General features: G+C 40.4%; 2 protein-coding genes across 4 annotated transcripts; one reads left to right on the forward strand and one right to left on the reverse strand.

Moving 5' to 3' along the window:
- Positions 1 to 18,648: 18,648 nt before the first annotated feature.
- kcnk2b (potassium channel, subfamily K, member 2b) lies at positions 18,649 to 43,399 on the forward strand (the record flags this gene model as incomplete). 3 transcript variants are annotated; one of them, XM_080490828.1, is made up of 6 exons in its annotated part: positions 18,649 to 18,957; positions 26,067 to 26,184; positions 32,609 to 32,769; positions 35,132 to 35,351; positions 36,994 to 37,148; positions 43,043 to 43,399. In XM_080490828.1, the coding sequence occupies exons 1-6, from the start codon at positions 18,769 to 18,771 to the stop codon at positions 43,397 to 43,399; spliced, it is 1,200 nt and encodes a 399-aa protein (XP_080346954.1). In that variant the 5' UTR covers positions 18,649 to 18,768. The 3 variants fall into 3 exon arrangements, with proteins under 3 accessions (XP_080346954.1, XP_080346956.1, XP_080346955.1); XM_080490830.1 differs by having other exon boundaries at positions 35,132 to 35,331; positions 37,001 to 37,148; XM_080490829.1 differs by having other exon boundaries at positions 35,132 to 35,327.
- Positions 43,400 to 60,605: 17,206 nt separating this feature from the next.
- On the reverse strand, positions 60,606 to 71,595 carry prkg3 (protein kinase cGMP-dependent 3). Its single transcript, XM_080491024.1, has 22 exons — positions 71,162 to 71,595; positions 69,420 to 69,509; positions 68,711 to 68,773; positions 68,354 to 68,480; positions 68,001 to 68,167; positions 67,011 to 67,124; positions 66,785 to 66,890; positions 66,562 to 66,625; positions 66,247 to 66,324; positions 66,027 to 66,115; positions 64,985 to 65,050; positions 64,740 to 64,787; positions 64,605 to 64,646; positions 64,411 to 64,522; positions 63,503 to 63,639; positions 63,321 to 63,410; positions 63,045 to 63,186; positions 62,759 to 62,922; positions 62,394 to 62,510; positions 62,128 to 62,190; positions 61,794 to 61,869; positions 60,606 to 61,272 (listed from the first exon to the last, which is right to left on the reverse strand). The coding sequence occupies exons 2-22, from the start codon at positions 69,505 to 69,507 to the stop codon at positions 61,186 to 61,188; spliced, it is 2,040 nt and encodes a 679-aa protein (XP_080347150.1). The 5' UTR covers positions 69,508 to 69,509; positions 71,162 to 71,595; the 3' UTR covers positions 60,606 to 61,185.
- Positions 71,596 to 72,089: the final 494 nt, after the last annotated feature.

Here is a 72,089-nt window from a genome sequence, read left to right on the forward strand (position 1 = left end):
TGTTTTGTGTGTGAGACAACACAGGGTTATACGAAGTGATGTGGAGATCAGTACTAAAATGTCAATATCTACATTATAGTCACTATTTTTCGACAAATGTGTGTTTTTCCACTTCTAATGTTATCAATATTCTAAAGGTTAATAGAGTGTCCCATTTCTTGCTGGTTGGCATTACTACGTTTTCTTCATTGTGAGAGTCGTGACATTAATACAGCCGCATAAATGCCCCAGGTGAAGTTTAGAGCTGAAACAAAGAACAGGGATATTGTTGGGGGGGGGGGGTGTTTCTTCCAACTACTTTGGTTTTCTCCCTTTGTCCAACAACATGTATTAGAGGCTTGTTCATGAAACCAGAACTAGACACAGACATGGTTCCAAATCTACGAGTCCATTTCATGACAAATGAAACTTTACAACGTGAGGAACTATGCAGGAAACACTGTGCAAACATAAAGCATTAGCACTCACATGAGGGCAGAATACAAAGTCGAACTCTAAGTTTTAAGTCTGCACATTAAACATGACAACACCAGCTTCAGTGGGCAAGAAAAAGTCTCCCAAAATATAGATCCATATCTTAATAACACTAGAAAATGATTGCAAGTTCCTATGAACAGGTTACTTGTACTAAGCGACTGCTTCAATGCAAGAGAGCATGCTTATGTAAATACAAAGTAATAGTCTAATTTACAAGAGAGGCAGACTCTGTGTCTCATTACTATTCAAACTCGCTGTTTCGGCTCCAGCTCAACAAATGCTTCTTGAGATGTCTTCAGTGTCTGAAAAAAAAAAAAGAAAAAACATCTTCATTTACTGTCCAAATCTCTGTGGAAATTGATTTCAACTGAAGGGATGGCTGCACAAACTGTTCAAAGCGTCTCACGACTTGAAAATATGTTGTCCAGCAACTCATCATGCAACACTTGAAGAAGTATCAGTAAGAACACTTTTGAAAGTGTCTGAATCCAACGGAAATAGTTTTGCCTGAGTATGATCCATACAAACAAGTTGTTTTTTTTTTAATGCATTTTGAAAAGAGTATTTTCTCGGTGCTGCCATGCCTTTAACTGATCATCATCTGAACTACACGTCTGAACACACACCGGCCTTCATCCAAAGCCACCTTTACCAAATTGCAATGTGAAAAGCTTTTGTGTCGTGACAAGTGCCCAGCAAGCTGACGAGAGGCCGTTTTTTTGTCTTTTTTTTTTTTTTCTCTTGGCCATGATGCCATGTGTCAAAGAGGGAAAATACCCGTAGAAAAGTGCATGAGTCAGTTCATCCAGAATACATTTCTATTCTTGATGTGTGTGCAAGATGGAGGCAAGGCGGGGATCTTACAGTTCAGTTGCCCAGCAACACAGGCTGCAATTACTGTGCAGTTTTTTTGTGCCGTGATGCTGGTGTGGAAAGCTTTAATGGTGTAAATGCGGGTCAGTGAGCCAAGGCTCATTTTAAATGTACTTCACAGCAGCATCACATAAAAAAAAATAAAGAAGAAAAAGAAGAGGAAATCCTTTTCTTGTTGTACATTTGTCTTTTGTTGAGAGTTATGTAACCTTTAAAAGGTAGAAATCATTCTTCAGTTTGCCATGTCAGCATCACTTTCTCTTTTTTTTTTTTTACTATATGATGCTGTTAGTGCTCACAAAAGGTTGTATACTGCACATTACTGCCAAATAGCGAGAACTCTGCCTCTTCTGCCGAATGCAGCATCACGGTGTTGCAGACTGTGATGCTGGCGAGCACTGACAGTACTGTAGGCGATGTGTGAAGAGGTGTGGAGAGACGGTCCTCTCCAAGGAAGTTCAACATCTGATGATCTGACTTTGTTCCCTGCACTTTCACAGGCTGACGTCCATTTTGACCGCAAGATGGAAAACCTGGGGGTTCCTTAAAGATTTTGGCTTCGGGAGCTGAAGTGTTCTTGTCTGTACTATTCAGTAAAGCTGTATATAATGTGAGGACCAGACACCAGTGCAATTTATGAGAGGATGGGGAAAAAAAATGGTTTTAAGCCTACTCTACAAAAACAATTCATGCAACAGCCGTATTTATATTGTTTTTGTTTTATTATAGAAGACATAACATTGGGAAATGTATATATCCATGTGATGACAGTCTAATATTTTGGTTGACTATCTCAGTAAGTCATTTTCAGTTTCACACTTTTAACTTTATTACATCTGTTGACATACGAGAATTAGACATCGGCAGCCTTCATTTTCTTTTGAGAGTGACACCATGAGGGGATAACATTGGGATTGACAATGTCACCGTGGCAACGTAAAAGAGATAATTGTTAATTAAGTGTTTCATCCAGATTGTGGCAGGTAAACAGGCGACCATGCATTACAATCTGCTTTAGCCCGTATCTGTTTCCTATGTGTCTAATTTCCACCCAGATGGCACCTGCTTTCTGGTGCAGTTGTTAAAATCAGACAAACCTGGAAACGATCTTCAAACACATCCAATTTTTCCTGGTTCTTTTCACGCGTGTGTGTGTTTGTGTGTGTGTGAATGTTGACAAGCGAAAGAGTAAACAGTATCTGTTGTGACCTACATGGCAAAGAATACAGTAATCTAACACCCACACAGTTCTTCCTGCTTGTGTGAAACAGGGAGAATGTTTGAAAAACACGTTTAAGAAGCAGACTTGAAAAATTGATCTTTGCAGGAGGGCAAGTTGGGAAATTAAAGCACTTAAGTTGTTTTCAATAGAGGCTTTGTACCGGAGAAATAAACTGTACACAGTTTTTACATACCATATGAGATAAAGAAGAGATGGTAATCATAGGTTTGTATAATCATGATGGTGCAAAGGCATTCACATGCATTATCCAACAGATAATGAGCCGTTTTGCTGCTGTGAGCTGAAAGCTCCAAAGGGAAATGTGCAGCCAATGTGAGTCAATGTGACAGGAAGAGAGGGGAGAGATTTCTGTGGGTACTTTCCTTATCAAAGACTCACACCAGATAATAATGTCTTTGGGCAAAAGCTTATTAGAAAGGTACAAAACCCCAAACATGCAAGGTTTCAGCAGAGTCTCAACACAAAGGTGTCCCAGATGCGTGAAAACACGAGTATTTCTTTAGACGCCGTTATTTTTCCCTTCAGCAATATCTATCTATCCGTCCATCCATTTATTATAGTGCTTTATCAAATTCAGGGCCGTGGGGAGCTGGAGCCAATCCCAGCTGAATACGGTCAAAGGCAAAGTACACCCTGGACAGGTCGCCAGTCCATCATAGGAGAGACACACGGAGACAGACAATCACATTTTCTTTGTGAGAAATTAGAGTTCAATTCGCTTGGTGGTTTGGTGATGTTGTCGTCGTTGTTGTTGTTTAATAGTCAAGCCTGCCGGCAAGGGCAAGGTGGTATTTAAATATGACGGCCCTATTCTTCTGTATGGTGTCCGATTGTTCAGTTGCCAGACGTATATTGATTTGGTCTGTCATCGTGCCTGACTGCTGTTTGTTGGTGGCACATTGAGAAGGAGACAAGTGTGTGTGTGTGTATGTGTGTGTGTGTAAAAGTAACCGCCAGAAATCGACTCACACACTCACATAATTTCATGAGAACATGTTTCAGGATGAGGGTAGGGTGAACGTCACCCAAGGAGTTTGTGCTACCGAGAGTATAATTAGTCCACAAGAAAACAATGTAAGTCAATGTAAAGTCCCCCAGTATTAGACGCTTCTACGATACATCTTCTTCAGCAATAAATTATTCAAAGTCATCGTTAAATCCAAGCCAATCGAAAAAATGTGAAACCTCATTAGTCCCCTGAGGGAAAAATTCTTTACTGAATGGACCCATCGGTGGGCAGCCGCACAGAGCGGCGCTTGGAGGGAGCTGGTGGGGGTTGAGGGTCTTGCTTAGGGACTTATGGTGCATCATTTTTTGGACTGTAAGAGGAAACTGAAGTACCTGCAAGAAACCCACACACACATGGGAGCACATGCAGACTCCACACAGAAAGGCCTGCGACTGGTATTTGAACTGGGACCTTCTCTCTGTGTGGTGTGGGTGCTAACCACTGCACCACTGTGAGCAGAATATGTCATTCTGTCAACTTTATATATAATATATATATATATATATATATATATATATATATATATATATATATATATATATATAGCAGCTTCTCCACACATGCAGTGCTTATTTAAAAAGCTCCCCTCATCTGTCATTCCTGACGCAGCTGTGTGTGTGTGTGTGTGTGTGTGTGTGTGTGTGTGTGTGCACATGCACATGCACGTGCACGCTCTGAAAGCCTCTCTGTCAAACAAATAACCCCAGAGGCGAAGTTCCTTATTTTCTCGGTGACAGAGCGTGGCACTGGTCTCATAATGATCTGAGGTTTTACAGAGGAAAGAAAAAGCTGAAAAGAAGTCAAGCTCTTCTAAATAGGATGAACCTGATACACTGATATCAAATGCAAATAGGGATGTTATTATCGCGAAGATTTCAGGAAGAATCTTTATCCATATATTGACATGTAACTGTTTGGCATCACCTCAGTCACAACACCTGCCACTGTTTACCGGGAACATATGCAGATTATTAGGATACCTGCCAACTGTGCCTCATTAAAGTTGGAGTCACTGTAGGGTCTTGTTCTTGTGAACTATTCCCCCGAAGAGACCAAACCCAGCATCATGTTGAACTTTGAAATATGTTTCCTGCAAACAAATATATGAACTTATAGGTTGAAGGAATTCACTTTGTTTCCCACAGTTTAATGATGAATTTAATGACGAATGAGAAGAGGACTTGTATGAATTTTAAAATTAGAAATGTGAGAAAGCAAAGCTGATTAAAAGAATTTAAAAACTACTGATTTAAAAGTCAAACCTTAAAGGTCCTATGCTATGGAAAATTCACTTTGTGATGGTTTTCTAACAGTGCTGTGTCCCCAAAGCCTGTGTATGAGGCCACAGAAGTGAAGAAAGTCTGTCATCTCCCTCCCTTGCTTGCTCCACCTTTTAGTGTGTGTGCACAGACAATTCAGAGATTTTTGACGGAGATGGAGACGGAGATTTTTGTCACAATTCATGACATCGTGTTTTTTTCCCGGACTCCGATTGGCTCGCATGGCTTCATGCTTCTCGTTACACTGCCCTCTACAGGTTTGGCATGCTCATAGTAGCTCTGCACCGAGTGTATATGCGATCTGTATAAATAAAGATTTCTTTCTAAACATAGAGAGGGAAATATCAGTTTTTGTAAAAAACCAGAGTCTGTGTAAACGTGGCCTGAGACACAGGACATGAGGGGAGATAAAGAGCATGAAAACATAAAATAGACATACAACATGGACATGGAGTAAAGGAGAGGCTTTTGCCACAAATTGAAAGAGCAATGCTTTAAAACATGAAGTGCATGGATGTATGGAATCTGCAGAAACCAAAGCACCAGCATCGCTTCATGAAACACGTACAACATGAAATAAATACACGGTTAACAAAACCACAACCGTAAACAAAATCACATCTTCAAGAACATGACAAGACCGCCCTCGACACAGAGCATTAACCACAGTGGACTTTTTAATGACTATAATAATGATTCTAAAGCGTGAAAGCAAAACATAACCCTGGAACAACAACCACAAACTATGAGGCGACAGAGGGAAGAGAAATAGGGGGAACAAAGCAAGGAGGACACACAAGGGAAACACAGATGAAATAAGACATGAAAGCCTAAAATACAAACCAACCGCCATGGCAGTAAACCCATTATCCCTACCTCCATTATCAGAAATAATATTAATTGAAAAAAAGTCCATAAGCGGAAAACAGCAGTTTTAAAATGCCCGGTGATGAAGCTGTCACAGTTGTCACAATTCCTCACAACTCAGGGTTCTAATATATTTATGACTAAAAGCTCATTTCACAGCCCTTCGAGCAAACAACAATTATCTAGAGCCACAGAACATTACATATGATATTATCAGTTTAAGCTCTTTTTTTTTATATCATTGAGTGATGCGTGTGTGTGTGCGTGCGTGCGTGCGTGTGTGCGTGCGTGCGTGCGTGCGTGTGTTTGTTCACAGATGTTTTGCCACTTTAAAATACAGTTCATGAAAATCTGAAATTCAATGCCGACTGCCGCAGCATCGATCGCGAATCTTGAAACTCTAATTATTCCCTGGAGAGAAATTGAATGTCAGCAGGATCTTCCTTCCTCCTTCCTAATTTTCCTCGCTTTACTGCTTTAACAAGCCAAGAGATTTAAAAAAAGAAAAAAGAAAAAAAGCTTGTGTTTATTCCCACTTGTGGCTTGCAGGCATGTTCTCATGGAACAAAACCATATTTACATGTTGCATCACAGTGGAGATGATCGAAACGCTACTTTACGACCTTGTTTATGACCTCTGGGTGCTTATCTCTCAATAACCGTGGATCTTGTTGAGCAGGTGAATTCAAAGTGTCTGATCAGTTACACTCGACAGGCCCCATGAGGACATTTATAGCCCGGTTCTCCCACTCTGAATTATGCTCTCGTGGATACATATCACTGCATTTGGCATGGACCAACAAGCCAGTGGTTATCTCCTCTCGCCAGGTTGCATGGTAAATGTGTGAATGAGCATGTGTGTGTATTAGCACTGTCAGCAATACCCTTGTCAGATAGTACATTTATCTTAGTCCCCCCCCCCCCCCCACTGCGGTGTTCCTGAGCATTGTGGTGTGTGTGGGTGACGAGGATATTTCAGTGGGTGATGAAGAATGCAGGGGTGATCAAACAAGCTTTTCTCTTCATCAAGCTTTGAATTGTAAAGTAACAACAAAGGAGTGGAGGGAACATCTGAGGTCACAGACCAGCGGCCTGAAACATGTTTTGGACAACAACAATCTACTGGTTTGATTTCAGAAATGTGTATACTTGTCAGTTCTTATGGGCACGTTCCAGAAAATGTGTTTCTCACTTCTTCTTTATCAATTCGAAAGTCAAAGTTCTTGCTGTATTATAAAGGTTTTATTTTCCTTAAATTCTTAAGAACCAGCTCACTGAATCACATGTCATCCTTGAGAAACACAAATCTATTAATATTCTCATTCCTGTGCAAAGAAATCCACTGGCGACCTGTCCACAGTGTACTCTTCATTTGCTGTGATCCATGGTTGCTGTCGAAGATGAACAGATTCATTAGTTCTCTCTTTCTTTTTGTCTCTTTGTGGCAATTGAAAGAATCACTGCTGAGGGAAATCTCTTTTTGCTTTCGCTGCTCATTTGAATGTAATAATGGCCTCTGGGTGTGTTGTGAAGGTGCAGCGACCGTGCAGAGGCTCGGGAGGACAAAACACACCAGCAGAAGAGAACTGCAAGGTTAAAGTCCACCTTCTTGGCAAGTAATTTGTCCACAAAAAAGAAAACAACATACCTAATGCGGAAAAAATACCTCTATTCTATTCTATTCTATTCTATTCTATTCTATTCTATTCTATTCTATTCTATTCTATTCTATTCTATTCTATTACTGTCTGCCTACATTGCATCCATTAAACCTAGAGCAGCCAATAAAGATTCCATTCTGAGGCAGCGTGGTTGAGCCCACATACTTTAAATGCAGCTGCCACTCAACCAGAATAATCACAGACAAATTTCCTTTTTTCTGGGCTTATTGGGAAAATACAGGCCAACAGCATGGTTTGTTCATCTTGGTCTTGTTCCGCGAAAGGTTTCCTCTGCTGTCTGATGAATAGTTATTGGAGATCAAATGGTAATTGTGACGGCACACCCGTTGAGTAGATTTCAGCAGCGCGACTTCATACGTGTGTGTTTGTAACAGAGGCAGAGTTTTTCTATATGTGCACATGCAAATTGCATAAGGTTCCCTCATTTTGTTGTGCATATTGATTGATTCCTTTTCCTTTTTTCTTCTTTTTTTTTTTTTTGCAAAGTTCACTGAGCACAAGATGAAAGACTCAAATCCACCGTGGAACCAAAGATTATTCTCTTTGAGCCGTGCCGCCCGTGAAGGAACCGCAAACTTCAACAATCAGACCCGACAATGTACATGCAACACAGAGAGAGCGCCAGGCCAACATCAGATTACACGAGAGCTTACCATATCGCAGACTATTCCTCATCTTCTGTCCCGTCCCTTCAGCGCATCCACAGTCTCAGGTACGAAGGAATAAAACACAGTGGAAGACCATTTCAATTAATTACATTTAAGGTTTCACCGACGCCTAAAGGTTGATAATGAACTTTTCCCTCCATGCAAAATATATCAGTTTTATACAGATTGAGGGTCTTCATGGTCACTTTTGGTAGATTTAGGCCAATCAGAGCCACAAATGATTTAGATCTTTAACTCTGCTTATATGTAAACCTACCTATAGATGAAACAACAGCAGGGAAGTAACAGATGTATATTCAGTTAAGGTCTCTACTGACGACAATTCTCAGCAGTGCAAAATCAGCAGAAAGGATTCAGGTGGATTCAGCAGGATGGAGGGCAGCGTGATAATTCAATTGTCCAGCAAAAACCTCCCTGAACGTACCCGTTGCAAGCTTGCAGAAAAGCAGTTAAACATTGCTGGAGGAAATATAAATTATATATGAAACATCAGGCAGTGACTGTAACCTGCATGTGAGCACTATTTGTGAATGAAACGATATTCAACCATCTGTTCCTGAGACACAGGAAGTATTTTGCAGTTTTCTGTATTATTACTCGCTGTGATAAGTGCAAACGTGTGCAAAACACAATAATGAGTAGAACAAAGTAAATGAGCCGCTGTAGATAAGGACATAAAACATACCAGTTTCATTGAGAAATAATCTAATCTTATGTGATGTTTATAGTAAAATATGAATCAAATATTATGCAAGAAGTCACTTCTGTAAAACATGTCAGGGGTGAAGTCAAAATTGACTTACAGCACTATTATCATTTTTGCTGCGCCACCAGGAGAAATTACTATGGTCATACGATGCGGTAACGTAACAATGTCACCCATAATATGATTACTGCTGTGATCACTGTCATGGTACAGAAGCCATGTGTTGAGGACAAGGTATGCTGAAGCACGGGGTTATGCTAAAGGAGGAGACTGTTAATGAGATTTAAAAGACAGTTGAACAGATCTTCAGAGATTAATCCTACGCATTGGCAGAGTTCTTTCGACAAGAATCGCATTTATTCACACTTTTATGTGTTAAAAGTAGGACTGAAAATGTTGCTCAATGGAGAAACTCCACAACACGTTGACAATGGCTGGCTCCATTATTACAACAGATGGTAGTTCAACAACAATATTCAGACTGAGAAGCAGGGAAGACAAATCTACTATCGCAGAACTGAACACCATGTGCAGAGACGAGAGTTGTCGGCTTCAAAGTGGAAGTCAAATGTCTGGCACTAACAATTCTCTTCGATGGCGGTGAAAGCTGGGCACACTGCGCTGAGTGGGGACGCTTCTGGAAGCAATTATTTTATAGCTATAGCTATAAAGATGGAGCAATGGGCAGACAACATGAGAGACTGAACCTACAAGCCTTGTTTTCTCAGTTTTCTCAAGCTACTACAGATGGAACTTGATGCCCCAACGATTACACTTGCTTAATCTACCCAAACTCAAAGTCACTTTGATATTTTTCTTATAGACCAAAATTAATCAGAAAAGCACAAAGAAAATTAGGAATTGACAATTACTCTTACGGCGAAAGAAGATGGGGAAGCATCTATAATTGATGTGAATGTTTCAGCAGCTTTGCACAGAAGACAGCGGTGAGATGATCAAAATGACGTGACGCTTCTCGAGTGACAAAAACAAGACAAATGCAGTTCCCTTAAGTAGATCACAGCTGACGCTGGAACTGCCCTGGAGCAAAGTCAGAAAGACTCAAAGACCATCCAGGGTCCCGCTGCACCAACGTTACCGTCATGCAGTACAGCTGTGGGGAGAAAACCTGGCGTCATTAAACAGGGTTGCGCCGCCTGTCCCTTGGATGAAAGTGGGATTTCTACATTAAACCAATCGAAGATCGTCACAATCAACAACCTGATGAAGGAGTGAGCTTCCTTCTGGAGGATGCGGGGGTCAGACCTTCTAAAATCAGCGGCCAAACTGCCGAGTGTTTTGCGGGCAGATCAAAAGTCAAGTCAGAAAGATGAATAGATGGGCTTTGAACGAGAAGGGGGAAAAGTTCAAAATGAACACAAGAACAAATGGTTCTTGATGCTGGCAGGTACTGGTGGAAAAACAGGTTACTGAATCCTGGAAACAGTTCAATGATGTTTTGTTTTTTTGCTTCTTTCTCCTGCCAAGGCTTTTTCTCCTTCAACAACCACAAGAGCAGAATTTTCACGGAGAGTCGGACTCATCGTTCTCCTTCTGCTGCTTCAGTAGCACATTGCGTATGTGTGCGTACTCAGTCACAAACAATCAGACTGACGGAGACCAAGATAAATAAAAACCAAACAAGTAAGAAAGTCATTGAGTTTAGGCTCTGAAAACTTTTCATTTAATCTAATACCAGCAGGGAAGTTCAGTAGGTTACCAGCACCAAAGAAAGATACCACAGTTGCACAATTCTCTCAATTTAATTAGCGCCATTGAACGATGTGTAAATACAATCAATATTGTGGACACGTGAACTCACAGAGCCTCTTCTTCTCCGTCGCAAAGACATGAGGACACACTGACCAACAAATTACTGAAAATCCATGTCGGCCTTGGTTTTTTTTTTGCTTTTACATAGAGGTCACTGATGCATGGCAGTGAACGATGAGGGACATGAACATAATCATCCATCCTTGGTGTAAAACTACTTTGTTTGAGTTAGAGCTCTGGTGGCTGGAGCCTATTTTAGCTGACATTGGAAGAAAAGTTCACACTTTGACAGGTCATCTGTCCAACCACAGGTCTTACACTGCAAAAAAACAAAACAAAGAACAATCATGTGGTCATAAGTTAACAACTAGGGCCAATTTAGAATCTCAAAGTGTGGGTGAAACCCCCCAGGGGATGTCAGGGACGTTTAGAGGAGAGCAGCAGCAGGACGACTCTATCAGTCATGCCTTTCTCAGATTGTTTTTTTTTTCCCCACAAGCTCATTTCTGTTAGGAAATTTTGGGATGAAAATAATTAATTGGACGGTAAAACTTTCCATCTGTCTTCTCTACGGCTCCATCCAGTTCAGGGTTGTGAACTAAGGCCAAAGCCAGGGTGGGTGAAACCATGAATAATTCATTTAAAGCAGTAACACTTATTGGATTGTAATGGAGATAGATTCCAAGCATAAACTGTGTAACAATAGGGAAGGACTACAGATATATAGAATTACCAAGTACTTCAAGCACAACTCCCTAACCCGAAGAGTCAAGATCTTTCACTTATGAATTTAAACTACCATGAACAGTTACAGCATATCTTATAATGCAACAAAAATAAAGTGATTTGACTTCCAACTCCCGCACTGATGATGGGAGGATCGCAATTTCATCTGTGCTGCATGGCAACATGCAGCATATATGACAAATAAAAAACTTTGACTTTGACTTTTGAACTGTCACTTGGCCTGGTGGTGTGAAATATAGTTTGAGTTCTGTGAGGGGATTTCATCCTCACACACTTTGAGAACAACTGAATTAAACCTGAAATTTACATTTTGGGTTTGTGGGAGAAAAATCTCACAAACTCCACACAGGCACAGCAATAGGATGTAAACTCCACACAGAAAAACATGGGGGCCAATAGTTATACTATGTCCTCTGCAGTCTGAAACCTCAACTATCTGAACAGAGGCATCTGGAGCTGGAGCTCCTCTCTGCTGACATTGAGCAAAAGGCAGGGAACTGATCCATACCAGGACAAACACTCATCCATAGACATCCATCCCCTGGCCGAGTATGTGTTTACACATTCTGTTGTTTTTAAATCATGCTGTATTCTTTAAGTTGTACATTTAAATCCTTCAAATCGGTCATTCGGCTATCGAATAACAATCATTTGTTTGAGGCCTACAAATCCCATCAAGGCCTGACGTCTAACTGCTAAAGCTGACCTGTGATGAACTGGAGGTCGTCTCCATGACAACACACACACACACACACACACACACACACACACACACACACACACACACACACACACACACACACACACACACACACACACACACACACACACTATTACTGGTACTTTATTGATACTTTTTCACTATTGTTATTATTACACACACATATATATATCATCTCTCTGTCAGAAACACTCATACAAAGAATTAAAGAGATATCGTTATTTTATCTGACTTAGTAGCGTCGGTATGGAGGGGATACCAGTCAGCACCGAGCAGCAGCCACACTCAAAATTAATTCAGAAATGTTCAAATTATGTTTAATCTTTTTTTATCTATGTTTGAACACTCAGCTTCATCTGTCTATAAAAGGTGGAGTACAAATTCAGCGTTTTTCGAAGGTTTTGTGCTGCTGTCTGCCAGAGTGTGACCACTTTTACAAAAATTGAGATAAGAAGTGATCAGGGTGGGAGCTGTTGACATGTTTTTGGGCCTTTGAGCAGGTTAAACTAAATATATGATTGGAAGTGAAAACAGAAAGTGGAGCCGTCACTGATCAGAGGAAGTTTATTCACAAGGAGCTTTACACAGTTTTGTTTGACTTATCTGATCAACTCTTTTCAGTTTATCTTAATGTGGCTCCATGTTTTCACAAGGTTCTGTTTTTAAATTGCGCTGTATGCTGTAAATTTCACTCACAGATTATTGAGTCCAGTTTATATTTGTGTTTTGATGGTTTAACACGGGAACAATACTGCTCCAAATACTCCAAATACAATCTAGTTTTAACTAGCAGAGTGGGAAAAGTGACATTTCACTCAGAAGCTTTAGACAAAGTAAAATTTTTTGCATTTCAGTATATTTTAAACATTTATTTACATTGAATAATCCTGCAGCATTAGTTGTTGCTACAGCTATTGAATTGTGGTTTATGTTCTCTAGAAGTATTTTCAGTTATGTTTATATATACTGCTGTGAAATAAATCATAAATTCAATCTTTTCTGATGTTAAGAACTGTTAGTTCCAGTGTTTGCATAATTTTTCTTGAAACAGTTTTTACTTTAAGGCGACTGTGAACCTCCTCCTAATGTTCAATGCTCTTTCTGTCTCTGGAACGGACATTGACGAAAAACTGAGAGGTTTTCTGAACGAATGCTTCTCACCAGAACTGGTCCAGTCAGTCCTGAATGAAGGAGGTGATCCGGCAGACGTGTCCTTCCACCCTCCTGAGGAGAAGCCTGGACCCCCTGCAGCAGTCGCCCTCCCTCAGCCGGACCATGGTCCAACTGGAGGAATCCATCGGGCTCATCCCTCCATCGGGACGGGGCCTCAGAGCCAGGGACGGGTGAGACGTTCAGGGACCGTTCAGTGACAGGAACTTAGAGCTGTGATTTCAGTTGTTAAGAAGTTAAAGATGTAGAGGAATGTAGGACTCTTCAGGTGATGAAATATAAATTAAATGCCCACAACTGACGGTTGAGACGGTTGATCATTGAGTTTTAAATGTAGTAAACACAGAAAATAGTTTGGCTGGTTGTTGTGATTGATAAATTACATCTCTTTTAATTGCACAACAGAATATGCTTTTAAAAAAAGACACATTTGATCCAAATTACATTGAATTGAAGACAAAGGATTATTCAACCCTTTAATCAGTCCACAAAAACTAACCTTTCCTCCTGCAATTAGCCTTTAAATACCACCTCACTACGCGTGTGTTGCCTCATAATCAAAGTGATCTGGTCTCTTCTGGTGTTGATCTTAACAGTCTCTCAACTTGTGGAACTTGTGCATTTAACACTTTTATTTTGTCTACAGGGTGTTGTGGGAATCTCCCAGAACCTGTGTCCCGTCCACCTTGCTGCTCCTCCTGTCACCTGCAGTCCACTTCTGACTCTAAATACGCTTCTGGCTGTTTGTACCTACATGAACATCATTACATACACCTTGTTTACCAGAGCTTCACTTCAAGCTCTGAGTCTCAGTCAGGCCTGAGTGTGTATCACATGTTTGGGTGTAACACCATACATCCTATCACATATCAATTTATGTTTGAAATCTTCCCGAATGCTTGCTCTTTACATTTGTTTTTGGTGCCTGCAGAAAAAGGAAGCGTGCCAACCAGCCCAATGACGACCGGCCCTACGTAAAGAAACCACCTAATGCCTTCATGCTGTTCCTGAAGAAGCAGAGGCCCATTGTAGCGGCGGAGCTCGGTGTAAAAAAAGTGCTGCTATGAATGCGGAGGTGGGAAAGAGGGTAAGTTGTCCGCTCCTACATGTTGGAAATACAAATTCATTACTCATGTTTAGAAGCTGGCTTGTCTTTGTGTGTCTGTGTGTGCTGACAATGTGTTGTCATCTCCCCACAGTGGAAGTCATTAACAAAACAGAACCAGCAGACGTATTTTGATCAGGCGAGAGCAGAGGCACGGCTCCACGGGGAGAAACATCCAGGCTGGTCGAGCGCCTCTAACTATGTATGAACTCTCTCCTCACCTAAAACTCAGAAATGTTCACAAGACGTCTCTAAAACTGCTGAAAAGTTGTGGTTGTTTTTTTTTTTATCGACTTAGTCATTGAAGTATTTTATGTTTTTACGGGAAAAAAAGACGATGAGTGAGAGGTCCCACCAGGACTGAGGCTCCCAACCCTCCACAGACACCAGGGCAGCCTGTTTCTTACTATTGGATTGACAACTGTGGCCAGATTCACCACTTCCAGCCACAATCCAGCGCTTCATTCAGCCCTGCAGTGACTGACCCTTTGCCCGCTACTGCCCCACAGCAGCCATCAACTTCCAAAAATAAATAAATATTCATTCTATCGTCATCTGTTTTCATTACCATACGATGAGTAGCATTATTTTATATTTTATATTCCTTGCTTTAACTTGATGATTGTTGATGCTTAGTAGCACAAATAAAACTCATCAGTCCACAACAGTGGATAAACTTTATTTTCTGGTTTTGCTTCAAGTGTATTTCCTGCTAAGAGTCGTCGCTTCAGCTTCACTGAAGATGTTTTCTCATCTTCTTTCCTATTTTAATTTGAATGCAGCATCATTTTTGCTTGGTAAACAACCTTCATAGATATGGGATAAACCTTGGGCCAGCAGGAAGTGGATTTGAATTCTTTAAATCTCAATCGGAATGGTCTAATTTGAAATTGAATCTATTGAATGGGTATCACAATAAAGTCATGTTGACCCCCTGGTATTAGTCCCAGTATACCAGCCGGCCAGCTCACCACCGGGCACATCATATTTCCAGTTAATATTTCTATCGGAGGAGATTACAGCAGGTAACGAACATAAAGCGCATTGCTGTCATAAAAGCCATTTCTTTCTATCTGTGTTTGACTAGTTTAGCCTAGCACCGGTCCCGGATGTGTTACACAAAACATTAAATAGTAAAACTGAACTTGAATGGAGAGAAGTGAATCTGAAAAGTGAAAGAATTAGGGAGCTTGTTTGTTTTAGTTTTTTTTTATTATATGAAATACAGTTTTGAGTTTATTCATGCCTTGATCTGTGTTCAAAGTGAGGATCACAAGGACTTGCTCCTGTACATGCTCCACTCAGCCTCAAAATGTACATGTATGATCACAGGCAGCGCCACCTGGGGGACATGCTTTAAATTGCTGAAAGCATGTTGCTGAAACACACACACACACACACACACACACACACACACACATATATATATATATATATATATTACGCTTATAGGAGCATAATAAAAGATGATAAAGATACTTATAAAAGACAGTTAATTGTAAATCTTCTCAGTTGAGGCTGCGCATACAGCTTTGGGGGCCCCCTGGTGGCCTGGGGGTCCGAGGCACACAGCTAGTCCACCTATAGGAAAAAATGTCCCTGTTCATAGACATCAAATAACCTAATGCATGTCTTTGGAAAATCTCAATAAACCCCAACAAAGAATCGAACTGAGGCTATTCTAGGACTTCGAGCAGGACTTCTATCCATTACACCATCATAAGTCCCACCAGACGGATTCAGACAAATTCAATTGATTCACAGTAACCACACTTCAGAACATGTGCAGCCGTAAACTGAGGTCTGCCTCCACTCACCCTGAAGATAGCTGTCCCCCCAGGGGTTAGGCCTGTGCCAAAGACTGGGACATCACCCGATTAAATCATTGGTCTGGCAAGGTCACCCGTGTCTTATTTTCTCTCTCGGACCACATCAACATGTCCTTCTGACAGACACTAAAGACAAAGCACAAAGGTCAGAGCGCTGCCATTCAGGAAAATGTCGCAGGGCTTCATTAGCAGTTCTCTACAAGGTGCCTTTGAATGAAATAAATTATGTATAAAACCTGGGCAGTAGCAGTAGCAGTTTCTCTCACATGAACAAAAACATCTATTGCTGATTGGAGCTGAGAGAAAGACCTTCAAAGGGTGTTTCAGAGGAGATTGAAGTTCAATTGTGCTGCTGGTCTTCTATAATGTATAACCAGACGTTATACAGGATGACGCTTCCTACTCGGAATTGTGCACTGAAACGAGACTGAAGCACCAGAACTAATGCTCAACCATTGTTTTGTGAAGTATTGCAGCAGCAGAGATGGTGAGCACTGAACAGCAAGCTAGCTCTCTCTCTCTCTCTCTCTCTCTCTCTCTCTCTCTCTCTCTCTCTCTCTCTCTCTCTCTCTCCGCACGCACCACCAGGCGCTCGCAATCAGTCCCACTCAGTCCGGTGCAGATGTTGGTGGGTCGCAGCGCATCCAGCGTGTCACTCTGATGAAGTGAAGCGCCTCCATCCTCCTCCCTCCATCCTCCCTCCATCCTCCTCCATCCTCCTCCATCCTTCTCCTCCTCTGGCACCGCGCAGGACGCAATGTGTCCAAGCACCTGCATGGATTTCATGGAAGCGATTTGCCCCCTTCGTTCCTTTTACGCACCGTCTTGAGGGCGCATTCCGGCTGGAACGTGATGTCCTGGGTGTATTTCCTCCGGAGGCAGTTGAAGTGAGTGAAGGGGAGTCATGTGGGGAGCGGACACGTCCCTCTGTGGGAGCACCGGAGGCGAGAGGGAACTCTTATAGGAGCTCATTGATTTGTGCTTTTCGTGGAGATATGAGGATCCTTCTGTGAGGAAACAAAGAGAGAAGAGATGGTAGAGAAGTAAGTGCGCTGAAAACAATACAGCAATGTAGCTATATGGAGAGGATTAAACTATTTGCATTACTTAGGTGCTGTGAAGTAGGAGAGAACAGGTGTCAGTGAAAACAACTAAATAAATACCCAACGATTGAGTGAATTACGTCTTTTTCTTCTTTATTTTTGTTTTTAGTTGTTGCAATAATCCGACTTTAACTAGATTTAAACGGTGTCTTTCATGATGAAAGGGAGTATTCTACACTCCAAGGAGAGTTAATTCAATACAATTTACACATAATAAGAATGAGCAAAGCGTTCCTCTCAAGAGACATAATAGCAAAGTAAACACGATTCCCAATTTTGCCTGATTATTACAGTTTACTATTGAGTGAGGGATCCTCTCCGGGCTGTTTACAGTAAAAGCTTGGCTTCTGGGGGTGATTATGTAATTACATCTACAGTGGCAAGCTGTTTTGGAAACAATTCTGTGACAGAGTGTTTCATTTTTAATGAGCTTCCATTCAGTCAGTGTGAGTATTTCTCCCCAAAACTACGATAAAATCAAAGTTGTGTTTTAGTCACAGTCCTACAAGGAAACAAAGAGATTGTCTCTGTATTGTGTGAAGATAATTGAGCTGAAGAATGTTATAACCAGTTATTAATCATTAATTATATGGACTGATTGTTTTTATTGCCGACTTTGATATTTGGATCAATTATCAGATCAAGCTCTGACATAATAAGAACTAAAATGCCCAAAAAGGAGGCAACAGAAAAGCCACAGAGGGCAGCTTGGTACATTCAGCACACGTTTATCCACACTCAGGTCTTCTTTTTTTTACAACTTTGCACAGTTTCTGCACTAATGCTTCCAAAGCACTTCACACCTCAAAGTCAGCTTCTGCACCAGAACACTGACAACATCTGTGTCCCAATGAGAACGCCTCAGTAAAGCAATGACCTATAGAACAGGTACCATATGTTTATATGACAATATTCAAAACACAATGAGCAAATGTATCGTCTACATTTCCAAACATCCATTTATTAAAAGATAAATTGCAGCAAACACTAAGCACAATCCCTTCTGGGAAAAAAAGTGCCTTAATATCAGGAACATAATGGCAGTTTGCATGGGAATGAAGATTAATATCCGCTGATATGACTGTGAAAGGTAAAGTGGTTTGCCAAACTTTCTTCAGATGGTTATCATCTCGAAACTTGTAATAATCACTCACCCAGGTAATGCAGAAACAAATAGTGCATTAATCATTTGATAACGTGACAGAGAAATAACCGGGTGTCTTTGGAGTCATAATTTAGGCAGGAATGATCAAAAAGTTCTAGATTCTCCAGATAGATAGATAGATAGATAGATAGATAGATAGATAGATAGATAGATAGATAGATATCACAGTTATGTGACAAAGCATGGCAAGAAATTGATCCACATTAATCAGTCCCCTCCTCACAGTGGCTGCACCTGACCTGCTTGACCCAAAGTCTGCTGCAAACAACTCCAAGCCTCGCCTGTCCTTCTCCACAAACACAGTGGTGCTGACCCCTCCAGAGGATGAGTGTGACACCCGGACGACTGTCATGAGGTGGAAAACTGTGTCGGCCATCTTCTTCCTGGTGGTGCTGTACCTCATCATTGGGGCAACGGTGTTCAAAGCACTGGAGCAGCCTTACGAGAGCAACCAGAAACTGGCTATTCTGACTCAGAAACTGGAATTCTTGGCCATGCATGCCTGCGTAAACTCATCTGAGCTGGAGGATCTGGTCAAGGTAAGTTCAAAGCTTCAAAGTCATATTAATAAATCAAAATACAGTGGAAAAACTGTTTCATTGTTTTCAATACATGGTATGATTTTAAAAGCCTCAGTTAAACAATAGCACTCTGAAATCAGAAAATACTTTCTTGCATCACTCTAAAAGGATACCACTGTAAATGGCATACAAGTACTTCATCTTTCTTGTACAGCTTCACAAGGCTTGTGGATTTTTGACCCACTTGTCAAAATGTTCCTTGATGGAAACAAGCTCAAAGTACTTCTGTAATGACAATAAATCAATGCGTTATTAAGCCATTCATTCATTTTTGACTGCTGAAAATGTCACCAATAATATATGCACTGTGAATATCAATACTGAGTGAGCAGTCTTCAAAAAGAGACACCCACTGAACTCACGATGCTTTTTTTTCTTTTTTTTTAATGGATTAGTTGATTTTCACACCGAACTTGTCAGGTTTGATTAAAAGCTGCTTCTCTTGGGGAATCTGGCTGGCATATTGCACTTGTGGACGATGATTACTTCTTCAATGGGAGAGAGCTGAAAGGTCTGTAAATCTCTGGGGATAAGTGATTTGTCTGACACTGCTAACGTTGGCCCACGCTGCAGTTTCCTCGAGTTGGTCACGGAGAGTGGAGACACCAATGTGACCGGGCCCATAGTTACACAGCAGTGATGTTAAAACAGAAAATACATACAGTAGGTATAGAGTATAAGCTAATTATGTGGTGTATGCGCAATGTGCGACATAACCCGTACAAAACATATCATTTGCTGTCATTTTATCTGTGCATCAGTTCATACTTTAGGACTGTATATGAGTGTGTGTGTGTGTGGGGGGGGGGGGGGTTGTGTCTACGTTTGCCCTGTTAATTGCCCTGTGATGTTCACCTGCCAAGGGGAACATATGGAACGGATCTGCGTCACTATATGCGATATGTACAGGGCAGTAAATACTGTTTTGCGTGTGTTTTTCTATATGTGCCACAAAACGCAGCTAATTGTGGATCAGCGTGCAGTTTTAACCATGTGGTCTAACAGCACAGGAGAAATAATGTTAATCCCAGCACTTAGAAATCATGAATGGATAAAATGATTATACATATAAAGAGGAAACATTCATTTCAGTCATTTGCAGAGTGCACATAAAACACCTTTCTTAAGGAGAACAGTGTTACTTTATAAGTCATTGCCAGCAATTGGATAGTATAGAATATCAATTACATTGAATTATCCCTGTATGCTATACAGGAGTCTGTGTCTGGAGAAAGAAAAATAGTATAATGAGCCTCACCAATCTAAAAGCACATATCAGGTGAACAGGGTGCAAGAAAAACCTCATTTGTATCTTGTCTGAGTGTGCACTTGAATAAGGTTGTAAAAATACAACTAATTAATTGTTAAAATCACATCTGTAAAGAAGTATTGTTTCGTGGCACAATGTGGGTTTTTTTTTCACATCAAGATCATCACGAGGGAGGATTTCTAGAAGCAGAGCCACATTTCACTATATGTCCTATGACAGAGAACAGTGACGTAAATTAAATCTCACAATAAAATATGCCTAAGAGCTTAACTTTATTGGCATAATAGCATCCAAATTACACATTTTTCCCCCACAGCTGCATCTTTTGAATCTTTCAAAACAAGTTTTTCCGGTGCAAACTATATCTTGAATATAAATATTTTACCTTCAAATTGATATATTTAACCATACATTTGTTTAATCAGTCATGACGACAGTGTGGAATCTTCCCACTGGTGAAGCTCTCTAAAGTGGGGCAAAACGTGTAAAAAGTGTAAACCAAACTGAGGAGCAATGGTTTCCTCATAAACCCATATTTTTATTAAGATTACGTCAATATACAACATATTAGATGTTGACTATCAGACATTTGTCAGTGTCATGAGAACACATCTAAACAGCTTTGATATGGCCATGTTTAATATTGTGTAGCATCCCTTAATACTATAACAGTCTGTAAACATCTGGAGAGTGAGGAGAGGATTTGCTAGAGTTTAGGGAGAGGAACATTGGCCCATTTTTTCCTGATGCAGGATTGAAGCTTACCAGTGCTCGGCCTCCTCTGGAAGAGATTGTGTGTGACGATGTTTAAAACGCTGCATGAGAAGTGTAAACGCCGTCTCACTGACGTACAAAAGGTATTACCTGGAAGTTATGGTTTCTTGATGGAGACGGAATTGTTTTATAAAATGCACTGTGGTTGCCGTTCTGACACCACAAGAGCTTTAAGTTGCTGCTGTGATTTGTAGAACGTTTACCATATTTGCTGATTTTCATTGACTTACTGGATATATGTTAGAGCGTCCATGCGATGGTTTTGGGTATAGAATTACTCCTGCTCTCTCTGCCTGAGAGCAATTGTGAGCATCCATTACAGCCTGTTATTGGATTTTCTGCAGATGTTATGGATGGTTTTGTTGTTATGCACTGTAGATGACAGGATCTTTAAAATCCTTACTCTTTACAATCTGATGAATAATTACATCTGAGCGTCCTCCCACTATTGTGAGCTTATATGAATTTATCTATTTATTTATGTGAGGTTTGTCTTGAAAAAGCTGAGCTTGTGTTTAAAACCAATGAGCATGTTTGCTGTGATTGGATTATAGATCACCTGAGACCACCAATCTCTCAAATTGACTTGTCAGAGTGAAACGTGAGATTGTGGACAAAGGGAATCAGCAGCCTCATGAATATCAACCTGTTTCCCGGTTACATAACCTTGAACGTTCCAGCACAGGTTTTCAACTGGAAGAACAAAACCTCCTTTGCTTGTAACGGTGGATTGACTCTTGAGATGAATTGTTGCTGCTTTTGCCTTTTTGCAGTGTATTGCATTTATATTGCATTTATTCTAGGACCTCATTGACGTCTTTCCTGAAGAAATGAACTATTTGCTTGGAAGTCTGAGCTTAACGGAACGGGATTGAAGCGAGGTTAAGACTATTTAAAGTGCCTAACTTCTTCTCAATGTGTCTCCATGTATTGATGGTTGTAGAGCTTCAGGAGAAAAGTATTTAGGTAAATTCCATTTCCCGGCTTTTCCTTTATTTAGTTTCTGATAAACAATCACGACACAAGGCATAGAGAAATAAGTGGTGAGTAAAACTCTTTGTTTTTTAGAAACGGACATGTTTAATTCTTTGCAGTAGTACAAATTCAAATGATGAAAGGGGCTTTACTATACTGTATAAAACACCTCACATATTACAAATTGTATTATTTGTTTTTTGCCAATAGAGCTGCTATGTGGCACAACGTCATCCAAGTAGATTTGATTTAATAAAATTTTCCAATATGTGGAAAAGCACGATTAAATCAGAGTAATCAATCAATTAAGACTGTTGTTTACTTCTATGTCGACTTGTACAATGAAGATTTTGACTCGATTCAAGTTGTAAAAACATTAATTAAATGTCTTATGTGAAAGACTTCATCGGTTTATATCGCGGTCCAGTTCTTGATACGATCTGATCCAACATGACCTGAATGACACGCGTGTTGTTTACCTTCGCCTACAACTGGTCACCTGAACTGTGTGACCCTTTTTCTATTATGCAAACCCTTTATTAGGTTTCCTCTCCCAGGAAAGCCGACAGACCTTTCCACTGACCCAAGTATTCATTACTCGAGCGTTTTACGTCTTGGTCGAAAAACATCAAAACAAATTGGGAAATTAACTAAATCGATTTCATAACCTGAGCTGAGGAAACCTTGGCTCTTTTCCTCTGGGAGACATTTAAAGGCACGAGTTTGCCTTTAAGACCATCAGGCTAATTGAGAAAAGCAGTTTCTACAGTGTTGACTAGACATAAATCTTTCTTTCTTTTTTTTTTTGTGGTTCTTACTCGACTACAGCGCAACGTCAACCGTCAGAGACGAGGTCAATGAGTTCAGCAGCGTTGCTCTCGTGATGATTTATTGATACACGGCATCAACACATGTGTCCCCCTCTCACTTTGACTTAATTATATATACAAACACACGCAGGCCCGTTTGCAGGCGCCCATTGATCAAAAGCCAGTCAGCAGAGGCTTGAAGAGAGAGATGTGCTTTCAAAGGGATCAATTAAATAAGTGAGCAACGTTAGAAAGCCCCGACGGTTCAATCTCTCCTGACCGGTTTGCTCAGCTTCAGAGACAGCCCACGTGGATTTCACATCATCCTATCTTATATTGTGTTAGCTGGCTTCTAAGTGAGTGCCACAGCGGTGAATCATTGTGCCTATTTGGACGAGATTCAAAGGATCTGACTGAGCCGAGTCCGGCTGATTGTGTGATTTCCTAAATTATGTTTTTAAGCGGCACAGTGGATGAAGGGCTTTATCTTTGAATCGACCCATTTGTTTTATTAGGGAAGTCATCAGGCACAGAGCAAATGAAAACACCGCACTGTCGATGGACTTATTAGCTGAATACTTCTTCAGCCCATGTGCTATTAAATCTGCTCTGTCTCTGCTGGTTCTCTTAAAAACAAAATAGAGTCAAGCCTTTTCCTCTGTCAGTTTAACTTACACAGTTAAATAATTCATTGTATTGTTTCCTTTATAAAAAGAAATAGTGGTATTTTTTTTTTTAATATCTGACCTCTCGAGCTCATTGACAATGTGTTTCTCCAGTTTGATGCTCAAAAAAGACAATAAACGCATAAAAGGAAACAGCAGAGGACCCAAAATATTATTGTTTCAGTCCTTGAAGCCAAAATAAAAGACGGTATAAAATGCCTCAGAGTTCTCCAACGCACAGTTTGAGTGCAAATGTTTGATTTGCCTTATCTTGTTTGACTTGAGAGCATTTCGGTGTAAGTTTTGCATCTTCATCCTGTTTTATTTGACTAAAAACACGGATTTAAGGTCAATTTGTGATTCTAAATTGTAATATAGGAATTTGTGTTTGCCCCGTGAGAGAACCGTGTGAGGTTCAAGGGTTTGACTAAAACACCGAGCGACAAAATGACTTGAATGCTTGAACTGTGACAACATTCACAATACAAACAAAAGGAGCTTTAATACAGGAATGAATGAAATTAGGTTCCCATCAGGCCACAAATCGATGCTTTGTGGCGACAACGTCAAAACACGTCTAAGATCTATGTGAGGGGTAAACAAAAGCTTTAGGGGGATTTCTCTCCAAACACATGAATGCCAGAAGGGCGAGGGCTCCGTTCATGTCTTGTAAGTTTCTGTTTCGATGGCGCACGCTTATGACATTTCATTCTTGCGCAATCGCATCAATTCTTGTACATCGTAGGCCACAAGTCAGCTTGAGTTTTCATTGTGCAATCTGCACACAGCAAACTTCATGTTGTGGCCCAAAAGCTTATTTGATTCGAGTTGTACGGTGTGGCTCGCTGTGAGCGTATGAGATTGTTGAAATCGTATTAGACACAACAGGAAATGAGAAGACCGGGATCATGAGGAACGGATCACAATGTGAACACAAACGATTAAATGTTTGAAAGTTGAAAGAAGGTTGTAACATGTTGGATATTCAAAACTTGTGTATATTTACAGCTCAAATAGATTAGAGAAGCTGTTAGACCTTTTTCTGCTAAATGTTGACAGTAAATGTCATTGTTGAGAAATATGCTGTCTCAGCATTTCAGCGAAGGTTTTATGAAACCTTCAATTTCCTCACATGGGACAAATGTCTTGACCTGCCTTTGATTCTCCGTTTATTGGCCTCTCCTGTCATGTTAACGCTTCACTCATTAACACTTCTTGACCCCTTCATTACAACTCCAGGAATCCTTCATTGCTTCTTTTACCTTTACAAATTGGACCTTTTTCTGCCTTATCACACAAATCAGAGTAGTCAGATGAGTCGTCTTTAATGTTTCTTGATGATGATGATGAACTGCAGACGACTTCTCTGTTGAAATCTCAACATCACCGTTGAGCTATGTATTACTGCTCTGTTCTTATTAAATAGCCTTACCTTCACTGTGATACGCCACACAAGAATATCTTCTGGTTCCAATGAATGAGTAGGAAAAAAAAATAATAATCCCACACACGCAGGGGGATAAAGGCTTATGTACAGTGGAGTAAAGCAATTGCCATTTTTTATAACCATCTGCTCCATAGCAGGGCCATTTGTTCCCTTGACGTTCCAAGGTTTTCTATTTCATTTGTCTCGGTAATGATGCCGTGGAGATGTTGAGACTCCACTTGGTCCTTAAAGCCTTTTTGTCTCCCTGCAGTAAATTGTAGTGTTGCACTGTATAAGCAAGGGGTCTGTTTTTATTTTTATTTTTTAAGATCCTGGGATATTCATCGTGTTCTGCCTTCAGAGGAAATTGACTTTTGTCTTCTTTATTGTTTTGTAAGCAAGTCCGTTTTCGCTCTTCGACCGCAGCATATACTGTACTATTTGCAAGTATTAAAGGGAACAACTTTGCAACTCGGCATCTGGGGATATTGATTGGTTATATATTGCCATTTTTTTGTATTCTACTCTACAGCAGTATCATGAGGTCACAGTGGAGATATGGAATGCAGAAAGCGCATTATTCTTGTAACTGTATGGGTTTTGCAATGACTAATTAAGCACGGGCTGTGGCAGGGGTGTCACACCCAAACTCACCATCTGGGCTTGTTTTCTAAAGCTTTTTAGACGGAGGCAGTCAGCAGCACAGCAATGGTGAATAGATTTGATTTTGACTGAGAATATTTTCATCCTACACATTTGATGTGACTGATCACGCATCAATTTTAAAGCAGATTGTGTTTGGTAAGTGTAATAAGTGCATTATGCTCAGCCAGCTTCATTAATGTATTAATGTCTATGGTGCACATGACCTTTGTCTGTCTATCCTCGGTTCTGAGTGGGGAAAATTTCAGCGTCATGCATTTCACTGAGATGACAGACATTCCACATTGTTGTTATAATTATTTTCTTTTTCTGCTAATTGGTTTTGGTTGGATGTGTCCATCTTTTGTCTTATTCCCCAAGAACCTTGATGCACGCCACTAGTTTTCTGCTGCTTGCCAGCTCATGTCGAGCCACACTCCCACTGAGGGATGCAGCATGATGTGCTCGTTTTTTTACGTGTTTATTTTTCTAAATTTCTCCTTCAGCAAGTGGTTTCTGCCGTTCGAGGAGGTGTGAACCCATCAGGAAATCTATCCAACCAGACCAGCCTCTGGGACCTCAGCTCCTCCTTTTTCTTTGCTGGGACTGTTATCACTACCATTGGTAAGGAGAATTCTTTTTGTTTTTTACTGGATTGTTAAAATGTTTGACAATCATTAGTGAGACATTTTGTTTGGATTTCAGATTATTCCAAATAATATTTAAGATACTAAGATTTATGAAAAAGGAAATTGGCAGTAGTAAAGACACATGTCTTCTTAGCTTCATTTAATATTTCCAAGATCCTTTTTTAAGCAAATGATTTGCTTTGAACGGCTGATACCCTGTGGCTCTTCAATATGTTTGTGTTTGTGTATATATCTTGGCAAATAGAAGACTTTGCACTGTGGGATTTCCTTCTGATAGTGAGTAATGTTGACTCAGTTTTTAATCCCTCATGTCTTGTGATACACTGAAGAGTAATACTGAGTCAATCTACCATTAGATGACTACGATTCTCCATTCACAATTTTTTTGTGCTTAATTTGTTTACAAATGTCTGTGTTTGCATTGTTATGGCGTAAGTGCTGTGAGTTGTTAATATTATAAGAGGGGTCTCAAAACTCTGATCTTGTGTGAGCAAAATTTACATAATAAAATAGCTGGAGAGCCTCTCAATTTAGTAATTCTATTCACGTTTAATTTCCATCACGAACAAGTGAATATGCTTATGTTAACAATTTGAGCATTTCAAACATTGTTAAGTGAAGAAAAGGAAAGGTGACAGCGCAGAGAAATAAAAGAGACAATTCAAAATGAAGCATGGTTTTGTTTGGTGGAGTTTTGATTCTGCTGCTGAAGCCTGTCATATCTTTTGTGCTCGCATCGTGTAAACGGCACATAATTGCCGTGTTGCCCGTTGGCAATCGATTTCTCCAGATTAGTACAAAATGTTCTGCGGCTTTGTGTTGCTACACAAACAAATCTTGTTGCGGAGAAGCTGGGCTTGTTGCTAACACCCAGCCGGAGATTGTGGCGTTGAGATGACCTGACTGTCGTGGCGATTGCGAGGGCAACCCCTGACGTGTGGCGAACGTGCATCCGGGGGAAAGATTAACATGACGTCTGCGGGAAGATAATGAGACATCAGCGCGATCCCGATCTGAGGAAGCGGTGAAGTGTTGTGAAGAGTGCTTACAAGGGAGCAGAGGTGGCCTCTTCAGAGTGGATGCTGCTTTCGCTGTCCTTGCAGTTACAGCTGTCCTCGATCGATCCGTTTAGTCAATAGATATTTCTGCATAAGACACAAAGAAGTCTCTCGGGGCTTCTTCCACTGCCTCCAGTCGTGATTCCACATTTCCTATGAGCTGTTGTGTTGCTTGGTCTCAGTGCCCAGTCTATTAAGAACACAATGAATGGTTGTGAGGGAAAACAACTCTATCAGATACAGTTCGCACCCACTGCCACCCTTGGATTTTGCATACGGTTACGCCTTTGGCTTTGTTTATATCAGCCGGAGGTGGTTGAGCATTAATTCATATCCACAGATTGATTCGTCTGCGTGGAAGTCTTTAATTGGATGTGCATTACTGAAGCAAAGCAACCATAGACCCCCCCCTGGCTTTCTTCCATAGTCTTCATCAAGGAAATGAGCTGAAGAGACTTTGTAGTGTCTGTTTTCTCTGCCGCCTCCTTCCTTCCCTCTCTCCTGGGAGTTAAAAGAAGTGCAGTAATAATTAGTGTCACGCTGTTCTCCTGCAATGTGATAGCTTTGTTGAGTCTCTGCTACTAACACACACAGGCACTTGGTAAAAAATCCCCAGAAACAGGTCACTTCACTGGTCTCTCAGAGAAAATACCATCTATTGTTCCTTCCTACAACTGTGTTTTGTTATAGGATCATTCGATTCGACGGCTCACGCGGGGAATTCTTTCGTTTTTATGCGGGAGACTAGTATTGAAATCCCAGTCGTCGCAGGCAGTGTATCTGTGAAAACTACGTGCAAGTTGCAATAATTTGCTGTGGCAACATTTGTGAAAAAGGAGCAGCTGAATAGACTACAATCCTCATTACTCACAACTACAAATAAAAAAGAATGCCGCAGTTGTAATTTAACACGTACGTGTAATACTCTCAACTCCTTTGCATTTGCATCTGGCATTAAGATAGAGTTGTTCCAAGTTATAATTATCAATAATTGAGTTTAATTCAGAAAGACAATAATTAAGTACCACGTCACATTGTGTTTGTTGTGCAGGGTCACCCAGAGGTGTTTAGAAACTAATCAGCATGCTGTTTCCCATTAAACTAATCAGGAACTCACGGTGACTCGATAGACTCTTTTCTTAAGTTCAGATGTATGCCTCGGAAGTTATTCGAAGACGCCCTGCAGCTCCTATCCTGAGACAGATGACTGCATTAATAGAGTTCATTATCCGGACGTCTCCTGAAATCTTAAACAAGGAAGCAGGTAGTGCATGTTCTTGGAGTCAGAGCTTTGTAAAGCAAACTTCACTTCACTGGAAATTTTGGGGAACAGGATGTGGACTTTTTTGACTCTTTGAAATGTGTCTGAACTTAATAAGTGGTCCAAATAATCATGTTGTTATAATGGTCAGATTGCAAAAGACTCACTTTAAAGGTATGGCATGAACCGGTGCTTTAAGTGGGCCGCTGTGCACCGGTACGCAGTACTGGCACTTTCCAATTTTACCCCCCTTTTTTTTAAAAGTATTTATGTTCTCTTCTTTGCCCCGCATATGCAATAAGCAATATAAAAAAAATATATATTTTGAAAAAAATAGCATAACATATTTTGACCGTGGCGTCAGATGCCACCAGCACTACAAGCCCCGCCTCCTCCTCGCTAAGAGCCAGGCAGCCTGCTGTGGACAAACAGGAGAGCTCAGTTCGCTTTTGTCCCCAAATTCAACGACTTTAATGTTGTTGTGGGGAGTTAAAGAGCTGCTAAATAAGTTCCTAACCAGGTAGACAGCTTTGCAAAATGATGCGCAGTGAACCGTGCATTAAGACGACAGGTACTTCATGGTGTGTTCAAACACCTCAGTTCCTTTTTTTAAAATATTCATTTGTTGAAATACATACAACATGTCAATATTGTCATGTTTTTTTACTACATATTATTGTTCTACATGCCCCCAGGTGCCTCTGTGTCAATTATCAAGTGGATTCACTGCAGCATTTATTCACAATTACACAATACATAGTGTATGTATTAGGTGGACTCAGCGGTACCTGGGGGGATGTAAAACAAGACTCTGGTGGTGTTTGCTGAAAATAATGAGATTTTTTCTTCTCTGAAATTCTTAAGCTCTGCTCGTACAGCATAATATGTATTAGGTGTGATTTAAATGTGTAATTGTGAAAAAAAATGCTAACGTGAACCTACTCGCAGAACCAGAATATGGCTCAGTTTACTGAAAACAATTAGATTTTTAAGATTTTATTTTTTTTTACAATTTAAAAAACTGCCTGGTGGCATGTAGAACAATAATATGTAGTAAACGAGCAAGACAGTAATGTGTATTTGTGTGGATTTCAACAGATGAATATAAGGACAAAAAAGGAACTGAGGTGTTCTTGAACGCACCAGGAAGCTCTGGTCAGCTTTACTGTACTAAGAGATGTAGAAGGAAATCTTGTTCAAAAGGAACCCTCCAGCATCAGATGGTGAATAGTGATAAAGATGTAGTTGGACAGGTTATTTATTCACAAGAGAATTTGCTTAACATTTCTTAATAATTGTTGTGATAATCGAACAAATAAATAACCATTGTCACACGTACATCTTTGAATTAATTTGGATTGAGAAACGTTAATTATGTTTTCGGGGAGAGATTTGGACTAACAAAATTGTGATTATCTCTGCATTAATATGAATAAGATGATGGTTTGTTTTTAGTCAGTCAGTGTCAACTTGTGTGTTTGTTCTACATGCTCAATGTTTGTATTTACAATATTTCCCTAATCCCTCCTCAGATAAGCCATGAAAGATCTCTAATCCAAAGAGCAGCTCCTAATTCCATTGTAGTAGTATATGCCCTTTTGTTTAATTGGAGCACCTGCCCCTTCAAAGGTCTCTGCACGTCCCTGCCAATCGTCCTCCTCAGAGGAAAGTCCTTCTCATCAGAATCACAATCAGCAAATACTTTATCAACATGTAGTTTTGCTGTAATCCCTCATCTCACTCTCAATCTTTCCTTTGATTTTTTGGGGTGGAATTTTTAAAAAAATCTGTTAATATTTAAATAAATATGTGTGCCTGTAATGTTTTTGTTGTTGTTGTTGTTTTTAAACTCACACAGCTATAATAAGGCAGTAGGTGGTTCCACACACTGCACAAGGTGCCCTTATTTTCCACTGAGCACCTGCCGCCCACAATGTCTGCGCACGCCACTGAATATTGAGGTTTTGTCCCATATTTGTATGACAGACTGACAGCATGTCATTAAGGGGAGTACCGGCGCTTATTTTTTTTCCACTTAAAGCACGGGCAGGAATGGTAAGTGGAGTTCACAGCGATGTCTCAAAGTGCTTCACACTGTTAGTTACACACTCTAAAGGTGTTCAACCTCCACTGGGAGCACTTTGGTATTTTGCTCAAGGACATTGCAACAGCGAGGAGATCAAACTACCAATACTGGGTGTAGAAGATTGGCATTCGCCACTCAAAATGAGACAAACAAAGTCTTTAAACAACCCATACGTATCTATTTTCTAATGTTCCTATCATGTCAGTGTCGCTGCCATATCGCCTGGTCAGTACCTGGACGGGGGACTGTGAGGGAACACCAGGAAGCCTGGGTGAACGCAGAGTGAGAGTGAGTGGTTGGTGGTGGTTGGAGGGAGCCTCACTTTCGTCAGTCTGCTCCAGGGCAGCTGTGGCTACATACGCAGCTTGCCACCATCGAGTATGGAATGAATGAATAATACAATGTAAAGCGTCTTTGAGTGTCCTGAAAAGCTCTATATGAAACCTGTGCATCATGAGGGAACTTCTGTTTGAACTCTCTCACGGCTTCACCTCAACTACAAAAGTCTGAACATGCGTGTGTAAAGTGACTTTACAAATTGTGTCTTCCTGGAGCTCATACTGAACTCAAATAGTAGAAAATGTCAGAACTGTAATTTCAAATTATGCAAAAGCAGTTTGAACTTGGTAAGATTAACAAAGTTGCCGCCTTTGAAAGTGCTTACATTCCACCCCCTCATAATGAACGTGAAGGTGCGTGTATCCTCAAACTCCTGGAGCGTATTATTAAATATCTCTTGTCTTACTTTTTCCATGATACATTGACACAACGTAGGATTCAGTCTTACTCTTTTTGAACACAATATATAAAACGAACATGAAGACAAACTGGAGTTAAAGACGCTCGTGATGCATCCTTTTTAGACACGTTTTCTTTTGCTCAAACACAAAGCTTGTTATTACCTGATCAATCGCTCAAAATGCCAAACCCAATATCTCTCCTAATGTCTCTCGCCTCGCAAACTTGATCTTTACAACAAAAGGCCATTTATCACTGCAGTGATAGTTAACTATGTGTTACTCTGTTGTCATACATTTGTTTGGAGGCCAGCCTCAAGAAAACAGCGACCGTGTGCAAAATGTGTTCACTTATATAATTGAAATATGAATTGAAAAGCATACAGCGTATCGCCGCCGGTGATGATTGGACAGCCCCAATGTTTACATTTATCAAAAAGTTTTGCAAACAAAATCTTATATTATCTAAATACAGATACTAAAAACTCGCGCAAAAAGCTGTTGTCCAGTGTCCTCATCCTATTCCTCACACGCGGCCTTCATGGCTTTGCTCCAACTCTCATCACTCTCTGCCTGATTCTCCCTCAGCAAGACATCCTGGCAGCCATCCAAAGCATTTCCGATGATGTGAATGGCTTGTTAATAGCATCGTGCAGCACCTGTAGCTGGCTTGTCCTCCCCCCAAGAAAGAGCAACAAGTTCAGTGCACACGCCTGACAGTAGACCGGCTCAGTCAGATGTCGCATCCTGCAAGTTGCTCTTGTTTCTGATGCCAGTGTGTCGTGGCGTAGAACTACATGACCCCACTGTTTCAGACGGAATACGGGCTGTTTGCATGAAAATGTGGCAGACATGAGCGTGCATGTCCTCACAGTGTTTTGCACGAATGCTCCTGTCTGTGCGACACCATTTGCAATAACACAAAGCGCTCCGTGCTGCCAGTGTGTTCTCAGCAGTAAACTCTGGCATCGCACATGGCACAGCAGTACCAAGACAGACATGGCACGGCAAGCTTCCCTCCTCTAATTTATGCATGAAAACAAAGACCATGCCTACACATTGTTCATAGTGAATCTACAAAGCAGAAACAAAAATCAAAGGTGTATCTTTTCAGGGAAAAACCGCAATGTTATATTTAATATTTGATAATATATTTATTTGAATGAAAGAAATTCACTTTACAGCTACAATAAAAATGTCAAATCTTTGAAAGTTTCAACTGGTACATTTTTCTGTGCGTGTCATCCTTCTCTCAGGGTTTGGGAACATCTCTCCTCACACAGAAGGAGGACGGATCTTCTGCATAATCTACGCTCTGCTGGGGATTCCCCTGTTTGGATTCCTGCTCGCTGGTGTCGGGGACCAACTGGGGACTATTTTCGGAAAGGGCATCGCCAAAGTAGAGAAGATGATTGTGGTGAGCGTCACTTGCTTTCATATGACAACAAGGGGATAAGATATGAATAAAGGAGGAGTGCAGCTTGTGGCGGATGCAAACAAATACACAAAACCATAAGTGACCGAGCCGAGGAGCGAAAGACGACACGGAGGTCAAACGGAGCAAAAAGGAACATCAGTCTTTAAAGTTGATAAACAGACACATTTTATGGTGGAGTCGTTCTGGCAGTGGACAGCGAGTTATATCACTGTAGCTGTAATGCTAACCACTGCACCAGAAGATTGCAGTTATAAGTAAAAGATTAGTTTTTGCCTCAGACCTCTGTGCGCGTGTGCCTGCTGTATTTCTGTTGCCATGTGAACAGACTCCAGGACTTCGATCTAAAATAGTGTCTTTCAATACTGAAGTCAAACTCAGAAAATGACAGATACTTAACAGAACTGTTACAACATTTTCACTGCTTTTTGCTCTGTAGGATTCATTTCTTTTTTTTCTCTCAAATAATTAAATAGCACACACACAGATGGGGAGCTGTAATTACGGAACGCTCATCTAACACACTGCAAGCATGGCTGCAAGTCACACATTGACTTCTCACATGTGCGAGCCGTTATACACACTCTCACAATCATGTAGGACTGGGCTGCAGGGAATAATAATAGACCATAAAGGTCAGGGTCAGTGATCAAAATCTGTATCTGTAAACACCTGCTCCATGCAGGTATGGAGGGATTGTGCAACACCAACAAACACACTTGCCGTGCCAGTCAATTGTAAATATCTGTACATTTTTAAAGAGTTAAAATAGGAAGAGGTGACTTTGTGACACTGTAACATGAATGAAACAAAAGGAGATAAATGGGATAAGATAAGCTTGAAGTATTTATAAACATTATTAATATCTCTGTGCACACAAATTAAGGCCAAAGCTTGTAGTTTGAATTCAGGGAGCTGCAATATTTTTTGCCCAGTACACCCCTCTCTTACAAAAAAGCCTCAAAAAAACATTTAACTTCAAAAGTGCAGGTAAATTATAGTATATCCCAAAAATGCAGATATGAAAAAAAAAAGGATGACAAGATGAGATGGCAAACATTGTATCTGTATTCTTAACTAAAACAGCACAGAACAAACACTTTATAGACATTTAGCTATTGTTTGCTACACATTCAACATTAATTGTATGCAATAAAAGATATGTAGCAGATGATATATAATTACGAGACCTATTTTAGTTAACAGATTATTGAAGCATTTTATTATTAGTGTGACTCCGCCGTCGCCTCCACACGAGTGTTCTGTGTGCAGATTGCGGACCGTGTTCCAGTCTGCAATGTTTTGCTTTACTGCTGCAAAGATTTGAAGCAACATGTTCATTAATAATATCATTCATTGGTCATATTATTAAACCTATCACAAATAAGAAGAGAAAGGCTCAAACTATGACAAAGGATGAACTTAAATCGCCTGAAAATGCTGAAGAACCAAATCAGCCTCGTCGTTCCCTTTAAATTTTGCAAAAAATGCTCAGTATTCCGCTTGCTTTGTTTTCAAGCGCTCACAGCAGATGTGTTCGAACTGTGTTTTACTGTACCGAACTCCTCAGCTTGGCAAAGAGCCACAAGGACGTAAGACATCACAGGCACGGCGATCTGAGGGCTTGTGTGCTCTTTATACTTCCTCTCAGAGGCACTGCGCTTTGGGCTTACATAACTGGAAAGAAAAAGGGCATGGTACACAGGGAACCAGCAGAAAGCAGACACCTCAAGTGGAAAAGGCTGAAAACAGGAGTATGTAGAATATTCTGTATCAGTGATGGACAAGAGGAACCGGAGGGCTTTATGTCTGCTTGAACGTCACATACTTACAGCCGACTGAGCTGTGAGCGTGATGAATCAATCAGGATGTCTGCTCCAATGACTGCACGGAGGATATTTGGTGAATAATCCATGTTACAGCATGTACGACTCATGGCGAGTGCCAGCTCGTCAGGGCCTGGGTGGGCGTACCATCTGACGGTGAACGTTCTGCCACATGAAGTCCGACGCTTGACATATGAGATGTTAGAAAACATTGAATGTATTCCTAGAAGAAGGTCGAAGAACGTGACTCATGAAATGAAAGCCTCTAAGGAAATAAGACAGCAGCTTCTTTTTGAGTTCATCCCTACTATAATCTCCCACCAGGGAATTAAACTGATAAATTGTAATATTGGGCACTTACAGTAAAGCTAGAAAGTAATTTTTATTAAAACAAAAGAAATGTCTGCGCTGTGTAATTCAAAAGCTTTAACAATGTTAAACATTTACCTGGTGGCTCACAGCTCGCAAACTGTAATCCCAGTCAGACGTTACCCTTTTATTTCCAATTCCTGGTGCAGAAATGGAAAGTCAGCCAGACGAAGATCCGCGTCATCTCCACGCTGATCTTCATCCTGTTCGGCTGCCTCATCTTTGTCGCCCTGCCGGTGGTCATCTTCAAGCACATCGAAGGCTGGAGCACACTGGAGTCCATCTACTTTGTCGTCATCACCCTCACCACCATCGGCTTTGGAGACTTTGTCGCTGGGGAGAAAGGCGAGTTTCATTTTTATTCCCTTTGTGTTTACTGGATGTGTATCATTCTTAAGTCCGACAACATGTCTGCAGTCAGCACTTTAATAGCTGATTGATTCTTTCTTTAACGTCCATTGGGTTTCTGTTACAGTCTGTGCTCCAATTAATGATACGACTAACGTGTCAATTTAAAATCCCTGCAGTCTGCGTCGCACCATTCAGGAACAGACACTCGTTTAATCAGCAACTCACCAGGGCCTACTAACTTTTGATTATTTAATCATAAATACATTGACACTAGTTTGCACCTCTCAGCTGATATTATTGGAAATAGATAATTATTCTCTTTCATTCTTATGTGCTGTGTAGCGCTAGAATTATTCAGAACTACTGATATTATTTATATCTATAATTTACTCCATCTGTAAAGTTTTTTAACAGGGCAGGGTTTTGGGCATAGTAAACTATTCAGATGCATTTGCGACGTCTGCCATTTATACAGGGAAATACCGGAGGGTAGCAGCTGCATCGGTAGACTGAAACTTCTTCCGAAATAATAGTTTTTCCAGTTTTGTAACTGGCCGTTGTGCTTTGAGTTTCTTGCCACGCTTATATTTTGGCCATTTCTTCATTTATTATTCACTTGCTTGAGTTGGTAGGAAGAGCTACCTGTGAGTGGGGCTCTTATTTTGATGGTTTCATCGCCACACTCGCCGTTGCCTTATTTTTTTTCCATGAACTGACTGTGTATGTATATGTGTGTGTGTGTGTGTGGCAGGTGGTATTAGCTTAATTTGACCTGCTTGGCAGACAACAAGAGAGAAGCAGATGGGACAAATCACAGACACTTAGCTGCGAGATTAAACTTCCCCGAGCAGGGCTAATGATTATAGATTGGATTACACCGCCTGTGCCAGCCTCCAATAGTTACAGTAAACTAATCAGCCTGGACTCCTGTGAGTTAAACTGACGCTGTGATGAGTTTCTATCTAACTGCGCCCAGAAGGACTGGCTGTGCTGCTGCACCCAGCAGATATTTTAGGAACTTATTGGAAGGTGGAGCGCATGACGGGAGTTAATGGGGCACTTTACACCAGGTGTTCTTTGCACGTGGACCAGAGTTATATCATTAACAGCAGGTTGAATAAATCCATACAGTTTATGTAACATCCATCACTTGAGTAACATAACATGATTTTAAAAAAAAGGCCTTTAAAATATAAATAAATATACGTGCAGTAAATTAAGCAGAAATTATAGTTGACAGACACCAGCGAGGCACAAGTGCAACCTGGCAGGGAGAACACATAATGAAATAATACGATCCATCTGCAATTGGACCATCACAACAGATAAGGCCCTGTCCAATAAAGAAGGGCTCTTATAGTTTAACAATAGTAAACAAAAGCTGGTGTCACAAGCTCAAAGATAATGAATGTATGTTAAACCATTATACATATGTAATTTCCATTTCCACCTAACACTCTCACCCTCAATGTCCATATTTACTACATTTTTCTGAAGACAGACTGAAATAGAACTTATAGGACGATATAACTGCAATAAGACCCATTCTATTTTAAGCACTCAATCTCATACAGGACTCTCACACTATTATCACTAAGAACGATAAAGTAAAAGGATATAAGCAGTCTTTTATTTATAACCAACTCACTGTGTTCTTTAGCTGGAAGCTTGGAGAACTCGGAGAATCTGGAATACCTGGACTACTACAAACCTGTGGTGTGGTTTTGGATCCTGGTGGGTCTGGCGTACTTCGCCGCAGTACTCAGCATGATCGGAGACTGGTTCCGGGTTATTTCCAAGAAGACGAAAGAGGAGGTGAGTGGGACTTTATGTTGTGGTTCGTAGAAATAACGACAGTGAGGTGTTCTCTCTCTGAAATGAAATAACAGCACAAAATAGAACGTTAGACAGACTCAAATCCTGCCTTCCTTTTACCAAACACTCACGATTACCTGCATGTGTGTCGTGTACTATATATTTTTGAAAGTTCATTGTCGATCACAGTGTTGTATTTAACACATAACGACTGAAGACTGCATTTACAGTACATGTTAGTCTTCATGAGGGTTTGTGACAATTTTTACTGCAGAGACTGAGAGACATTTCTTCAGCTGTCTCACACGCACTTCTGTTGGCTTGATTTATTCTAAAATACGTTCTGTGTTGTACGTTAACCCTTGTCTTAGAGACTGATCATTTCCTAGATTGTGTTATTTTTCTTCTTTCAAATTCACATCTATCTGCTTCGATATGTTTTGACACCTTCATCGAACATGTCCAACCACATGGCATCACTTATGCTGCATCCAATCACTCCTCTGCAAATGCAAGCAAAACACAAAAGTGATACCATTTCCAGCTTGTTCTCATGTAAACAGGTCTGAAACCCTCATTCAGATACTCCTCATTGTGTGCAATATGTGATATATGCGTGAGTTTGCCATTAAGCAGTCTTTAGGCAGGATCTGTTTTGTGTTGCCTTTAGTTCAACTTATGATTTTACCGTCTCCCACCCTGCAGACAAGATTCCATTTTATTTATCACAGGATTATGAAAGAATAGCATGATATAAAATGCATTCACAGAATTTTCAGAGCTTTGCATTTACATTATTTCAAATCTGAATGGGTTGAAGCAGCGCTGCAGGCTGTCTGGCACTTCACTCCATGAATGCTTTTAACAGACAGTACCCTGCTTAGCATGTGTGCTTTAGCTGACGGCGAACATATATGTTGTTTTTATACTGAAACAAAACCTCCCTGATACCTGCATGTATGTTTACACATGTTTACAGCTGATCCTTTACCTGCAACGTTATCCCACTGCATCAGATAAAGAAAATGTGTTTTCACACGTCTGAAGTGACGAATGTCCTTCCTGACTCTATTCTGTGACACAAAAAAACCAAAACGTTTCGTACAAGAGTAGGAATAGATATTTGGCTTGTTTGTGGAGGTGAGCATAGGCAGGCTCATTAAATTTGTTGAGCGCCACATAACAATGTACATGTGCCCGGCGGACGGTGGTGTTACAGGTTCTGTGTTGCTCCCTGCAGTGGAAATCCTTGCACGGTTATAATTAGGTGTACAGCTGTAGCTGCCGTGATCTCTGAAGAAAATCACTTTACTGAGAGAGACGGTTTGAAGCGTGAAGAGGGGGAGTGAACGAAGCAGGAAGCGAACGTCTGGGAGGAAAGCACAGAGTGTTTCTGCTCTGATGTGGACACGCATGCAGTCAAGAGTCATAAATTTCAATTCGAGTACCTTTCAAGTGCACCTCAGAGCCTAATAAATAAATTAATAAATAGTTAAAGAGACCTGGTGCGTCTCAAAGGTGCGATCAATGATCCCTTCACTTCGGTTCGCTCCCATTTTAAATACCATAAACAAGCACAGTGCTGCTCTCGGATACAGTACACAGTCTAACAAGCTTGTGGCACTGGGTCATTCACCACTGTAACACCAAAAACATCATTTCTTATTCATTGCTTGAGGCTCCTGCACTACACATTTTCAGAAAGACAATCCCAACGGGCTGCTGGGTAAGAATAAGTCAGGTTTTTTTCTATTTAAGAGAAATAGCTACTAAGATTGTGGAAATGATTAAAAATAAAGTCTCGAACTTTACTTTCATTATCATTGGAATATACACTTTTTTGGAAGGCGTTTTATCTCATCAAGAGCCACGAACCCTCTTTCATAAACACTATCCCCACATCTACATTTTTTTAGAATGATGGGCCTTTGCTGAAAATAATTGATGAATAATATGAAGTTCTTTCATGTGTGTCACTAATTAGAGAGCAGGTAAAATATGAGGAGGAAAGCTTGAGGGAAGAGCAGCTAACCAGCGAAGAGATATTAATGGACCTGGCATTTACCGTCACAAGAGTGAACTTGGTTCATTAGCCGGTAGCTGTTGATGCATAGAAGTTCAGGTGTATTAATCTGCTCTGTCTGACAGTGAACACGGTCAAAAACAAAGGTTTCTGTGGACACTTCTGAAGATATTTTGGAGTGCTTCAAGGTACTACACCATTATTTTAGATTCAAAACTGTAAATAATTAATGTCAGTGTCAGACGTGTGCAGCCATGTGTTACATTCACTCCATTACATTCACTTGAGTAAGATTTGAATAAATGGAGTAGTTTAAAACAAACATTGTTTTGGCTTTTATTTGTATAGTATAGTAAAGTATAGTATAATTCTGAATAAAAAAGGGACTTTTACCTTTGAAATAGGTACTATTTTCATAGTAATATTGAAATGTCTCATTTAGAGATTATTTAGAGATAATCACATCATAACAAAGTCACAATAAAGTCACAGGAACTCTTCGTGTTCATTATGTTGCTCACAGATTTACAATAAGCATTACAAATATACACTGAGAAAAATAAAACAGAGGTGAAGAAATCAACAATAAAAATATAGGTTAGTATCTTTACACAAATCGAACTAATATTGAATTGGAAAAAAAACATGTGTTCAAATACAAGACACGGTTTTCTTTTGTGTTAGTTTTTCGGAACATGAATATATAAAGTAATGTGAGCTAATCTGTTTAAATTCATCCACACAACAAGCTTGTTGTTATCTTTACTGTGTTTTATTCAGTATTTCAAAACCCACAAATACTACAATACCCAGAAGCCATCAGCGTTCCCAAGCACCACAGATGTATAGATCGAACATATACATTGCATCCGGAATTAATCACAGCGCTTCACTTTTAATTCATTTTTTTCCTCAAAATTCTACAAACAACACCTCATAATGACAACGTGAGAAAAGTTTTTGGAAGATTTTTGCAAATTTCTTAAAAATAAAAAAAACTTAAGAAATCACACACACATAAGCTTTCACAGCCTTTGTCATGACGCTCTAAGTTGAGCTCAGGTGCTTCCTCTTTCCACTCATCTTCCTTGAAATGTTTCCTCAGCTTAACTGGAGTCAATCAGAGGTAGATTCAGTTGATTGGACATAATTTGGAAAGGTCTCACAGTTGACAGATCGTGTCAGAGCACAAGAAATTAAAGGAATTGTCTGTAGACCACCAAGACAGGATTGTCTCCAGGCACAAATCCGGGGAAGGTTACAGAAAACATTTCTGCTGCTTTGAAGGTCCCAATGAGCTCAGTGGCCTCCATTATCTGCATGTGGAAGAAGTTCGGAACCACCAGGACTTTTTTTAGAGCTCTGGCCGGCCATCTAAATAGAGTGATCAGGGAAGAAGGGCCTTAGTCAGGGAGAATGGAAGAACTCCGATGGTCACTCTATCAGAGTTCCTCTGTGGAGAGAGGAGAACCTTCCAGAAGGACAACCATCTCTGCAGCAATCCACCAATCAGGCCTGGATGGTAGACTGGCCAGACTGAAGCCACTCCTTAGTAAAAGGCACACGGCAGCCCGCCTCGAGTTTCCTGGAGGACTCTCAGACCATGAGAAACAAAATTATCTGGTCTGTTGAGACAAAGACTGAACTCTTTGGTGTGAATGCCAGGCGTCTCACCACCAGGCCAATACCATCCCTACAGTGAAGCATGGTGGTGGTAGCATCATGCTGCGGGGATGTCGTTCAGCGGTAGGAACTGGGAGATGAGTCAGGATGAAAGGAGAAATGATTACAGCAATGCACAGAATGGTCCTGGATGAAAACCTGCTCCAGAGCACTCTGGACCTCAGACTGGAGCGACGGTTGATCTTTCAGCAGGACAATGACCATAAGATGAGATAAGATATCAAAGGAGAGGCTTCAGGACGACTCTGTGAATGTCACTGAGTGGCCCGGAGACTTGAATCCGATCTGAAGAGGTGCTGCAAAGAGGAATGGGTGAAACTGCCCAAAGATAAGCGTGCCAAGCCTGTGGGTTGCCGCCAAAGGTACATCAACAAAGTATTGAGCAGGGGCTGTAAATACTGTACTTGATATTTGTACATTTGCAAAAATCAAAAAAAAAATTTGTCACATTGTCATTATGTGGTGTTGTGTGTCGAGTTTTGAGTGAAAAAAAAAGTATTTAATCTATTTTGGAATCGGGCTGTAACGTAACAAAATGTGAAGAAACTGAAACGCTGTGAATACTTTCCAGATACACTGTACAAAGGGGTGGGGGATATTGCTCTATTACCAGAAGATATTCCAACAATCTGTCAAACGTGTACTTCAGTTTATTCAGACGGTCTAATGATCCTGATGCAGTAAAAACAAGTTCACTTAACTTGGATTTTAATTTTCACGCAAAAATAATTAAGTAAGAAGTTTAAACAAGGAACAATCTTGCCTGATCAAAATAAATAAATTATGCAAAGAAGTTGCCTTTTTTTAAGTAGATCGAGTTGAATATTTTTATCAGCGTAATCTAGGGGGACTATATTTTTATTTCCGGGAAAGAAAATGCTCGGCCTGACTTCAAGACACTTAAATGAAACTCATGTCTTCCTCAAAGATGCTTTCTAATCATAATTTATTCAAAGTGTGCCTCCTCCGTATGGATAGAAAATTCACACAAAAAAAAGCCATCTCACTATAGCCAGACAATCAGCGTTTGCTTTTATATTCCAAGAATCATCTGTCTTCCACGGACAACGGTACAAACATAACTTAAAACCTGATAAGATGTATTATATAACATATAGTTAACGTTAGTGTAAATAATGACAGGACGAGAAGTGCTTAAAATAAATTCCGTTTGGTGAATTTATTTCTCCGACATTGGCGCTTTTAGTCCACCATAGTCACAGGCTGGAGTTTCACCAGGGTTTTTTTTTTTTTAGCTTTCAGGCCGTGTTGTTCTCCAGCTACTACTGAGAAACACACTGACATAGGGGTTTGTTTTTGCACCATGTTTACTCTTTATTGTGAGCAAATTGACAGTCAGTCTCTTGTTCAAGGACGCTTCAGCACATTGAAGGCTGTGATCAAACCATGAACTTCACATTCAAACACATTCAAACCACAGCCCGCCGCTTTGCAAAGTTAATTTTTGGGATGAATTGTGTCTTTATTCTGAATTGATACAATTTTTTTTTTTTGAATTTATTGATAAAAGGCTACCCAACATCCATCCATCCATCCATTTTCTCTCATTTATAAACATAGGATAGACATAGGCACAAAGGAGGTCTTATAGCAGTTTTTTTGCGGCCTGCGGTACAGCCAGCAGAAAGCCGGAGGGGAGCGACTTAAACTCCCCATGAGCAGGAAGAGCAGCATCCATAAGCATACACTGAGCTTTCCTTTTAACTTGTGTATTAAAAATGTCATCAAGACGGTTAAAACCCCACCCCAGCCACTTCAGAGGATTCTTCTGAACTCCCGATGGAGTTCTTTGCCTTGTTGCCAAGGTTACGATACCAGCACATGATGGAAAACGGAAATTATTTATCCAACTCGGAGATGCTGATGTACTCCATCCCTGCTGACTCTGAGCAAAGGTGGCGCTACCACAGGTCAGACGCACTCATGTTCACGCCTACAGGCAATTTACAGTCACCGGTTAGGTTTCTTTTTTTTTTTGAACCCACGCACAATGAGAGTGTACTAACTGGCATGATTTCAAAAATAACACTGCCTGACACAGTATCAGAACATAATTTATTAAATGTGTTTATCACACAACTTTTCTAAAGATACAGTAATAGTGAACAATGAGAGTAATTGCAGCAGTTTGTGGAAAGGGACGTCACAGTTTCCTCTACTGTTGCAGGTCGGGGAGTTTCGTGCACACGCGGCTGAGTGGACGGCAAACGTGTCGGCGGAGTTCAAAGAGACCCGCAGGAGGCTCAGCGTCGACATCTACGACAAGTTTCAGCGTGCCGCGTCCATCAAGCGGAAGCTGTCATCCGAGCTGGGTATCAACGCTTCCATCAACCAGGAAATGACCCCTTGCAAGAGGACGCTGTCAGCCAACCTGTTCGAGGACAGAGAGGCTTCCGCCAACTTGACTCTCTCCCTCAGCCCCGTCCCGGGAGCGCTGGCCAGGAACGGCAGCCTCTACCTGAACGGCCTCAGCCCGGAGTACGCTGACCGGCGGGAGATCGCCATCATCGAAAACCTCAAATGAGGAACCCCGTGGTAAGACCGAGAGAGAACGTCACATCCTTAAAAAGACATGGTCCACTTTGTGTTTCAATCGTCCAATCACTTAGATATGGATCAGTCACACACGGTTGCTTTCATTTTTCGAAAGGATCTCTACTTTTATTAGGTTCCTACCAACGTAATGGAATGTGTGCTTCAGACTGGATCATACAACTGTGTCCTCGGATTCTCTCATGAGAATCAAAAAAAAACCAAACTGAAAACCAATAACGATAAGATTAAGGTAGCAACACACTGGGCATCCTCACACACTGTGAGAACACACAGACTTGGATAGAATATTTAAAGTTGAAAAGCAATAGATGGATTAGTGCTCATCTCTTGTCGAGGCCCTGAAATCTGCATCAGATGAAGAAGATCCTCTCTGCTGAAAGCACTACATCAACAGTGAACCCTGGACTTCGAGTGCTCGCACCGATGAATGTTGATTTTTTTTTTCTCCTTTTGGTTTACACGTCTTAAAGTCTGAATTTATATGCCTTGTATTCGCTGGTCGGTCCGTCCACACTTAAAGAGATGAATGTTGATGAATGTTTCCTCCATGAGCTTACTACCATCCTAAGGAATAATCCAACAGTGCCTTACTGAAACCCACGCTGATGTGACCATGATTATGCACGGCTGCCCTCTTATACCACGTGAGCACAGCAATGTTAGTGACATATTTAGGTTGTCTCGTGAAGAAATGGGATGTTCTGACTGATGACGTGCATGGCAAATGAGTGGAAGAGCTGTTTTAGTAAAATGAAACTGATTGAAAAAGCAGCTCCTGACACAGTTGGGGGTTATTGTCCGTTTTAATGTGTTCGGATAGAAACATTAACCACATAGTGCCAGGCTTGCTGATTAAACCCCGTCCCCCTCGAGCAAAGCAATGTTCCTGAGTTTGACAGAATAAGATTTGTTTTCACGCTTATCAGAGGAACCTTTTTTTTTGTTTGTTTGTTTTCTAAATAGTGTTTATTCACAATTCTAAACAACGAGCCAACTTTTATAGGTTTTTCTTCTCCCTAAAATTGAGATATCAGGCGCTTGGAGCATGCAGTGTTATTTTCTCTTCCTAAACCTCTGGTATGTATTGTGTATTGTATAGCAATGATTGATCATTAGCTGTGAGGCGCATTGCTGCTTTTCATGACTGAGCTATGTGGGGAACGTCCCCTTGGGTGAAGAAGAAGACGAGGTTCGTCATGTTTTTCCACGATTGAATGTATAAATCAGACACCCATATTTTCTGCGTAACACCGCAGTGACTAAGTTATGGTGGATTTAGGATTTGTATACAAGCCGCATCACATAGAATATGTGTAGATAAAAGCTTCTCTGCTGCTGGTCTGATGTTCACAGCTTCAGAATATAAACGAATGGTGTCTCATTTTAAGTCGTTTATTTTATTTATTTCATTTTTGCGAGGAAGGCTTTATTTGATTCTGTTTTAATGAGAGACTTTGAGTTGCGAGGTCTCCCGTCTGAATGATTTGGACTGTGTCTTGTGGTTTTCAGTGCATTTATCCAGTATAATAGGTTGTAAACTGCTCAAAATGTCTGATGTGCCATTTAAAGTCTGTAGCATAATTTACACCACAATGTGTAGTTCAAAACTATATCTCATGTTCTATACCAAAAATCTGCAGTTTATGATTAGTGGAAAATCAAGAAAAAATGGTTTGCTTTTTGTATCTTTTCTGCATTTAAATGTTAATTGTGTGTGTGTGTCTATTTTACGTTCTGTGTTTTATCAACATTTGCACCATGAATTGATTAATACAGATCAATATTACTGAAGTAAAATAGTTAAACCAAAAAGGTGACTTGAATAAATGATCTATTCTGACTATTTGCATGCAGTAACTGATGTGATGATGAAAACCCAAATAATCACAAGAGATATACATGAAAAATCAGTTGATGACTCATTCATTGATGGAGATTTGTCAAAGGAAAATCTTCCAAAATTCTTATTCTAAAACTTTCTTAGATTCTGCATACATTTGACAAATATAATGGAAGTAATTTGAACACTTAAATAATGATGATATAATCACAATACTGCTTGCAAATGGTTGTTAAGAGTTGGGATTCTGCACCTCAACCATGATAATGTTGGTACTACACAGGTTTGATCTCTTCTTCTACAAAGAACCTCAAGGTTTTCTTGAAAGGTTTTGCTTAGACTGCTCGATCATGAGGAGCCTGACTGGAGATTACTGTAAGGTCATGAGCTGTCGCTCGTGATCAAATCAAAGAGGACTCACCAGGGCATTGTGAGCAAACCGGCTTCAAATGGGAATGAAAGGTTTTCTAAAAATACCATCATAGGCTCGTGTTTCTGAAGAGCAATCAATGGCACCTAAACACCAACTGTATACTTTGAAGACTTGCAATACAAAGGAAATGTTCTAGTACCTTAATGCGATGGTATCAGGGGAAGGCAAACCCCGTTTGCTTGACTATTTCAAATGAAAACGCAAGACTGCTGTTGCTCTGCGCCACTGAGAACGCAACTTTTTGAAAACGGCTCATAACGTTGATCTTTGTGTGAGATTGTTCCATCTCCATGGAAACGGCCAAAGATGCAACTTTCTGAAAGTGACAGTAAGTGATTCTTCTGCACATGCGCGAGTAGATGGACAATAAGGTGACCCTCGCCACCAATTGTCGTGAGCCAAGGCAACAATGGCGTGCTCCAGAGTGGCCTGATAATATATATAGTTGAGATTCCCCTTAAATTACAATCCAACTCCATCATCTGTCCATATGAATGTCTGTGTACTCGCCATTGACTTGCCTTATCACTCTGCAAGCATGGGCGTAGTTTCATTACAAATACAATCAACAGCACCCACTAGTGGCCCAGCATGACAATTTCAGTGTTTTCTGTTTCTGTCGTTGCCGTGTAAATGTGAAACTTTTTCCGAAAAGAAAACGCAAAAATGATGCGTTTTCAACTTGAAATGTTGAGTAAACGGGGCCTTACTCTCCGCAAAAAAGTCAAGTATGGCTTTTCACCATCCGTGTGATCGACAGCCTGTCAGTGCTGCAAAGAGGAAAGGCACGTTGTCAATGAAGCGTTACATAATATGTCAGGCTACGTTAGGCCACATAAGCGTACAGCTGTGCATGATAGTGACAATAAGTGCGCGCGAGTGCATGAATGAATGTATGAGCGGGGCTTTGGGGAAACTCATTACTTTTCTCTCCACGCGAGCGTTTTCACAAGCCATCCCCTCCTCCTCCCAAGGTGACAGTTTTTAATTAAGTCTGTTGCACACATCGAAATCCCAACCAAGTCATGTCGAATGTATCTACCCATTCATGACGGCAGAGATGAGACTTAATATGAAGGTGAACTCATTCATAATTTAACAATGCGATTAATGTTTGCAAAAGGACTACACATATCGAGGAGGACGTGCAGTCAAAACAACTCTGACTCAGAAGCACGATGCCATAAAACACAATTATGTGCTTAATGTAATCATAATGATCATTATAGCAGATAACAGTGTTATCACATGATTTCCGAAGATTATTATATTAGTAATGAATAAATCAGAATATTTTCATGAATGCTGCTTTGCTTTGGATTTGGCATTTGCTAAAAAAAAAAAAAAAAAAAAAAATGTATGCATGAATGAATGAATCTTGTTAGAGAAGCTTGTGACAGCAAGACGGGTCAAATCTGTGATTTCATTTTACAACAAAACACATTTGTGAAGAATCTTCCCACATATATGTGAGCGGTTATCTACACACAAGCGAATGTTTTCCAGCCATGATTTTGTGTTGCATGCTACTGAAATTGTTATTTCCATTGTTTGACAAACATATGAGTCTATTAGATGAGGCTTTGCTGCGGTTTTAATAACAGTAAAACTTCCTGTTTCCACTCTGTTATGATATGTTAATGTCACAAGACTTTTCTGAACATTTACAATAAATATTTTATATTAAAAAAAAAAAAAAATAACGGATCTGTTTTCATTTTGCTCACGAACAAAAAAAAAAGTAGGCCTATTAATAACTAACGGGAACGAATCTCATGAGAAGACCAAAAAAAAAAAGATGAAGAAGTTGTGCATGGCTGCAGATGTTGAATAATACAATAGCTTATAATGTGCGAGATGTGTGAATGAATAAGAATGAACGTGGGCCATGTTCATGTAAAATAAGAACACCCAAGGTTTGCTCATGGAAATAAGAAGCACAGTGACTGTGGTGAGCGGTCTCACCTTACAGTGAGAAAATTCTCAGTTTTTGCATTTAGAGTTTGCATGTTCTCCCTGCAATGGATAAAAAAAAAAGTTTAATTACAGGATTTTTAATGTGTGTTTGTGTGTGTGTATACTGCTTTTGTTCACCTGTTGACTCCAGCAACTTATGAGACAATATCAGTGAGTAAAGTGACAGACACTTCCCGACAATGGATTACGGTTGATAAGATGATCTGAGTCACAAGTTACAAAATGTCCCTTAGCACAGCGTGGACCGAGAAGGCAGCCGCTCATGAGTCACCGCGCTGCCTCCTTCACTGTTGGATTTCGTCTCATACATTTTGGATTTCAAAGTATTTTATTCCTCGTTACTCTCCTTGTGCAACACCACAACACATCTGCTGCACAGAGGCAGCGCAGTTTCTCCTAATGTGAACTGACAGCTTACCTAATGACTCCGAGGAGGGAGAACGACATTGCCGGTCACCTTTTAGCTTTTGCCGTGTCAACAGACCGACGGCGCGATAAACAACCCATCGGATGCTGCATTACATTAAAAGGACAAAGCTCTTGACTTTGGAGTCCTTGAAGGAAATGGTGGCGTTTCATATTTGATTTAACACTATTTGACTGTTCTGCTTCTGTTCTTTAGACACTCGAGAGTGGAGAACTTTTTGAATCGTTGTTTTATGAATGCTGTATTCACACAACACCGACGTAGATGCTACTGGTTTTGATGCGGTCGAAACGTTGTCGTCTCTCAAAGCGCTGGAAAGGCTTGGGTGTGCCGAGCCTAACAGCGAGAGGGCAGCGTTCTGTGCGAGGCGGCCACGGAGCCAGCCCGGCTGGAGAGTGGTTGGTTCATTAGTGATTCTGTCTGCAGTCACATCAGAGACGAACGATGAGTCAGCCTCAAACCAGGCTGCTCTCAGGTTGGAGAGGAACATGCAGGGGAGGGAATTATCGCGCTCAGCCAAATCAGACCGGGGCTGTGTGTGCAGACTCTTTAATTTCACCGTTTTACTGAGCTTCGGCTTGAGCGACCACAAAGTATTTTCCATCAACTTTCTTGTTGTGATGCTTTGTTAAGCTGAGCAGCCATGGTTTCAAAATGGAGACAGAACCTGCTATTAGTGGGAAATTGACTCACAGGGACACCCACTGTGGCCATTTAACTATTTGTCAAGCTATTGACTTTTATGCATTTTCTTTTTTTTGAAAATCAGAAGGGTTTTTTTTTTTCTTTTTTCATTTCTGCTGAGATCATTTGAGTCTGGCTGAGTGTAAATCAATGTCTGATGTCTTGTGTCCTGGTCAGACAACAGAGCATTTAAAGACATTTTATGTTTGTATTTTGAAAACTCAATTCACGAATTCACTGTAAAACTGTTTCATGCTCACGTTTTATAATTCTGACACAAAAACATTATATTGATGTTTTTATTTGACTTTTTTCAACAGAACGTCCATAAGATCTAAACTAAAATAGGAGAAATGCTTGAAACCTTTTTTTTTTAACTTTATATCTTTTGAGTCTTGAAATAACCGGAACAAATACAATAGATGCATTGATGGTATTGTCAGGGTCCCACTGTCAATGTGATATCTTTGGCTCATGGGTGAAAAATTTGCCAATTTCATCTTGGGAAAAGCAAATTTATCTAATATCTTTTTAAATTTGACACTTTACACGAAATGTAGCCAAAGCCCCTAAAATTAAGACCAATTTGTCTTCGCTATTCAACATGTTCACAGACAATTTGGCTCAAAGCTGCATTTAGTGGCCTCCTGCAGCGGATTCTTTGCGTTCTAGTGACAGAGCCAAGGCGCTAATTCAATATCTGCTTGTTAGTACTTTCCAACAAGCAGATAAACACGTTTCCCAGCTGTGGAGATTTTGTTTCTTTTAGAGGAAGAGTGCTGCTTTTGATACAGACACATAACCTAAGTCTCATTTATAGACAGTCTTCTTCTTGTTCGTCTTTCAGCTGTTCCCTTCAGGGATCGTAACTGCGGATTATGTGCCTCCATCTCACCCCGCGTCTCCTACTATCACAACCGTCTCTGTGTCCTGTCCTCCTACACCATATCCATGAATCTTCTCTTGCAGAATCAGGGTTCAACCACGAGACAGTGTTACATGGGTGCTTGAGTTATATTTTCTTCTCACCATGCTCCTCATATGAAAGGGATCAGTCATATTTTTTTTTTACATTTGTTCAGAAGTAAAAATACTGTTACATTGCTGGATTTGTGTACAACATTACCAGTAAGTATACAGATATCTCATTCAAAAAGTACAAAGTATATCTCTCAAAAACAATTAAAATTAACTACTTTATAAATGCATCCAATTGCAAAAGTATAAAGAAATTGCATGCAATAAAGCAATAAAGCTTTGTTTTTTTTTTTCATATAATAAAGTTATATCAGCATTAATATCAAATGAAAATGTGTCCATGCATTTTAAAAACTGTGAAATCGATTGTATGGAGTAAATTCTACTTCCTCAGCAGTAATATGTCTATTAGTAAATTGTCACATCTTAATCTGTTTTGGAAGAGATACAACTAGAATATGCTGGAATTGAAAGTCCTTAATACCTTTTGGATCTGTTAGAAAATTTCACTAAAGCGTTTCGAAAGCGTCCAGCTGAGAGCGGAGCAGAGCTCTTTAAGCCGGAGAGACATTATTTAAACTCTGACCTTTATTGAATCTCACAGCATTTTCCTGTTGTGTCCAGGCTGTTGTAGATAGGAAATCCTCTCGTGCTGGGAAGATGAATGACGTCCTGACCTTTACTTCTTCAATACTCCCTGCAGAGCAAGACTACATGTAGATAGAAAAGTTGTTCTTAATAAACAGTGATGACAGCAATCCAAGGGCTTTGAAAATATATCAAACAAAAATACTATTGCTGGTATCACATTATTAAAGACATTTATATATATATATTGATTGCGTTATCTGATCTGTGGATTTGCACGACGGCTGCAGCATCTGAAAGACTGGAGCACGACAGCTTAGAAATGAAGCCACGGGTTCAGACGTGGACAGATTTCATCTCCCCTGGACACGTTGGTGATTTGACAGCACAGCACGTCAAACACCATCAAGTGTTTTGTCAATTTGTTAACGACAGGTTGGAAAAATAGATTCCTGCTGCCATCAGCTGTGCCGAAAAAACACTTGTGAAAATGACTTTTCTTCAAGATATTAGGACTATTCCTGGTGAGAGACAACATCAAATAGTTCAAATGAGTTAAGACAAAGAACTATTTCTGAAATGCAGTAACCTTGCATATATCCGTCCACGGTCCATGAAAAGGCTCCGGTTCTAAAGGTGGCAGAACTAATTGCAAATAGAGGCAATTATCATGCGTCAATCAGGTTGCTCCCTGACCTTTGAAAAGTGTTTCTTATTTCTATTCTTAACGACCACAACCTGACTGACTTTTGTCCTTTTCTCCTCCTCTCATTCAGTATCATTTTCAACTGCAGCTTTATTTTTAGAATAAATCTCCTTTTCATGCGTACGGAACTGAAACGAGCAAATAAAGACATACGATTAAGGTTCAGTTCTCCCAAATGGCTTATTTGTTTTGGTGTTTTTGAATTCCAAGAAAGGTAGAGCTGTGAGTCTTTAATCACTCACATCAACCGGCGTCTGCAGATTGACTGGATGTCCTTTGAAAGGTGCTAATGTCGACTTGCACCCTTTAATATCTCTTTGCTTCTCATTCTGCCACTTCGATGGCAACGCGGAAGCACACTATAGATAAATAGAAGGTGGCAGCACCATAGTGAATTGGCAGTAATTCTATGTTTCTGTGTAAATCCGGGATTGAGTCTTGATTTATGAGCGTGTATTCTGTTTTAATTGTAACCTTGGGTCAGTGTCACAAAAATAATCTGAGCTTTCTCATCTAACAAAAGCACAACAGAGGTTGTAGTTCCTGCAGTATATGAAAAGTCCGACCTGTTCACGGTGTCGCAGAGTTCATCATCACCTCCTCAGTCACCGCCCGGCTTCCTGCCGCCGCTGCCAAGGACAAAGGCGGCGTGCAGAATATCATTAAGACTGGCCTTGCTAAGAAGGTGATCGGTTGCCACCCGCCATCTCTCGTTTCTGGACGTATAGATCAATAAGAAAAAAGACAATTGGCCCTTTATCCCCCCCACCCACGTCACAAACAGTGTCCTCTTCACTTTCTTTCTACCTGCAGAATATCTCATCATCCAGGCTCGGGATGGCTGAGATTAAACTTTCCTCATGTTGTTGCACACTTTAATCTGTAACAGAAGTCCTAAATATACATCTACACATCAGTATGTCATACCTAAAATCCCATATTATATGCACCAAATCAAATTCCTTCCGGAAATAAAAGCTTTTTTTGCAGTAACCTGCACTACTAAAATGGATTTCTGACTTTTCATTTGAAACACAAAGAGAAATATCTGCAACAGCAGATTTGTTACTGGAGCAAAGATTAAAATTCATAAGTGAACGGTTTTCAGTAAACTTCATCAAATTCCTTCTCAACTGGTTGCCTGGCAACCTGACAGCATGGCGGAGCTACACTTTAATCTGATTATAACTTCCCAGTGAATATAAAACGCGTTTGAAATATAGGTAAAAGATGATAGAAGTCTCAGACTCATTGGATCGGCCATATTGGTACTCCAAAAGCTTTGTCACGTGACGCCTCTGATAACAGAGATACAGATACATATCGTACTATCGCCCCAAAAATATGGACCACATTCCTTTATATTCACTCTACCATACTGATACATGCATCTTAAAATTAATCGCCACACATAGCAATAGAGAATCATTGTGAACTCTCAAAAATATTAATTCAACAGGAATCTATGCAAGAATCAACTGATGAATACACAGATTGATTCTGAACACTCAAATTGACATATTTATTTGTTGAATACTGATGTTGAAAATGTAGTGTCACACAAATAGAAGATCTAAAATAGCTTGCCAGGATTGCAATTGTTGCTAACGTGTCCGTTGCCATACCATTGTGTGCTTACTGATCAATTCATAACAATTTGTGTTATAGAATTGGATAAAAATCACAGTGTGTGCATCAATAACTTGCAGTGTTTTCCACATAAAATGAAAATTATTGAAAAATTGAGGAAACATATTTTCTGAAATCTCTATTTATACAACAATCATATAATCTGGAATGAAAACAATTTACAAACAAAGACAGACGATGAACAAACCACTGCATGCGCATGATCAAGGGTTATAAATATCTTGAACAGAAGATAGAAATACTTGATTAATCCCAGAGAGAAATTCTTTCACAGCATTGCTCCACACCGAATAAATCTAACAGAAAGTTAAGATATAAATAAAGATGGGATAAAAAAAAAAAAAAGGAAGGTTAAATATAATCTGTAGAAGGATTAACAGTGACTAATATAAACACAGAAAGAATCAAATTGATAGAAAAACATAACAAACTAAGGGTCGGTCTTGTGTTTCCTCAAGTCCGCATCACTTACCTGTTTGTACATTTCAGACCCTGACTTCCTCTCCGCTCTGATCGTCGACTCCGCCCCTGATTGGTTTCACCTGTTTCTTGCCTCCCTTGTGTACAGCCCCTGTTTCCATTTGTCTGTTTGTCTCGTTCTGTCTGTCGTCACGAACCAGGTTTCCATGTTTTTCAAGCTTGAGAACATTTTTGATACTGTGAGCATTTTTCTGTTATTTGTGTTTTTGATCCTCCTTTTCGGCCTTTTGCTCCCTGTATTCTTTGACCTTTGAGCAAAGTAAAGACTCTGTTCGTTTCTGAGTTGTGCACGTCAGTCTGTCAGTTTAGTGCCTGAGGTTTTAACACACAGGAAGGAAGGATCTCCTGTGGCGCTCTGTAGTGCACTTTGGTAGTATGAGTCTGTTACTGAATGAGTTAGTCATTAACATCCCATCAGAACACTTGGTTTGCAGAAATGTGGCTTACTGGAGGGTTTTTTTTTTCCAGTCATCAGGTCCCTCTGGATTCAGCTCCCAGTTTCAGTTAGGGAAGATATTACACAGCTTCTACTTTTGAGATTGGGCTTAAGCTATCAGAGAAAGCTCCACCTTTGTTGGTTTTAAGAGACAGTATAAGACATGGCTGATTAACAACTGAATGCGTGAGGAAAATTAGGCCCTTTAAACTATTTAACACTGTATGACAGGCTCTGCCATCTAAGCACTTTACTTAAATAATAACACTTTAGGGTAGATTTTAGGAAAATGTCTTATCTGTGGGACAACGGATGGAAATGAGCTTTGTGCTGAATCCGGCTTAATTACAGCAACCTTGTGAAAAACTCCTGAGACTCTTTGTACATTAATATGCACTGCCCCGTCCAAATAAATAAACAAATCAACTAAAATGAAAACCATTTCTTAAAGCTTGTACAGTAAGGGCTGGCTCAGGCCATGTTCTTGTTAAGATTTTGTCAGATTTAGACTCCTGGGAGACCCTTACTGTACTGAGCTCCTCTCCTCCCTTTTCTCACTCTCCAGGCAGTGATGTTTAACCATTCCATTTTTATCTCCAGTAGCCTGGGCATTCTGTGTCCTCGCGCTCTCTTCCTGAACCTTACAGGAGCATCTCTGCCCCTGTAAAGTTTGTGGTCTAGTCCTCCAGCCTCCATCAAGTCTGCAGCATGTGGATTAGTTGTTTGCATGCCCCCTCCCCCTCTCAGAGAGACAGTCTAAATGTGAACCAACTACAGAAAAGCAGCCTGAACAAGTAAAATAGTTTTTCTTGTCCAGATTATACAGAAAATGTGTCTAAAAATATGTTTCAGAATTACACTTTCAAAGCTACTATGAATAGACAGTGAATTCTTTCTCTGTTTTCCATTATGTGTCCCAGTACCAGTCGTCATTAATATCTATATGTGGTTGAAAAGGCCATCGTATACTGCCCTTTAAACCATAAATTTGTATTTCAGTGCATAATTAGCTACCACATTTAAAGCTTCTTAGCATTTACATTCATAACCAGGCCGAGTGCTCTGAACAATAGAAATTACACTTTGTGGCCTCCTCTAAGTGCAGCTATTCCACAGGGATCGAGGTACATCCACGTTCAAACCCATCAACGAACCCAAGAATAGGATGCAGCTAGAAATACATCTATATTGAGATTTTTTTTGCCTGATCAAACTTTAATTGTGTTTCTTAATGCTTATGCTTAGAGGGTACTTTGACACAACCGTGGGGACCGGCAGCAATATGAGAGCATGTCAGCGCAACAAGACGGCAAAGAGTTTTCAATGTGAATGTATTTATAAATCAGTGCCTATTATTTAGTTATTATCAGCAGGATGACATTTAAGGCACATCAAGGAACAGATGAGAGCTAAAGGTTTAGGAATAACTAAAACAAGCAGTGACATCATCTTTAAAGGTTGAGTTGTTTAAATAAGGAAAATGAATGGCCTGTCTTTTATCAAACTGGCTTTCCTTCTATAATAACTGACGACACAATGAAGAAAAAAGGTCTGGGGGAAATTGATAATGAAATGGGGCCTTTTAGTAAATGTATTTCCCTTATATAGCGCTTTTCCACCATGTAAGCAGTCCCCAAAGCGCTTCATCACATTCACCCATTCACAGACCAATGGAGGCGGCTACCATGCAAGGCGCTCATTCCATCCATTGGGAGAGATTTGGGGTTCAGTGTCTTGCTCAAGGACACTTCAACATGTGGGGATGGGGAATCGAAGAGACGACAAGCTCTACCAGCTGAGTCCCAACCACCCTCGTCATTAAGATCAACCTATTTTTTTTCCAAAAGACACAAAACTTCTACGGTTGTACAGTTAATTAAAAAATTATTACATGCAAAAATATCAAATACAGTCATATTATGTGCATTCTTTTTTTCCCTTTAGGTAGTACATCAGGTTGAGTGAAGTCACGACTGGGAAGCGTGCAAATGTCAACACTGGACAGTTATGTTGCACGTTGCTATGACCTCCTGTAGCGACCCCTTAACCAAGGGAGGAGCTGAACAGACGCAATCGTTCAGCTCGAGACGAGAGATCAGGATACTTTCAACAATTTACACACAACTTGAAAACAATAGGACAGCCACAGTATGAATAGCAACACACACCTACAGAAATGACCAATAGTGTATGTGTGAGCACTGTGAAATGAAGACAGAATCACATGAACATGTCAAGTTTTCAAAAGGCCCAAACAGTGGAACTGAACCAGGGTCAGTGTACGGGTAGGCAGACGTGCCAACCACTATTCCAACATGCAGCCGACAAATAACTCAGGATGTGAAAAGTGAAATCACACTTTTAAAAGCCAGATGCAACGGGAAGAAGATGATAAATAATAGCTGTCAATGCTTGCAGCCACATCAGTTCAAACACCCCCAGAGGAAAAGCCTGTGATAAGGCCAGGCAGAAAGAAAAAAGAAAAAAGGTGAGGGGATCTCAGAGGAAATCTCACACATGAATTGACTCCAATTGAGAATCTCAACGAAGAAAACAAGAGCACGATTCCTTTCACGGTGAGGTGGACTTCCAATACACAGCTTCATCTAATTTTTTTGTCTGCAAGGTTCTATTTCTGTTCCTGATCTATGCAACATCGTGCAAGCCAGCAACAAAGACTGACAACTCTGTGAGCTCAGAGTTTTAATGAGCTCTCATATTAACGCTGGACTGTCAAGAATCAAGGAGTGACCGTGATCTTTTATGATGCAGTTTTCTTGTAGCAATGCAGAGAAATGAGAAATCGGTACAAGAAATATTTCAGCACCCCAATTTACGTGTCTGGTTTGAAGCTCCAGCGCTCTGGCCCAGTAGGAGCATTCTTTAGCATAATTTTGCAGCTGGAAGCTATTTGAGACCAATTTCTCACACTATGTGCAGCTCGCCAAATTTCACACAGAAAGAGCTCCTGATTACAACCGAGGGTTCTGCTGTTTCTTGTTTCCCTGGGAAATTGAGTTCAAAAGCAATCAAAGAAAAAAGAAAAGATGGGCAACTATTGGACCTGTGCTGTGTTTGTGTGATCGCCCACAAAATCAAACAAAGACGAAACGTCAACATTGAGACAGCCAAGAGTGCCACAATGGTTTCCCATAACAAAACCATATAATCATTCATTTAAACAACCCTAAATTAGGAGGTTGTTTGTGTTGGTCTTCTTTGCTGTACAAAACTGCTAAAATATCTCATATCTCTGCAACGGTGTCTCCCGTCAGGCTAATGCTGGTGAAAGAATAACGCGTCACTATTTCTGCACCCTTATAACTTCAGAGCTTTAGTCGATCGAAACGACAGAATGCATTCAAGTTTAGTGGACAAGGAGTAAAAGCCTCCGGACATGTGGGCAGGAAGTGAATAGGGGGGAAGTTGTGATGACACAACTGATCATTAAGTCATTTTGACAGTGGATGAATGATATTTTGGAAACTTGTAATCCTTCCCTGTACGATTTATGCACGAGTTGCATTATATAGCAATGTTTCTAAAGCTTAAGCCTCTGGAAATGCATCCATCCATCCTCCATCTTCTGTGTGCTTAATCCTGTGCAGGGTCACAGAGTGCTGGAGCCAGTCTCAGCCAACTATAGACAAGTGCACGGACAGATTGCCAGTTACTCATTTGAAAAAAGTCTCTTTTGGCGGGGAGACATCCGAGGCCTGAAGATGTGTTCCGGAATAAGGATTTGGCGGCACGATGGTAAATATTACAAAAATGCCAGAATGATGACCAGCTGATGCTGTTCAGCGTTTCTTCAAGGTTCTCCTTTTACATTTCTACTTTAACCAACTCATATTTGAATATCTAAAGCCTGCATTGTGATTCCAGAGCCAGAATGCTGATTGAAGTGGTTTCATAAGTCCATTTAGATCAGCTTTCCAGAAATCGCAGGTTATGAGACACCGATCATTGTGCTATGCGATGCAGCGCTGGAGTCTTCATCTGTGAATAATTAGATCTCAGAGGAATCACGTGGAATGACTGTTGTCTTTCTGACTAAAACTGAAACAATGGACATAGATAGTAACACATTACAAAATATTATGGCAGCAAAGTTTTTATCAGGACAGTTTCTCGCTCCTGAATGTGTGATCAAACCTCTCAAACAGAAGTGGCCAAACAAAGCAGTGAGCAAACAGGAGCCCGAGAAGACCGAGCACAGATCCAAACAGTAATTAATCAGTACATGAGTCAACACCGAGTGGATTTAACACAAAACCGGCCAGCTGGGAAAAGTCAGCCAAATTGAACATCTAGTTACAGAGAATGAATCCCTGCAGTGACACAAAGAGCAGCCTCACCTTTCCATAAACCCCAGGCTGCAGCAGACGCTCCACTCACTGAGATCTGCCGATATCTCCCAGAAGGAAAATGAAAGACTTGAAAGCAGCGAGTTCCACGGAGTGAGACGGCATCAAAGTCTCGATTGAACTGTCACTCTGTGTAAACTCTGGTTAGCACTTGTGTTGAACCCAGATATACATCCTCGTTAAATTTGGTCAAGACTCACAATAAAAGTCATTGGGTAAAGAGTCTTAAATTCCAACAACCATTATAGCCGGTTCTATATTCACATCTTCCCACACTAACGGCTTTCAGTCTGGTTAAAAAACAAACCCACTTCCAAGATCAAGCAGTTTTACTGTTTATTCTGGTCGCTTTTGTCAAGATTGTGACAAAAATGCCTTGTGCCATTAGTTTAAGAGGGGGACAATATGACTCAATGCATGATGTAAACATTGAAACACCCGGTGCAACACGCGAGTTCATAAGTGGAAGTAGGACATGATCTTAGGGCTCTCCAAACACCACATGATTCTACTGGAGTTTCGCCATTAAAAGACCTTAAGAAATTAGAAAGAGGGAATAAAAGAAACACAAGCTCTAAAGGCCCAGGGACAAAGGAATTCACCGCACTGAGAATTTTGCAATAAGCTGTTTTACCTGGACTGTCTCTTTTTTTCAATTCTTTGTGTTGGTGAACAATCTAGTGCTAATGTTTTGCATGTATTGCAATTAATCAGAATCCTAACTAAAGTCTCTGTCGATGAGGTCCTTTCTTACATTCACACTCCAGTCACACATCAATAGTTTGATTATCCCAGCATTCACTCTACATGTGTATCAATGAGGTTTGACTCGGAGCCAGTTCAGCCCTTATTCTTTCTCGAAAACGTTTGATGGATGCTGACAACTGTAGACACGGAAACCAGGACAGGAGCTGCAATTTTGCAGATGCTCTGACCCCGTCATTCCTGCCATCACAATGAAATCATTGTCACATTTGATTAAATCCTTTCCCATTTTTCCTGATTTTAGATACGTCCACACTCTAATCGTGCCTTTTCACACCCTTTTGCCTGTTTTGAAGTATTTTAAATGTTGGTCACATTCACCCATTCACAGACATTCTCACACACCAATAGTTCTTGGTCTCCATTCGAAGCTATTTGGGCTTTAATGAATTTGCCAAGCACTATAAAACAAACCAGATGACCTACCACATTGCCTATACAGCCCTAAATTAAGAAACATGTGTAAAGCAAGCATGTAGAAGTGCATGTATTTGTATTTATAAAAACTGATACAATGGCTGGGTATTATCTATATTGTCTTCTGTGTCAGTAATGCCAAAGAATTAATTAAAATCCCAATTAATCCCAATTTGTTTGGCCAATTTGATGATGTATGATAGTGTGCTTTTTTTATTCTGTCCACAGAAAACCCCACTGTTCTTGTTCTAAAACAAGAGGAGGGGGACTACATGTGCTTATAATCCTCAAACTAAAAGTAGCCTCCTTAAAACTTTTCTATTTTCTCATGTTTGGCAAACAACCACAGGAAATTATTTGAGGAAGTAATTTGCTAAACATTTTTGAAAGCTTGCGTGCATTTATGAGTTTGAAGATGCATTTTTATTGATTTTAAATACATTCCCAAACACACTGAGTAACATTAAAAAGAGAGAATTGAAGTCAGTAGGGAGGTATTGTTGGGTTTTGACGCATTCCAGGGATTTGTTGGCATCAGAAAAGATATAGGGTTAATCCTCGCCGGCAGGAAACCACAGTTCACTACTGAGAACATATCGCGGTATGCTTTGCATCCTCTGGGCCACTGCTGCCATTTCTGTTGGTGCATACTTCCGTATCTCGGGGTATTTTTATTCTTTCTTTCTGCAGCAGGGAAGCATCTGTTAGTATGGCTTTTCCCCCGGGAAGAGGTGCTCACTTCCGTGTGAAGTTGTCTTTCTGATGTGGAAAACTGGTCCCAGCAGGCGTGTATCATGCATCAACAGGATGATTCCTTCCTCCTGTGTCAAAACCCGCTGCCATGCTAGGCTGTGGCCGGCTGCACACAACCAGCTGCAGTTATTGTCGAGTACAGATTAACAGCTACAGAGCTCCTATCCAGTCGAAGGGCTAATTTCCTCTCTGATAACATCCCCATAAGCACATTTCTCCTGTAAATTGTTCATGATCACATGTCTAATGACCAAATGGTTCTCCTGCTTACCGCAGGATGTGTAGGGTGATTGAGTCACTATAGTAAATGTCAAATTAAATATTTTACTGCTAGAAGGTTATGGGTTCAAATCCAAGGTCAAGTTTGCACATTTCTATCTGTACGCGAGAGGATTTTCTTTTCCAAGTAGTCCAATTTCCTCCTTCAGAATCCAAAAACATGCATTGTAGTCTAACTGACATCCTAAATTGCCTCTAGGTGCGCATGTTTGCCCTGTAATGGACTCCTGATGTGTCCATCACAGGTGTAAACTGCCGTCACACACAGTCAAACTGATATTGTAATCATTTCCGAGCAGTATCTGGACAGAAATCATATAAAACTTTTTTTTTTTCACAAGATGCTCTATGATGGCTTGAGCCAAATAATGAAAAAAAAAAAAAGACACCACAGGAATGTGAAACATTATTGTAAACAGCTTTATCAATATTAAAGCATTAAACAGCTTTGCTATGAGCACATGAGCATATTCTATCTCTAACACTACATAAATCCAAAACAACACTGAAAAATGAAAGTACACCACAGATATGACATCATTAATAATCATTTGATTTTCAGGTTTGATATGAGCGACACTCTTGTATCTGATAAACCTTTATTCTCTGAGAAACGTTGAATGGTGTTTCCTTTACAGTCTTTAGCGTGTGTTAAATGTTTGATGTCATTAACACTTGTTCATCAGGCACCAGATCTCCGTGCACCGACACAGAATGTCCGAGCATCTTGTGTTAACACCTCCACACACTTTGGCCTCTCTCCACCACGACTGCTGTTTCAGGGTGAAAATAGATACTTTGGTCTGTATTCTGAAGTGAGTGATTCCTTGCAGTTTAACATAATCAAACAAATTTCTCTCCCCCCCCCTCTCTTTCCTTTTATGAGACCGTCTGAACTCGGCTAAGTCAGGGGCAGCTAGAATTATTTCCAGTTATTTGAGCGGCATTGGCCTCTGATCTCTCAGCCTGAGAAATCAGAAGTCACGGTCCCAGCCGGAGAACTCTTCCTCTGCCTTCGTCTGGTCCTGAGGGAAACGATCAAAGTTGATGTAGCTGGGACCCTAAAGAGGGACACAGAAGCTGATTAATAGGATCATTTATCTTCACTTGTGCTGTTTAGTCTTTACGATCAGTGGAAACGTGAAGTTACGGCTCCTAAATATCGACCACCTTTGTCTGAGATACTGTTGCCTTCTTTGTTTCTTTTTGTTACTGTTGTGTTTTCCTTATAATTCGCCTTGTTTAGTGTCGACATGATAAGTTTTTAGATACTCTGGTTTCTTTCCACAGTCCAAAAACCTGCACGTGAGGTTAATTGGTCAATCTACATGAATATGAATGTGTTTGGTTTATTCATGCTCCACCTGCTCCCTCCATTCACTTTCCCTTCATGTGTCCCACTTTGATTAGTCTCCTTGATTGTTGTCAGATTATTTTGGCTTCAAGCTGGATTTTGTCGTCCTTCTTGTTTTTTTATAAAAGACCCCTGATTGTTGATTGCATTGTTGAAGGTGGACTTCAACCCTCAATCTGCGCCTGCACTTTGCATTCTTTCTTTTTCACAACAACCTCGACCACTTGCCGTGCGTATCAGCCGTATTGTAGGAGCATCGAGCTGGCACATTCGCAACTTGTGCCAGTTCATACTGCTGAACCACCTGGAGGGAAAGCACAGAAACGTCAGCTTAAACCTACTAAGAATGAGAACGTAGAGAGGAGTTTACAATCATCACATGACAGACATTTCACCGCCAAGACAATCAAAAATGGGCTGCATGTGGTGCTTTTTTCTCCATGTACTCCCAAAGTCCAAAAACGTGAATGTTTGTTATTTGAAATTTCAGTGTACTGCTAATGGCTGAGGAGATCGAACCGAAGCCCGTGTGTGTTAGTGGAGAACACGTTGCCATGGTTACCTGTGATGCCGGACATCTTTGATTCCATTCTTCGTGTTTCCCAACCTTTGGCCCGGCCGAGGTCTGCAAACAAACACCCAGACAAAAGATTTGCACTGTATCTTTATTTGTCGGCATATTCTACAAAGCAATATCTGCCCTGAGGCAAGTATATGAAATTATTCAGTCCTCTTTAAAGAAAACACATAAAATTTAATGTAAATTGCTGCATTTCTAGCATAAAAAAACATCATTCAGTTGCCTTCAGCAGTGTATCTTTCTCTTACCTGCACATTTTACTGATAATGGACTTGGAAGCCTCACTCAAGTACGGCGGAAACTTGAGGACCCCGTCCAGTATTTTGGCATAAATCTTTTGGGGCTCTGTGCTTGAAAAAGGAGGGCTGACAACAGAAAGAGAGGCAGGGAAAGTCATGGTAATAAATTTAATGCATGAGAATCATAAGCTTGAAAATCTCCCGGCCAATTTATGGTGGCATGAAGCTGCATGTGCCAGGGAGTCGGTCATATTTCCCTGCTGCCATCTGCTGGTTTAATATCATAACTCTTTATCGGGCACTCATTAAAACGCCTTTATCAAAACAGATGTAGCTGTAAATGCTTGGCGGGTCTTAAAGTGTATTGCTATTACCTTCCCACCAGTAATTCAAAGATCAAGATGCCAAGCGACCAAAAGTCAACTGCAAAGTCGTGTCCTTGGTTCTTGATGATCTCCGGAGCCATGTACTCAGGAGTACCGACAAATGAGTAGGTTTTCTCACCGCGCACCAACTCCTTAGCAAAGCCAAAGTCGACCTGCACAAAGACACACTTGGCATGGAAATCTCGCTGACTCCTCAGATAGATTAGTTTCTCAATTTCTTTGGAGATAAAATAATGAAAAAGCACGAGCACCTTTTCCACGGATGAGTACTCACCAGCTTGACGTAGCCCTTCACATCCAGCATCAGGTTCTCAGGTTTCAGGTCTCTGTACATGATGTTCTTTTTATGCAGGTAGGCGTACGCCTCCACCACGCAGGCGGTGCAGAACATTGCGATGGGTTCATCAAAACGCCCTCTGAACAATGAGAGACAAAAAAAAGGTTCAAATCCGAGCTAATGACACTTCATCTTCTGTCGGCTTTAATGTTCCCTCACACTGCTGTCGTTTTCATAATCCTTAATCGTGATGTTCCAATGAATCTTGCTTACACTTCTTTGAGTTTGGTCCAGATCTCGCCACCACCACAGAACTCCATGATCATGTAGATGTAGCGTGTGTCTTTGAAGGCCGCGTGAAGTCTGTAAACAGTGAGAGAAGAAAATGCAATAAGCTGTTAAATGTTAAAATGTTGTTAAACACTTTCGCCAGTGTGTGTTTTGGGGGTAGATACCTGACAATGAAGTCACACTGGGTGGCTTTCAGGATCTTCTTCTCAAACAGCATGTGCTCCTCCTGTCTCTTGGCGACAATGTGTTTCTTACTGACGCGCTTCATGGCGTAATATTTGCCGTGATTCACCGTCGTCATCTTAGAATGACAAGAAGAAGTATTCTTGAAGAAGGTTGCTTGAACATGCATGGGAATAGGGGTGTTAAACACATATTAATTCAATAGACCACTTACAGCCAAATTTCATTTTGAGCGCTTGAGTGAGCTAGACCAGTAAAATAATACCATTCTAACCTTTAAATTTGAAGTTTAAAGTTTTTCTTTGTTGTGATGCAGGGTATATGTGATGCAAATGTCTATATTTTCATACAACCAAACAATTGCAACCAAATATGACTACAATCTCAACATAAAGACAATTTTAATGAAACTTTCTCAGGCAAAATAGAATGAAATGTCCCAAAAACTTCTCCTATTGCTGTTCCGTTATGCATATTTTTACAAACTCAAGCCGACAGCATGACAGCAGTGAGATAGATATCTTTCCTGGCACCATCACTGGCATTTCAGTTTGGATCCCATAGTTGTGTAGTGTCCACTACTAAATATGCATTAAAAAAAACTCCTTTTCGGATATATCGGGCCATTATTTGTTTAATTATCTGTTACTTATTTTCTTGCTTGCTTTGCTCTGTTATTTTTGTTTTGTTGTTGTTCCCACATGTCCAAAATAAACTTTCCAAAAAACATAATTTTGTTTTTTTATAACATTAGTAAAGTTTGTGTATTGTCATCCAGTATATCTACCATAATTAACAACCAAATTGCAAGTCGGATCGATCACACGTCGATAACCAACTCCTTTTCACACTGCAGGAAATGTGCTGATAACATTCATACATGACTCACGAGCTCTACACGACCAAATCCTCCGACTCCAAGTGTGACCGGGTCTCCCTGAAACCGACCCTCCTGATACATAACAGGAACCAGATCCTTGAACCTCAAAGTGGAGCTGGGGCTGAGGAAGACAGACAGCTTGTCACGGACAGATGTTATGAAATAATGCTACATCTTTGATTGTGCATTACGGAGCCACTCACCTTGGCTTTTGTGGAGCTTGCGCCTCCTGCATCACTTTGGAGCTGCAAGGCAATAAACATATTAAAAAAGAAATTAGTTGGGAATGCAGTGAGTCAGTGTATTTGGAGAATCAGCAATCTTTTGTGTGAACGTACTCGTCAAACAACTCCAGGTGCTCGACAGGAATTGTCTCCTCAAAGACCCTGAACAGAAGGCATCATTACACAACGTGTAGAAATCAGCAAGTGGCAAACACAACACAGTGCAAAGCAGCCGTGACAGAGAGGAAATACTCTGGAGTATGCGGCTCAGGGAGAACAGTTGTCTCTACAGAGTCTCAATGAGCATGAAGACTATTGCTTTTGTTTGCTGTCAGAATCCAGCACGGCGTCGCACTCACTCCTTGTCAATGGAGAAGCAGGTAACAGGACCGTCAGCACTGCAGGTGGCAGTCCGCAGCACCTCCCTGGAAAGAGGTGAACAGAACAGCAGTTTATTATTAAGTCTACCATGTCCTGACCGCACACATCAATATCTGCTGGAGTAGAAGATTTGTGTATTGAAAAAAAAGCTGCTGTAATTTGAATACAGAGAAAACCTCAAACTCAAATGATTTGCTTCTCTTATACAATATTAGTTCAACTGCAACAAGAAAACATTGTGTGAAGGTTTTAACATCAAATGGTATCTAGTCACCAAAATTCTGTTGCTGTAATTATAACAAATGAATCAAAAAAGGTACTTGGCTTTAATTTTCAAGCATTTGAAATATATATTTAAAAACTGCATTCCTGTATATAGTCAAAGTAATGCATGATATGCTACTATCAGCAAGTTACTGAAAAAAAAAGGCCCGTTAACATGTTAGATGTGCTCATAGTGGTATCATAGCAGTGTTGCAATCTTTATGTAGAGCTCATTAAACTGTGTTGAAGTTGGAAGGAGATTATTCCTGAAAGGGACATAAACAGATTAACAAAAACACTCAATACAAATTAATAAACACTGAGTAGATGCTGACAGAAGTGAAACCTCATTATTTGTTGTTGCTCTTGCAATACCTACTCAGAGACAGATTTATTTCGTGTTGCTGTCAAGATCACGTTCTCAGTTTAGATTAACGAGGCGCTCCTCCTATAAAAGACAGGAGTTAAGTGTGATAGTGACCACTAAACACAACTGCTTCAGCTGACGCTAAAGCTCAGCGTTGTCTAACAAGGAGGGCAGAAATAAACCGTGGCTGCATTCAGGCAGAAACACAAATCAAGTATTTTTAACCCCAATGTTCTGTTGTTGAATTTCTGCTGTGTGTGCTATTCAGTGGCTGCAAACCAGCGCTCACATTCGGAGGGATAAGTCCGAAAACAGCCACTGACGAAGGTTTATCAAGAGGTGGATGTTGCACATTTGTCCTCAGGCATGTGTTGTGTTTCCATAGTTACCGTATAAGAGCCTGTTCCCCGAAATGCTCTCCTTTCCCCATCCTGCGAATCTGCTTCTGATGCCCATTCACATTCTTAGTCACTAAGACCTGAGGGTGTTATCGCACCAGGGAGAGAAGAGAGAGAATAATTGCATGTCGACTGACTGACTGTACACACAAATGAGCTGGTAGCACTTTCACACGTAAATGCATTTGCATGCAGTGTAACTCTGTATTACCTCTCCTTTGAGGATGATGTAGAAAGTGTTTCCTTCAGCTCCCTCTCGAACAATAACATCTTTGTCCTGGTACTTCACCTGGTAACGATGAAATGAATAACACTCGTTAGTCTGAGAAAATAGTAAGTGATTTACTCAGAAATGCTTAAAAATGTCAACATCCAAAATAACATGATTGAAGTTTCCCCGTTTTCTATGTTTGAGTGTGTCTTGCATGTTATATGTGCGTATTTTCAGAAGCCAGATGGTGTACTTAATAGTTATTAGCAAAGTTATTGATAACATTGATGCTCAGTGAGGCATTTAGGTACATACCTCCTCCATAGAGTCAATGATTTTGGACAACTGGACGTCATTCAGGTCCTTCAGAGTGCGAGACCTGCGACAGCAAATTCAAATTAAAGTCACGACCCATCTGGCTGGTTGGCAAATGCAGGAAGAAACCAACGTATGTTAAGATTTAAAGGCAAAAGGTTACAAAATATTCAGCTACTCCTTGTCATTGGGTGAAAGCTGATTCTGCATCCAATGAACTCACGTCTTCAGGAAGCCCATCAGCTGCTCTCGTTTCTTCTTGGACTTGTTGGTGATGATGGTTCTGTAGGTCTGACGCTCCATGCACCACAGATGTACCGCTGTCTTCGCTGCAACATGAGGGCATTACTCAATAACATTCCATTATTTCAACTTCCCAATACAAATTAATTATTTATACAAGTGTACCACAAGTGAAAGGGTTGTTTTGTTGTTATATAGAGGCTGACCTTTGACTGTGGCTGTCCGTTTACAGTTGTACAAAATGGCCAACTCCCCGAAAACATCTCCAGTGTTCACAGATCGCAGGTTTCGACCCGCTTGAGTCACAAGAAGCTCGCCAGCTAAAAGGAGAAGCAAATACTTAGAGAGGAAAAAGCTTCCATTTTTTTCACATAAGATAACTCTTTGTTTCCAAACTCCTGCTAAGTTATTAAAAAAAATTGAAGTGAATTAAGGTTCTCATACTGCAATATATTGTATTACAGTGTTTATTGAATGAATGCTGGACTTCGGTGTGATCCAGCTGGTCTTTTCTGTTGTCACCACAGTAGATCATGTGGTCTGCATGTTTGATTTGGTGCAAGATTTACACTTTATGTTTTTCCACAATTTCATTGAGGTGTCAGCGGTCCAACATTGAATTCAAAGTGTATTTTAGTCTAAAAGTCCCTCTAGTGAACTCTACTAAGAACAGGCTGTTTCTGTGTCTGTACATGTCTACTCCTGGTTGAATCGCTGTTGTTCAACCAAACAACTTTGAACCAGAATCTGACCCAGAAGTAGAAGCTCTTGAAGATTGTGAGTTAAAAATATTGTGTCTGAATAAGTTACTTAGTTTGGGTCTAGGTGTCGTTAGCTCCTACTAAGAAGCGGTTTTTCATATTATACTGAATTTATTCAGTATATCAGTAAGGCAGAGCTCCACTAGCAGTGGGAGGGGTTATTTCCCTGCATGATGTCGCGAAAGGAAAATCTCTGATTCACCTGTTTGAGCACACATTCACTATAAAGTGAAGCAAGCAAGCTGTTACTGTTAGAAAACCATTATGAAATGAATATTGCATAATATGGGACCTTTAATGGTGATTATTTCTACAAAGCCTGAGGTCATTGCGCCGGTTACTTATCAACTCAAATAAAAGCGTGCTGGGAACAATATCATGCCTCATTATTAGCAAAAGCAAAGCACTTCAACACACAGCCCGCTGTGTTCCCACCTGCTACTATGTACATGCTGTCTCCTTCAGTGCCCTCTTTGATGACTTCCTCCCCTGGTTTGTACTTGGAGGCCATTAACAGATCAACCATCATGGCTATTTGCTCGTCATCCAGGCGGCTCAGGAAATCGTTGGTCTGAATGGCCTTGACAATCAGACTTGTCTCGCTGGGGGTGGAAGGTGAAAAGAAAATTCTTCATCTGAGGTCATTCAGATCTGGGAGCGCTCCCGTGTATCACACGGGCCCGTCATGCATTATGTAAATTTTTCAAGAGGCAATTAATTGAAGATTTGCCACACAAGCAGAGCGAATGTGAAGGGACATTCTCCTGTCAGCAGTGCTAATTACTGACCTGGCAGTTTTCTTGACCTTGTTGCGAATAATCTCCAGGGTCTCAGCGATTGGTTCAGAGGCTATGACGGCCGCACGGCTCTTCCTGAACTCCGCTTCAACCTCATTATCGCCTTGTGAGGGAAACTCTGAAAGAGGCAAACAAACAAAAAGAAAATGAGGGTTAAAGATCAAATTTAAATAGGTTTTGAATCAGATGTTGTGCGTGTGTGTGTGTGTGTGTGTGTGTGTGTGTGTGTGTGTGTGTGTGTGTGTGTGTGTGTGTGTGTGTGTGTGTGTGTGTGTGTGTGTGTGTGTGTGTGTGTGTGTGTGTGTGTGTGTGTGTGTGTGTGTGTGTGTTTCCCTGGTGACTCCTTACCAAGATCATGATATTGGCTGTGCAGTTGTTGCAAAAGTTTTTCTTTCTCTTGCAGTCGCTGTTCTGTTGGCATAGAAACAAAGAGACATGTCAATATATCTCTGTCTGACATGCTCACTTTGCAGTTTGGCCTGAACCAGTCGTTAAAGCACATTCATGACCCAGTTCTAGTTTATTGGCAGGTTACATGTTTACCAAATGCACTCACATTTTAAATTTTTTTCTTACTTTTGAACACAAATGTCTTCCAAGAAATATGACGATAATCCAGTTGACTTGCTTTGAGGTGCCTCTTACACGAACCAATGGAAAATATGAAATCTCACCACAATGAACTGTACTTTCTACTCAATAAGTTTGTTACTCAAGGATTCAGATCAATGAAGCTGCAAATTAGGATGAATGATCAAGGTACAAGAATAAAATGTCAATGCCACGGATTCCTGGTTTTATTTCAGATGTATGAATCAAACGAAAAGTTTTAGATGGAATTCGTAGTGCTTTATATACGAGTCCACCATAAGCTTTATTTACTTTCTACATGTTTCTACAATTTTACATTTCAGAACTTTAAGGTTTTTACTCAGATAGGTGCTTACGTCGTTGGTGCACACACCACAGTGACACACCGCAGGTAACATGGTAATGCTTCAACCAATGACATGTGGCTTCAGCTTTTCCCCGGACCTGAAGTTAATTTTGCACTCACCCAGTTCTTCATTTTGCCTCTGCAGCTCCTTGTTGATCAGACACTGTTTTTCCAACTGCTGCGTCAGGTCTTGAAGTTGCTTCTCCATAGCTACAGGGTGAGATTTGATCAAACAAACATGCAACACATTATATGCAATGTAGAAATTCCCCGTTGAAATTATATTTCTAAAGCCTTACCACGTGACACAATTTCAAAGGTTTTGATATGTGTGAAAATGTATTGAAGCCTCGATATGATGTCGATATTATGATCTTGTTAACATGCAGATGCCTTTTTTTTTTTACAAGTCTCTGAACTCTGCTCTGCTGGCTGCACACAGCGTGTGTCCCTCTCAATAATGCAGACTAATGATGGACAGTCAACAGGGTGCTCTGAATGCTGTCACACCCTGCCTGCTTTTGCAAAAAAAGAAAAAAAACAACAACTCTGTGACTTATAATAGAATTGAAAAGAATCTGTGCATTGTTTCTTATTTGTTCCACTTCAGCGACATCAACAATAATCATATAGCAAAGGTTTGTGCTTACAAACAACACTACATAGCACGCATGTCACATCTCTTAGATAAATGGTTTTGTCAGCGGATGAAGAAAGAACCTACCTGGCTAATTCACTAAACACACATATCTGCTTTAATAAAGTCGAGGTAAGCAAGCTGTTCCTCCATCACGTGACCCCAAGTTACTGCTGCCTCACCCTGAACATTGGACAGCTCTGAGATTAGACACCATGTTAAAGTAAATCATAAAGTCACTGAGCAATAGACAAACAAAGTCTGACTTGAGAATATAAAACAGTGTTCTGTCATGAAAGATAGCTACTTTTGAACATATCTGGAAGGAAGGTGGAAAGAAACTGGATAAAATGTTGAATAAAAATTTTTTTGATATAGATACAGCCGTTCGCCATCAATTAAAGCATAAAAGTGATAATATAGTGAATTATTCCTTCCCAAATGGTGACAGTTTTAAGTGACACAAAGGCACAATCCTGAATGATCCATTAAAGCTAACAGGGAACTTAATTATGACAAATATATTTATGTCCAAACGTGTCACAATTTACTGTGAAGTCAGCACTGGGCATTTTATTAACCTGTGAGAAAAGAGTCAAACACAGCGGTGCACAAACAAACTTTATAAGCTTTCTAGGAACTTGTAGTTATAACCAAACACAGTGGAAAGCTGGGAAGATTGCAAAGATAACCTTTAGCACTTGCAGGCCACAATTAAATGAAGCAAAACCACTCTGAGATAAGCAGTGTGTGCATTACCAAGGAGAACTGCAAACTAAACAGCCATCCAATTGCAAGTGAGTATAGAAAACTTCAAAAGCATAGAACAACCCATAGAAATAAATCATATTCATTCATTCGGTGAGCAATGCAACAGGTGGCTATGAGAACAAGGTGTTAGACTCATTTAAAGCTGCAAAGGAGAAACCTGATGCTTGCTACTATTATACAATCAGAAGATTGTACGCTTCATACTGTGTCATTACTAATTTATGTCATATGTAACTCTGCAGGTCTGGACTGCTCTTTTTAACTCCTCATCTGAGTGAGTTGAGAGAAGCTAAGAGGGATAAACTGACCGTGTGTATTTTATTAACTGTGAGATCAAGCATACAGGGTGCAGGTTCACCACAGGTAAGCTCTTCTTTTAAAATAAAATAAAATTTTTCTGAAAGACACGTCGGCGTGTTGCAAATGAACAGACAAAGGTGGGGGTTGCACTCACCTGCAGGTAGGTTGTGGTCAGGAGAGAAAATGAGTGACTGTCCAGCTTCTTAAGGCCACATAAATCATTAGAGTGTGATATTCACGCTACAGTATCCACGCTCAGAGAGGAGACGCGTCCACTCTGGGTGATTTCTCTAGCCTCTGCTTGACTGCAGGTTGGTGTACAACCTGAACACACCTGAGCAGACACACAATATGCCCTCTGCAACCTCTCTAGCCAAACCTCTTCTCCTTCTTCTGTACCATACCACTTTCTCTGCTTACAATCCCATGTCTACACTACAGCTTCACTATTTTTACTTCTCTCGAGCACTCCTCTCTTTTTTTCCCCTCACTCTCTCTCTCTCTCTCTCTCTCTCTCTCTTTCTCTCTCTCTCTCTCTCTTTCTCTCTCACACTCACCCTGTGTTTTCCACCTTCATTCTCTTTCTGTATCTGTCAATCTCAGAAAAGCTGGTGTTGAATCATTAACCAGAACCTGAGGCTCCTCCCTTCACACCAGGTAGGAGCACAGGCAGGAGGTAGGGTGTGAAAATCCAAACCGAGCTGTCAGAATATACAACGACCGCGTGTTGTTCTGGTGCTTTATTCATGCTGGAAACATATTGTTCCAATACAGAAAACAGCATATCTTTCTGCACGATCAAAAGTTGCAGAATAACACATCTAAATGACCCTATTGCTGTATTCTTGGTAAAGGCCACCTGCTTTGTCTTTGCTTTGGCATCATGTAAATGTTGGTTAGTTTGATAGTTTGAGATTTTCCTGCAGCAAAATTCATTAAAAAAACAACTTTCACATTACATCCTAACTCTGATGGGGTTTTTTTTATGCTTAATAGAAAAAGAACATACTTAAAGGGAGTAATAGTGTGATTTCCGTGACAATTAAAATCAATATTTGATGTATAATATCAGGCGTAGATAA

The sequence above is a fragment of the Lipophrys pholis genome (genome assembly GCF_963383615.2).
Source record: "Lipophrys pholis genome assembly, chromosome: 21".
NCBI classification, from domain to species: Eukaryota; Metazoa; Chordata; class Actinopteri; order Blenniiformes; family Blenniidae; genus Lipophrys; species Lipophrys pholis.

What these genes read in the sequence shown, in the direction of transcription:
- prkg3 (XM_080491024.1), bottom strand. Translation starts at nt 69,507, where the DNA reads ATGGAGAAGCAACTTCAAGACCTGACGCAGCAGTTGGAAAAACAGTGT. An exon ending in TGCTTCTCCATTGACAAGGA is followed by an intron (nt 64,788 to 64,984) that starts GTGAGTGCGACG and finishes CCTTCTGTTCAG; the next exon opens with GGTCTTTGAGGAGACAATTC. An exon ending in CAGTGTGACTTCATTGTCAG is followed by an intron (nt 63,411 to 63,502) that starts GTATCTACCCCC and finishes CACTGTTTACAG; the next exon opens with ACTTCACGCGGCCTTCAAAG.